Genomic DNA, 63,477 nt, shown 5'->3' with positions numbered 1-63,477 from the left:
ACCTGTGCAAGTGCTTATTGGACATGTGATTGTTGGATAAAGCATGCTACACACACAGCATCCTATCAGAGCTGAGAGCAGTGATAACGGTCCCCTGGGCCCAACTCTTCCCCTGTCTGTTACCGAGAGCTACGCACACAGCGCGCGCACTCCCTCGAGACTCCCCTCGGACCGGAAGATTAAAAACCTCACCCGGCTCCTTCGCTGGCAAGTTGGCTGATTTGGCGCAGAGTCGAGTCTGATTATTTTCTCCGACGATATCGTCCGCTTTATATGAACTTTGGCTGCCAACTCCGGGTTCGTTTGGTCATTTTTCCACCTCATATATTAGGCACGCGATTTTTGGTGGGTCGCTCCTCAGCTCTGTTATTCCTCCCCGCCCTCTTTCGGTAGATTGTCAGACGCTGTGAAACGAGACTTGAGACACAGACTCCGTAATGATTACAAGTGGAGCACTTCTGACCTGTAAGACGCCCCCTTGGATAGGGGTTTCTATCTATCAGAGATAAGAATACTGGATTTTACAGCCATGAATGGTGTGCCACGTCTTTGATGACTGTTTCAATTATTTGACGAGAGAGAGAGAGAGAGAGAGAGAGAGAGAGAGAGAGAGAGAGAGAGAGAGAGAGAGAGAGAGAGAGAGAGAGAGAGAGAGAGAGAAGAAAGAGAGAAAGAGAGAGAGAGAGAGAGAGAGAGAGAGAGAGAGAGAGAGAGAGAGAGAGAGAGAGAGAGAGAGAGAGAGAGAGAGAGAGAGAGAGAGAGAGAGAGAGAGAGATGCACCTTATAGGGCCGCTGGTGCCCTAACAATTTCCATACTGCGCTGCGTTCAATGATCATAAATGGCTGAGCCCGTGGAATACCGCAGATGTCATTACATTAGAGCTTATCTCGGATAACGCAAGGAAATGATTTGAGCAGTGAGCACCAATCCTAAATGTCAGTTGAGGTGCGATAATGCGACATTTTTCCATTTACAACCTCTAACAAATGATATTAGCCTAACAGTGAAACGATGAATAAAACCAAACGATGAATTAATCAAAATTCCCGCATGGGGACGGTAGGTCATTTGGACCAATAAATGATGTGTGAGATAATTTTCCGGCTTCACCGTACAGCTTTCACGGATAACAATTAATCATGGCTGTTCAAAGCGGTCGTGATTTCGCATTTGGCGAGAAACACAGCTGAATATGCGAGAAAATGCCGGTGGAATGTTCCCTTTTCGTCACCGTTGGGGTGGGCTGTGGCCGGTGCGTGTTGGGAGGCGATTATCCGGTCTGAACATGGCTTTAGCGCTGCTCAGGGGCGCAGTGTTATTGTCGTTAATCAGCGCTGTAAGGCAGGGACTATCGGTGATCAGCCGGGTTGGGTGTAGTTTGTAAGCGATGCAGAGATTATGTGAAATATACCATATACGTGATTTTTAGTTGAGCGACATGCAGCTCTTCTAACTATGGCGATGCATATTTTTAAGATATATATGATTATAAACTGCTGATTACACCCTGAATAAATATTGAAATGCCATGAAACCTGAATAATCTGTTCACGTGAAAGTTGCAGTTTTATCCAAATGCATGCATTTATTCATTAACCTCGGCTGATGTTCGAGCATAACATATTTCTCGATCAATAGCTCACACGAAATTATCAGTTTATGTCAGGAATATCCTGATAGCATGTGTTTTACCGCAATCGTATTAGTATAAAGTGCCCTTTGATAAGATCCATTTTTGCTCATTTCGTCTCTACATAGCTGCTTTGTTCGATATAGCCTTGTACTCCCACTTAGTCGATATATGATAAAGCCGAGGCACGAAGTCTAGTTGTAAAAGCTGGAATGTGTATCAGCATGCTGAATGCTGATGTAACCCAGCCATGCTAACAAATGTAGGAGAATCTCAAATCTTAGGTTTTCTTAAGGGAAGTTAGATGCTTTTGAAACCTTGTGAGAAGCAATATTAGAAACGTAGACTTTTGTTCTTAAAACGGCTTTGTATGCTCAATGTCAGCCAAATATATTAGTTTCCTATTGTATTACCTTGACATTCAAACTAGGGCAATTAAACTTCTATTGCAGTTGCAAATGTTTTACATTGACCAATGAGTTACTTATGACTGAATCCATGGTTATCTTTGGTTGAGTAAAGTCAAATGTGAGCATTATTGACGCACCTGGACCAGGACGAGGAATTGGTTTGGTACTTATTGGCTCGGTCAGTGACTGGAAAGTGACTTTAGGACGACGCGATGCCCGATAAGACCATCAGCCGTAATCCAGTCCTATCTCCGAAGTCCTGTTATCGCGTTTCTGAAAACAGGAAACGCGAGTAAAATGATATAAGGTACGCACGATGAATCGATTCCACAGCAGACAGTAGGCATATAACTCGCCATGGCAACATTTGTTGAGTGGCCACAGGCCACCATCAAGTGAACGGGCCACCCAGCCCCCAAACACTGACTGCATTCGGCTTCAGGCTCGCTGCTATGGGAGCTTCCCGCATATAGGATAACCGATAATGTTGCCCGTCCAGCCCGGAACAGGGGTTGACAGGGGCGCGGGAACTACTTTCCGACTGGGGGGGCACACCATAATAGATATTAACCTAGGGTACCCCCAAATCTAGTTTTCTCACCGGTTTTAGGCCACTTATTTTTCACCCCTCGGCTTTTTCAACAAAAAAAAGAAAACTTTGCAAAAAAAGTGTGGTATTCCGTCTCAAAGCTGTGGGGGCACCGCCCCCACGGCCCCAGAGTTGGGGGGGCAAGCTGCCCCCACTGCCCCCCCCCGGCTCCCGCGCCTATGGGGGTTGAGGCGTGGAGGAGAAGGATTTGACTATCCTGGGGATGGGAAACGGCACGGTGATGCCCCGCCCCTGACCCTCGCCTCCCCTCCGTTCGCAGGCTGTGTGGGCGCATTCTCCATGGCCCTGTCGCTGGCCGTATCACCGCTCACCATTGCCATCTGTCGGCGGAAGTCGACACGACTAACTGCCGTGCTGGGCGGCCTGGTGGCAGCACTGGGCTGTCTCTTCACCTCGTTCGCGTCTCAGTTTCATCAGTTGTTCTTTTCCTACTGCACTGTGATAGGTGAGTCAGAGAGAGAGAGGGGTGGCCACGTCTGGACTCGGGGTCCATTATGACAGCTGTGTGATATTCGACAGTCGTAAATCATTAGAGGTGTTAGCACTCACCGCCGCAGAGGGGTGAGGGCCCGAGCGGGACATTTCTTCCCACGCCTCCCTCAGGTTTTTTGATGTTCAAGACAGCCCATATCCAGCCCAGATTCAGCCCAGATTCGGGACACCTCAGATCGAGCTGAAACTTGCACACAATGTAAGCCGTGACATGCCCAATGCACAGTCCAAGTCATTCGGTGGCACTTCCAGCCGTTAGACCTACATATATCAGAGGTCAGCAAAGGTCACGTGGCCCAAATTCACACAGCAGATTATGACCCTTCCAAGTGGAGCTAGAGCGCTATAAACGGCATAAAATGACTCGCAGGCATCTGATCTTACTTTCCCACTAGCAACTTGACCTCCCGCGGTCATGCGTTGACCTAAGGTCATTTGCGGGCTATGTCGAAAATACACGTGCACAGCGGTTCTCGAGGATACGGACCGACCGAATTCCAAATCAAAGCACACCATCGGGTAGCCCATGAGACGTAGTAGCTTTTCCTTGAAACCGCTTCTCGCCACGTGACCCCGTTTGACTTGGGCAGGTCAAAAGGTACGATTCTCCGACAGCCCCTAGGTCACAGCCCGGATTCAAACGCCCGGAGGCCCGGATGGTTTGCTTTGATTTGGAATTCGGTCGATACTTATACTCGAGAACCGCTGTGCACGTGTATTTGTAAGGTTGCGATGTGTTTCCGCCTAAGTGGTAATTTGGAAGCGAACAGACTTTTGTATCGGCAGCGGTTTAGGGCTTTTGGTACAATAGATGTCCTTGGGTACAATCGTACGGCGTACCAAGTGTTGGGACGAGTGCATATTTACGTCTGGACAACGAGTTGCGGGGAAAAGTGCTGATTTTGTTGCAGTTTTAGGAGCCGGTGATTTGGCTGGATTTTTGGGTTACTTTTTCGTTCCGATTCATGTATTTCATAGTGTTTGACTTTTGAATATTTTAGTTCTTTCAGATAAATATTACTTGCCTTACAGCTTTTGTAAAAACGTTTCATTTTTTATAAGCCGACGTTCAGAGTCCTAAAAATACATCAGCACTACAATCATTGTAAACAAACAAATGGAGCACCACTTGGCTCTGTTCCAAGGCCATTTTTTAGTTTATCTGGTGGTTTTCTTACTCTTGTACGTCGTTTTGTAGGATGTTTTGAATATTGACTTATATCATATTTAAGAAGCATGTTGACTGAAAACAATCCGAAGTATCCAGGAGGCTGACAGAGGTCCTGACTCCTGAGCAATATCAATATCAAGTTGAACAAGTTATGAAATTTTGGTTGATAAACGCAAGGTGATCGGGCTCATATATCAGCAAGAAAAAGTAAAATTAAAAGAGCTTATTGGCCAAAAACAAGCTATAATATTGCAGACTTTGGAGCAATACCTACTGAAGAGCACGCTGAGCAGGATCATGCCAGAAAATGTCAATGTTGACTGGTGACTGGTGAGCGCATATTGATGTATTGGTATGGATATTGAATGATAACTTACAACAGCAAGATAAATTAGTGCTAACTTTCAAGTTAAAAATCTAGAATGAATGGACTTGGGCAGCTTAGATGCTTCATGCTATGCAGATTGTAATGTGCATCAGGTACTCCCCAGTAAACATGCCGACGTCGGTCCGACGTCGGCCGACGTCGGGGTGACGTCGACAACTCGGCATCGGCATGCCGACGTCGGCCCGACGTCGGTCCAACATCGGCACGACGTCGGCTGGATGTCGGATATGACCGCATGTTCCGACGTCCAGCCGAGGTCCAGCCGACGTCGGGCCGACGTCGGACCGAGATCAATTGCTGAGGTCCAGCCGACGTCGGGCCGACGTCGGGGCGACGTCGGACCGACATCGGCCGCTGTTTTGACCGTTAAAATAATATAAAATGCATGTTTCATGTTTCATAAAGAGCTTCTGTATTCAAAATATCCTCAGGAAACTCAAATCTTCCTCCACGCCGCAACCCCCTGATCCGGACTGGACGGGAAACTTAATCCCATTTGGGATTGCCCGTAAGCCGAGCTCGCCCGTAGCCGGGTGCGGTGAGTGCTTGGGGGCTGCTCGGCCTATCCTTTGGTCAGGCTCAGCCCCGGCAACTCACCAGGGCCGGGCCCAGATAGAAAGGCCAGTCGGCAAGTGTCACTTTGCCAAAGTGCCACTTATCAAAGGGACACTTTGGGAAACGTTGGTGCAGGTGTGTAAGAGTGGCTATATGAATCCATTGTGGGGTCGCCCTTTCCAATAAGTGTCACGTAACAGCAATGGGACCAGGGACTCTATATGATCTGGACCCAGGGTGCTGGCCAAGAAGACCAATGTCTCCATCCTATGATCCTTCCGGCTCTGAAATGGTCTTGTCAAACCGAAAGGGCATAACCCAACAAAACAAACCATATCCGTTAGCTGGCTGCGTGGTGTAGTGGTTAGCGCACTAACCTCGCATTCGAATGACACGGGGTTCGAATCCCATCGCCGACCGATGCTTTTGGCGTGTTGTCCCAGTAAACATGCCGACGTCGGCGACTGGGGGGCTCGAATCCCGCCGCCGGTTGATATTTTTGGCGCGTTGTCCCAATAAACATGCCGACGTCGGCCCCGTCGGTCCAACGACAAACGATCTCGTCAACCTCGGCAAACGATCTCGGCCCGACGTCGGCTCGACGTCGGCTGAACTTCGGCTGGACGTCGGAACATGCGGGCATATCCGACGTCCAGCCGATGTCGGGCCGAGGTTGAACCGACGTTGGGCCGACGTCGGGCCGAGCCTCGGCCCGACGTCGGGCCGACGTCGGCATGTTTATTGGGTCAGTGTCTGGCAAATTAAACATGCGATCATTCCATTGCTACTGGAGGAGAAAGCTTGGATCACTAAATCCACTTTATGTTGATTTTGATATTAATCATCATTGTATTTCTTGAAAAAAAGGATTGTAGTAGAATTGTCAATGTGACAATCCATGCAACAATGTGATCATATAATGTGTTCATAGTCATTCGTGATAGTGATTATTGGTCCAATATACAATGGCAAAGCTCTCAGTCTCAGCATTTCTTCCTGTGGAAGGCCAGCAGTGACTCAGAGCTTAGAAGTATTAGTTTTCTTCACAGGGCTGGGATAAAAAGTACTGAGGGTAATCTTCCACCAAGGAACTCTACTTTGACATGGTATGAGATGTAGGCACAAGTAGGTAGGTGCCAAGGCTATATAAACGGTAGGTGCTTAGTTCCTATAGTCAGTAGTTGTGTATGTTTAGTCGGGTTAGCTTAGATTAGATTGTTAGTTTTTTAATTTGCCAAGTGTCCATAAAAATGTGACCTGAGCAATGAGCATACTCCTGACTAACCTGACAGCTGACATAGCCTCAATCATCACACATATTTGCAGCCTACCCAAGACCTGCATAGCAGTAGCACCCAGTTATAGGTAGGTACTCACTCTAACTCAATCTTACCTGCTAACCTTCAACTTGCCAAAAGTTAGCTCACATTGCCAAGCTGCATCCAGGGAAACAGTCAACTGAGGAACTACTATGCATTTCAGACCCCATGAGACCCTGTTTTTCGGCGATAATTTCTTCAATTTTTGTCCAATTAGCTTGAAATTTTGGCAGACCATATTTCAGCTCAAGCGCCAATTTTTGTCAATATGGTCTCTTAACAAAATATCAAAATTTAGAGCACTTGTCGTTGGCTCGTAATGTTAATCAGTTTTTGCACCCGGATAGAGGCTCGCTCGTTGCCGCACCGGATTGGATAGGAGCGCTGGCCAATCACGTTACGCCGTGCTCAACTTGACTCCGCCCACCGGCCGTGACCGCGATGGGTCTATGCCGCTTCAGTCGGTGTCAGCACCGCGGAGAGGTCGCAGCGGGACCACATAATGGAGACAAGTTAAGCTGGCAACTTTGTTCCGGGACGAAAGCCAAAAAATCATCCGTTCGAGGGCATTTGGTGTCCTCTTCTCCTTATTTTGGTATTTAAACGTCGAACCAGCTCAGAATATTCAGAATGATCAGAATCAAAGCTAGGATCTATTGGAACGGAACCGGCCGTAGAAGGAAAGATAGATGGACTCTTGAACTCTGAATATTTATTTAAGCCGGAGTTGCACCTATCTCATCGTCAGGTTGGGTCAGGTCACTACCCGATTACCTATAAGATCATGCGTAAGCCTCTGCATGACCAAACTTATTGATATATTTGGCAGCGTTAGATGTTTCTGAGGAAGGCGCAGAAAGCAACAGGGTAGGATGAAGAGTCTCGGGCACGGCCGATTGCCTGGGGCATCGCTCCAGCGAGACGACCGTATTCGTGATTCGTGAAGCGGTGCGGGGCGCCGGGTGGGGCAGAAGCGTAATGTGTCGTATGGTAGAATGTCATGTGTGTGTGTTATATTGTTAAGGCGTGCACAGAAGGAAATAGGAATGTGGCAGGCGGACGTTGGGCACTACACGAGAACGATCATCAAGAAACACAAAACTTTTTTTTGTTTGCAAAACTTATGTAGGGGAAAGTGGGGTAAGACGGTCAGGGTAGGTAAGACGGGCACCCCTTCTGCAGACCAAACCAATAGCGCTACGAGCGAGAAAAATTAGGACCAGAATTGCCTTTCCCACTACACACCACTATTGAAGTCTGGTGAATTTATGTTCAGTCGATAATCTTTTATTTTGATTTCTTTAAAACACTCATTTCATTGAAAACTTCCATAATGTATTGTGCAAGCTTTTGTGTGCAGCACTATAGAGTTAAAAGCTCGCAATCACTTGTGGTACACTCATATGCCACCAGTCTTCAGTTACCGCGGATTTGCTTTGTCTGCATCAAATTGTCCACAGAGAAAAATCGTGCTGAACTTCTGACATTGAGTTTGGGGATAAGACGGGCAACTATAAAATCCAATGGGTCTGTAATGGTGAAAATATTTGTGTTGCTGTAGGAAAAAAAAGAAGCTTTTCTAATAAGAATATGTTCGATTCCGATACTCAGAGACATGTTAGCAATATTCCTTCGGCACAGTTTATTCTCTAATAATGAATGTGAAAAACGGTTCTACATGGCTTCTAAACTAGGGCCTATATACGAGCATATGCCTTCTGCACGAATCTCGTATACTGCCATTTCCGAAGCACTTGAGACCAACGAGCGACTGTATCAATGCGGCTAATCTCGGGCATTTGTTGCGAGCTGTGCTGGTCGGTGAAAGAAGCTTGTCTTGCCCTACCCATGTGACCGTCTTACCCCATGGGGTGGGGTAAGACGGGTTTTTGCAAGGTTTTGCAAAAATAGCTTCAATTCATTTGTTGAATCAGGCCTAAGTCTCATCTTCTGGCAAATGGAAGTAAAAGGTATAAAAAAGATTTTAACTCAGTTTCCCGTTTCTATGATGTTTCTAAACGGCCGAAAAATGGCTCCAAAGTTAAGGTGCCCGTCTTACCCCACTTTCCCCTAGCAGTAGGTATGTCCTCAATGGTGAGGTAAATCTCTATTCTCTAGGCTTTTACTTTTCATGTTTGCATTTCAACACATAAGATCTGGGGGTACAGTTAGTCCGGCGACCTCCTCAACCGAAGTCGATGACAAAATGGATTACTCCTGAAGGTGTTCAATGCTTATGTTGCACCGGGATGATATGAATCGATCACACCGGCATACATTCCTAATCAAATTTCATATATCAAACACATAAATTGCATCCTATTAATGGTGATTCTATTTTGCAATTTGAACGTAGTCTGACTCGATACATAATTTTACGCAATCATTTGAAATAAACAGCGTTTTTTATGTTCGCTTTTTTCACAAGCCCCGAATCTTGTGTGGAAATAGATATTTTGTTGTGACTGAACAAGGTGTACGTATACATTTGTGATAAATGGAAAGTCAAGGGCTTCAGCTAGTGCGTTACTTATGCGCGCTATTTAGCTCATTCGATGAAGTTACGGCTGCAACGACAACTGCACGGCAGCTTCGCTCCATGCGAGCCGCCCCGGTGCGACAGCTACTGCCCCGCCCGCTCCACGCAGCCGACTGACCGGCCAAGGTCACCGCCGGGAGGGCGGAGCTTAATGGTCACGTGTTTGTGACGTCACACCTACGCACGGATAGCCTCTACTCCACTGACGGATTTACGGGGCCGATTTTAACATTACGAGGCAACGACAAGTACCCTAAAATTTGATATTTTGTTAAGAGACCATATTGACAAAAATTGGCGCTTGAGCTGAAATGTGCATTGTGAAAATTTGAAGCAAATTGGACAAATATTAAATAAAATATCGCCGAAAAACAGGGTCTCATGCAGTCTGAAATGCATAGTAGCTCATTGGGTGGCTGGTGTGAGTCTGTGCATTTCAAGTGTTTCTTCTCTGAAGCTGCTCTGCACTGCTGTATGTCATGTTAGATGCTCAGAAATGTGGGAAATGATTACTTAGCTACTTTAGTGCTTTGTTAATGCTCGAGACATGAACAAGTACAGATCCTGCAGGGTACAGCTATGAGTTAGGTGCTAGGTGAGTATGTTATGTGCATGTGCTGTTCCCTGTTTGACCATAGTAAGTATACAAACAAGCACAGGGTCACATTTATATTCAATCTCCATATAAACATACAACAAAAACGGCCATATGGCCTAACTCCGAACACACCACAGATAACTTAAGCCTTTGCAGGCACAAAAATGTTTTGATTAACAGGACAGGTATACAATATATCCTCTGTCCTTGGGGGATCTTGCTGCCAAGTTGAGGTACGATGACTTAACTTCAGGATTGATCAACCTTTTCTTAGCCACTGCTTATATACGAGAAAGACCAAATGCTTGTTTCTTTGATTTACAGGACATGTATACAATATATCCTCTGTCCTTGGGGGATCTTGCTGCCAAGTTGAGGTACGATGACTGAACTTCAGGATTGATCAGTGGCGTATCCAGGATCTTGAAAACGGGGAGGCCAAACCTGCTCAAGGGGCCCCACCCTTACCTTAGGGGCCCCAGTAGTGGCGTACTTATGCCACGCCCAGGTGCGGTTCTTTGCCACTTTCATAATGAGAGGAAGTCTTTTAAGGCACACTCGGCAATATAAAAAAGAAAAGAAAAACGTGAAAAAGCCATCGACATCGATAGCTCTGTATGTAGTGTACAATCTATTTCAGCAGTAGGCATAGGGTAGGGTGGGGCAATTTGAACATAGTGTGAATAACACAAAATTACGGAAAATCCATAAGTGGCATGACAATAAGACCAATGAGAGAAATTATCGTAACTAAACGGGCTATCATATGAACGGGGTTTAAAGTTTCAGGGAATGAAGATGTTGACGCACAGTGTAAAAAATCAATTTCGCAAGGATAAACGCCTAACAACACGTCATTGCAACTTCATTGCAGCGCAAAATCTTGCATTGCTAGCGCCTAATACACAACGGCTTTTGTTGTACAATGACCTAATCAGTGCCTTCAATCCAATAAATTTGCTTTAGAACCCTGTTTTTAAAAATGGCAAAATAACTTTTAGCGTGGGGTAATTTGAACATAGTGTGAGAATTTCAATGAAGGGATAGTTCCGAAAAAACAACGCTCCCAGTTTCTTTTTTTGCCAATATTGTCGACCCAAAGCAGTAGTAGATAAGTGATGCCAGCTTTAGAAAATTCGTCTAATATCCGTCTAGTCCGGCATTTTCGTTGATATTCCGTCCAAAAATGTTAAGTCAACTATTTCTCCAAATGTGTCCGAAAATTATGCAGCTATCAACACTCAAAACCGTCATTTATATTGCTTATCATGTAATTTTACCAGCCGAAAAGTGCTAATTATATTGAGAGATTAACAAGTTTTCCATTCGCCAATCAATGCTACGCACGATTACTTGATAAAAATGCTTAAGTGTGGCAGGCCATTGTCCAATGTTGTCCAGACTACTATACCTTTGTGCAATCAATTCCGAATTGGACATTATAAAGAATCGGAACTCTGAATGTCCAGGTTCCGATTGGCACCACTATAACAGATGAAGTAAGGTTTGGTAGAGTTTTTATCGAACGGAGTTGATAGACGTTCTGTTAATTGAAGAGAGGCGAATTCTGTTAACTGACTGGTGTGCAGCGTGCAGATATTGATACTCTGCAACTATTATTTTTGTTGTTGTGTTGATTTTTCAAATCAAGGTATGTTTAGAATTGCTCTGCCTATTCGTTTATGGGTCAAACAACATCGGTGCTGGCGAGACTATCGTTTTTATGGCAGGTACTCGTAAAGGCAGTATGTTCAAATTACCCCACGGTGGGGCAATTTGAACACACCGTGACTTGGTGGAGAAGTGATGCTATGCTATTCAAGGTATGCTCGGCTCGTCCAAAAATGAGGCTTGCATGGTAAAAGCAAGTGACACATGCGCTACTGAAACAGTTTTTCTTCATCCAGGGTTGAGCTGGAATTTGGTACAACGGAGAAAACGTAAAAATATGTTCAAATTACCCCACACTACCCTACAGTTTTGTTTTGCTTTGGTCGTCGCCGGGGCCACTAAAGATGATCAAAAGCAAAATGTTTTGCCAATTTTTTACCGTTGTAACATTTTTCAAGGGGCAGATGTCAATCTCTTATCTTACTGTCTTGCGCTGGTTGAGGGTTGCGCTGATACCCTGAACTTTAGAATGGCCCGACTCGGGTTGAGCTCTGATCTAGACTCTGATGGCTCTATGTCGCCCACATTGGCCTCACTCCGACCTCTGAAGGCTCATTCTGGCCTCTGAAGGTCCCACACCGGCAACAGAGTGAACCACGCTGGCCTCCGAGCCCCATAATGGCCTCAGGAGACCCATGCTATGGCTGACCTCATAGCCCCCCCCCCCGCTGGCTCTGGGAAGTCTTTGGGTCAGTCTGACGACCCTATGCCGCTCTCGAACCCACGCCGGTCTCTAGAAGCCCATGATGCCCCCTGAGGGTCCCACGCCGGCCTTTAAGGGCCACTCCTACCTCAGGGGGCTCAAACATGCATAAGATCTGAAAAGTGGCTGCCGAGGCCCTCGAGGTGGCCTCTAATGGCCCGACGCCAGCCAGCCTATGAAGGCCCGCGCTGGTTTGTAAGGGCCCAGCACCAGCCTCTGAAGTCTGAAGTCAGATGACAGATGGCCCCACGCTGGCCTCAGAGGGTTCACGCTGGTCACATAGTGCCCCACACTGGCCTAAAAGGGCTCCACATTATCTTCGGAGGGCCCCAAGCTAGTTTCGGTGGCCATTGGGTCTCAATCTGACCTAAGAAGGCCCCATGTCGCTGGGCTTAAAAGACCCCACGCTGGACATAAACGGCCCCATGCTGAACATAGAGGGTCCCACACTGGCCTTACAAGGCCCCACACTGGCCTTACAAGGCCCCACACTGGCCTTACAAGGCCCCACACTGGCCTTAGAAGACCCCACAATGGCCTTAGAGGGCCCCACGCTGGCCTTAGAGGGCTTAGCGCTGGCTCCTTAGGGCTCTACACCAGCGTCAAAGGATCCCACGCTCGAGTCTAAGCTTCTTTATGGCCGCCAAAGCGACCTCTAAGGGCCCACGCTAGCCTCTGGGGGCTCGGCCTTGGCCTCTGAGGGCCTATGAGGGCCATCAAATGGCATTTTAAGTTAGTTTGACGCAGTTTGACTTTATTTATGCTTGGGCCAGTACATTGGATGAGGCCCTTAAGGTCGTTTCTCTTGGGACACTCAAGCAGGCACGTACCCAGGATTTCGCCCAGGAGGGGGCCGCCTGCTCTCAAAGGGGCCCACGGGTCACCCGGATGCCGCTGTCAACCCAGGCAGGGGCGTATCCAGAACCCTTCGATGAGGGGATTGGGCACATGGTGGGTCCGGTTCCCCCTTGCAGACGGGCCCCTCTGTCTGTCTGTCTGTCTGTCTGTCTGTCTGTCTAAGCCCCGAGAAAATGTGCAAAATTGGCAGGTAAAAATATCTTTTTTTTTTTTTTTGCTTGAGAAGTGTGCATAAAATGCACGGTATTTTATGAGGAAGCGAAGCGAGCGAGCGCCTCAGAGTCACCTGTATACATAAGTCCCTCAGAGGTGTCGGTGAAAGGCCGTCGGATGCGCTGGTGTGGGGTCCTCACAGGCGCCGTTGTGAGGGCCTTATAGGGCTTAGAGGGCTTAGAGACACTGGTGGGGGCCATCACTTAGGCGTGTGTGGGGCCCTGAAAGTTACTGGTGGTCCTTCATAGGCCGGCAAGGGACCCTCAGAGGTCGGTAAGAGGCCCCCAGAGTCGCTGGTAAGTGACCGTCAGATGCATAGGGCGCTGCATAGGGCCCTCAGAGGCGCCGGTGTGGGGCTCTTAGAGCCGCCGAAGTAGGCACTGGTGCTAAGAGGCACTGGTGTGGGGCCCTTAGAGGTGGCAGTGGAGGCCCTCGCAGGCGCCGTTGTGAGGGCCCTCAGAAACACCGGTGTGGGCCGTGGGGCCATAACATTTAGCAAACGGGTATGGGGCCCTTACAGCTGATCCCTTATTGGCTGGCAAGAGCCCTCAGGGCCGGCAAGGTCCCTCAGAACCTGGCGTGAGGCCCTTCTGGAGATAAGTGTGGCTACACAAGAGCCCATGGGGTGTTCTCACAAGCCCTGTGGTCTCCTTTCCAGTTGAAGCGTTGCCAGCGCGGGCCCTCTGCCGCCAATTGGCACCGCAGGGCCTTTCGGGCCCGAGGGGACCCTGAACCCTATAACGGAGACGTGCCCCTCGCCCCTGGCCATACCATTGAATCCGAGTGATCACGGGCCGTTCAGGTAATCAGGGGCCTCTCAGGTGACCAGGGGCCTTACAATTAACCAGGGCCTTTCAATTGACCAGGGGTCTTTCAATTAACCAGGGCCTTCCAGGTGACCAGGGGACCCTCTGATAACCAGGGGACGGTTATACCAGGGGCTCCACGGGTAACTAAGGGCCTTTATGTGACTGCAAGGGCCCTTCATATAACCAGGTACCTACTCCCGGGTAAACATGGGCCCTTCAGGTGACCAGGGTTTATTCAGATCACTGGCCAGGGGATCAGGGGCCCTTCAGGTAGCTAGGGGCCCCTTAGATAACTAGGGCCCCTCAGGTAACCAGGGGCCCTCATATACCAAGAGGCCCAAATGGTAACCAGGGGCCTCTCAGATAATCAGGGCCTCTCAGGCAATCACGGGCCCCTTAGGTAAGCAGGGGCCCCTCAGGTAAGCAGGGCCCTCAGGAAACCAGGGGCCCCTTAGGTAACCATGGCCCCTCAGATAACCAGGGCCCCGTAGCCAGGGGCCCCTCAGGAAACTAGGAGTCCTTCAGATAACCAGGGACCAATCAGGTAACCAGGCCCCCTCAGATAACCAGGGGCCCCTCAGATAACCATGGCCCCTCAGATAACCAGGGGCCACTCAGGTAACCAGGGCCCCTTAGATAACCAGGGGCCCCTCAGATAACCAGGGACCCTCAGACGACCAGGGGGACCCTCAGGTAAGCAGGGCGCCCCTCAGGGCCCCCATTGCCCCCCTTGGGTACGTCACTGCACTCAAGTAACCCAAAGGGCCCACTTGCATGTTTATTGCCAAAGGGGGAGGCCATGGCCTCTTGGCCTCCCCCCTGGATACGCCACTGGGATTGATCAACCTTTTCTTAGCCACTGCTTCATATACACGAGAAAGACCAAATGCTTGTTTGTAAACTGCGTTGAAAATTTAATGATCCACCATCAATTCTGACATGAAGCCGAAGGCACAAATGAAATAGTTCCCTCTCCTTTTGGAATACACAAAGCAAAATATTTAATAAATTTTAGTGGATGGACAAGAGCAATTAGCATAGCTTCCCCTCAAGTTAACTTCTGGCACTGATGAATTACAATGACCGTCAATGACGCTTATTCGCTTCATATTTTGTAACAAACGCGCTAAAACTGCAATATAACAGCACTATATGCTTCTTGACAAAATGCAATGCAAGTAAAAATTTAGCCCTGATGGCATTCATTCTTGGTGAAAACGTAATTACAAAATATTTTGTAGTAACTATTAAATTCCGGCTGAAAACAGTCCACGGTTTAAAAAAGAATCATTCCAATGACGGTCCATTCTTGCGGTCCTGAAATCGCCACTATTTCCGGCCTCTCCAACGCAACTCGTTGTCCAGACGTAAATATGCGGGACGAGTAGGTGGGCCGCCTGGGTACAACCGTACCAAGGTCGACGATGCACTTTCGTACCGTCTGAGTTTCTGGGTCAGTTCAAGGTCAGGGGTCAGCTGACCAGCTGATACGTGGCGGTCGAGGCTGAGCCCTGAGGGGTTCGTTGTGTTTTCGGGTGTTGATTCGATACTGTGATGAGTCGGGTGTGGCAAATATATGCCCGGAGAAGAACTGGTGTTGATGAGTAAAGGCCGTGAAGAGAAGACTCGGCTAACAACCAGAAGTGGGATTATCGAAACCAATGCCTGATGTCCAAGAGGATAAAGGTTGAGGTTGAAAATCAAGACCTGCAGAGTGCGACAATTATGGCGGAGGGACCCCTTCTTCGACCACGTGCGTTGAAGGCGGATGAAGATCCAGAGACATTCATTCGAAGTTTCAAGCGAATTGCAAAAGCAAATGGATGGACAGAGGAGAAACAAATGGCTATGTCAGTGGGGGAAACTGTGGTCAAATCTTCTATTTTTGGAAGCCTTCCATTTTTGGAAGGACCTTCCATAAATGGGTATGCATTTTCCAAAAATGGAAGGCTTCCAAAATTGGAAGGTCTAATCTCAGTGTTCCCAACTGTGATTCACATTCTTTGATTTAAGTTACGGCCTTTTTAAATGTGTAACATTAATAGTTGATTTTGCCATTTATGATCATTGATATAAGGAGAAGCAGCAGTGCTAGTGTTGGTAATACAGGCATGCTATGTCAATGTACATAGTGATATAATAGCATGGTGTCCTGGCGCACTGCTCTCTTTTTCTACTTCTAGAGGACACATAGAAATTCAGAAGAGAAAACAGCTGGTCAATAACCAACCAGGAGGAACACAGCTATAGCCCTGACAAAAAATGGTTTAAATTAAACTTACTATTCCTCATATAAATTGAAGATTCATGCTCCTTCGATAGAAAGTAACACTAAAAACGGCGCAGCAACGCCTATTTAATTCGTCCCGTATTCCGGAAAAAACATTGAAAAATGACGAGACCTCCACCCAAATGTTTGGCAAAAGTCTTAAAAAATTGAAATCAACCACACAATATGCTAATAAATGCAGAAAACGGCAACAAATACATGTTTTACTCGCCACTACACTCCCGAAACCGCCGCTATCTGTCCAGACAATTCCGCACTGTAAATAAAGTCGGCGGTATCGAACAAGCATGGCCCGTCACTAAAGTACTTTTAAGGATATTTACTTTTCGTTTTTGATGCTTTTTGCTTACAAAATGTTTGATAAAGTCTTATAAAACCATCGTTTGTCGGTAAATTTTTGTCAATTTTCCACGACTCATTACTTTGAAAAATTACCTAAAATACATCCACGCTAGGATTTAGGCATCCACGCTAGATTATGGACACTTCACTATGGCGAATAGAAAGCGACCAGGGGCGATAGTCGCATTTGCCTCATGTTCGGCGGAAATCGGTAAGTTCCAACATATGCGCAACATTTTCTATATTTGGGTACGATGACGTCGTCAGCGTACCCATTTTTGGAAGGTGCGTACCCATATATAGAAAATCCTTCCAAAAATGGAAGGCTTTCTAAAAATGGAAGATTTGACCACAGTTTCCCCGACTGATGTTGCCAGCACTGGTGGGGGAGGCCCATGAATGGCTCGCGTGTGAACTGGATGATGATTCCAGCTTAAATAGTGTAGATTTGATGTGTGCAAAAATTACTGAACGCTTGATTCCCTCTGAGAAACGTCGTGCTTACCTACACGAGTTTTATGAAGTGAAAATGACTGAAGATGATGACCCTAGAGATGTGGCCAACAAACTGAGAACACTTATAAGTGCAGCCATGCCTGATTTAAATCTGGAAACGAGAAATCAGATGGTGAGTGAACAGCTGCCCCGTGTCGTGCCGTCAAAGTGGAGACTGAGAGTTTTAGATTCTGAGGCAACCACTGTGGAAGCGTTGATCAGGTGCATCGAAAGAATCAAAACAACTGAGGAGCTCAAGAACAGCCTTGGAACAGGTGAGGGCTCTGCCAGGCCCATCAGGCTGCTTCAGTGTTTTGTGTGCCAGAAGAGGGGGCATAAGGCAGCTCAGTGTCCGAGTAAGATTCAGTTTGAGACTAGAAGGCAGTTTGCTGGAAATGGAAGACAAGATGTCGTGTGCTTTCAGTGTGGAGGCAGAGGTCACATGAAGCGCCAGTGTCCGAGCCCAAGTCAGAAGCCCAGCAGGGAGACCCAGTCAGCCAGTCAGATGAGTCAGATGGGTCATCCGAAGTACCACCCAAGTTCAAGTGAGAATCCAGGAAGGAGTGATGGAAACCAGCATGTCAGACGAGTCGAGTCATCAAAGAAGGCCCCTCCCATGGAGATCTGCACCGTCATCAAGCTCAACGGTAAGAATGTTGAAGCTGTGGTGGACACTGGTAGTGCGTGCAGCATCATGAGTGCGGAGTTGGCAGCGGAGCTACAATTGCAAGTGGAAGAGAGTAATGATCAGAGTTTTGTTGCTGCCAATGGCACAGTTGTTCCCAGTCTTGGCTGTGCAAGTGTTCACCTGGTGGTTGGAGATGAGACTGTGGAAGGGCAGGTGTTTGCAGTGTCAGACGACATCACTGACTCTGTGATTCTGGGGATGGATGCTCTACACGCGATCAAGGCAGTTGTGGACTGTGAAAAGGGTGAACTGCAGATAGGTGCCCAGAGGGTGCCTGTTGAAGTTGATGGTCAGGATAGGAAGGTGTCACGTCGTGTCACAGTGAAGATTCGTCTGATTAACGTCCTGGCTGAGGTGAGAACGAAGACCCTGACCAGTGTGTGACTGGTATGGCAGCAGATGGAGGTTTGACCAAGATGGAAGCCGAAGTCAAGAGACTGAAGCTGAAGCTCCCTGACGTGTCTCATTTAGAAGAGCCATACCGAGAAGAGGTGGAACAGCTTCTGCAAGAGCATCAAGCTGTCTTCGCTCAAGCTGAGGATGAGGTGGGAGACTACCGTGGGCCACATCAGCTCACCATAGACACAGGCAGTGCTGTACCTGTGAAGCAGAAAGCCTACCGCACCCCGGTGCATCTGAGAACTGAACTGAAGAGGCAGCTGGAAAGTCTTGAGAAGAAGGGACTCATCGAACCTTCAAAGTCTCCATGGGCTTCACCAGTAGTCATGGTGAAGAAGAAGCAACCTGGAAGCTGGCGTCTGTGTGTTGATTACCGAACAGTCAACCAGAAGATCAAGCACGACTCGTACCCTCTTCCACGGGTGGAAGACCTGCTGGAAGTTGCTGCAGAAGCGAAGGTCTTCACCATCCTGGACCATTGAGCGGCCTACTGGGCTATCCCGGTGGAGGATGGCTCAAAGGAAGTGACTGCCTTCGTGACGGAGTTCGGGCTCCATCAGTGGACCCGCCAGCCCTTCGGTCTGAAGACCAGTCCTGGAACCTTCCAACGCATCATGGAAGACCTGCTACAAGACTTCACATGGGAGAGTGTCATCATCTACCTCGACGACGTGCTCCTGTTCTCGCAGACGATGGAACAGCATGTCCAAGACCTGAAGAGACTCCTGGAGGTGATGGAGAAAAGCGGACTCAAGTTGAATCCTGGAAAGTGTCAAGTCGCAGTTGAAGAAGTGGACTGCCTGGGTCACCATCTCAGCAAGCACGGGCTGAGTCCTTCAAGTGAGAAAGTGGAAGCCGTGAGGACCTGGCCAACGCCAACCAGCACTCGAGACGTCAGAAGATTCCTGGGTTTCGTTGGATACTACCAACAGTTCATCCCAGAGTTCAGCCAGAAGACTGCAGCTATGTCTGATCTTCTGAAGAAGGACGTCCAGTTCAAGTGGACACCAGAGTGCGAAGAAAACTTCGAGAGGCTGAAAGCAGACCTACAAGAGTATCCGGTTCTGAGGTCACCGAATGTGGAGGAGACCTACACACTGACAACCGATGCAAGTAATGTTGGATGGGGTGCAGAACTTCGGCAAGAGCACGGAGTTGTCGCCTTCGGATCTGGCAAGTGGAAGTCGGCAGAGAAGAACTGGAGTGCGACCGAGAAGGAGCTGGGAGCTGTGGTCAAGGCGGTCAGCAAGTTCCGTCACTTCCTGATTGGAAAGCCGTTCGTGCTGAAGACGGACCATGAAGCGATCCGGTTCCTGATGCGTTCCAAGCCACCAGTGGGGAGGCTGTTCAGGTGGATGGAAATCCTGCAAGAGTATGATTTCCAGGTGGAACATGTCACTGGGAAGTCGATCCCACACGTGGATGCACTATCCAGACTCCACGAAGAAGACGCAGCAGACCAGAGGACACCAGAGAGCAAGAGCGAGCTGAGTCCAGAGGCACCAGTTTTCGTGCCAAGAGCTGAGCAGCAAGAGGGCCCAGTTCCGGTAAGAAGACTGGACGCAGAAGCCGAAGATGCTGAAGCGGAAGATGGAGCAGAGGTAGAAGCCGAAGTTCAAGATGGAGGAGATGCAGCTGAAGACGCGCCTGTTGCTACCCATCTGGAAGGAGGGGAGGAGGAGTTGCGTAAGGCAACGTCAGCTGATCCAGTTCTAAGGAGTTTGAAGTCCTTGTTGCAGGAGAAGAAGGTGGACACCAGCACACTGACTGAAGATCAGCAGAAGGAACTCGAATTCTACCGGAGACTACCTGATGTCACTGTGAAGGACGGTATCATCATCAGGAAGTCGAAAGGATTCGAGAAGTCACAGATCCTGCTACCACAAGATCTCCAACAACGAGTACTGCAGCTGGCACATGATGTCCCGTCAGCTGGACATCTAGGAGTAGAGCGAACAGCGAATCGAGTGGCTGAGAGCTATTTCTGGTTCAACATGCGGAAAACGGTGAAGAACTACTGCAAGTCCTGCACATCCTGTTTGGTGCACAAGAGCAAGACAACCCGCAGTCGAGAGAGAAGAGGAGCAGTGCCTGTCCAAGGCAAGCCGTTTGCTCAGTGGGCGGCAGACATCCTCGAGTTACCAAGGACTGAAGACGGTCATCGGTATGTCCTCGTGATGACGGACGTCTTCACCAAGATGGTCGAGTTGTTTCCTCTGAAGCAGCAAACCGCAGAGCAAGTAGCAGACTGTCTGCTGGCTGTCATCTGTCGCTACGGAGTAATGGAGAGTCTGCTTACAGACCAAGGACGCAATTTCGAGAGTTCGCTGATACGTCAGCTCTGCAAGACGCTCCAGGTGAAGAAGCTCGGGACTTCTGTTTACAGGCCGTGCTGTAACGGAGTCACCGAGAGGTTTAACAGAACCATCTGCGAGATGTTGTCCCATTTCGCAAAGGACGCAGACTGGCCGAAGCTGCTGTCACAGGTCGCGGCAGCCTACAACTCCAGCGTGCACTCGACTACAGGATTCACGCCATTCCAGATGGCGCATGGAGCTCAGATGAGGACGGTAGCAGTCGCCGAGTTCGATTCTGTGGACCTGCGGAATCGTTCCTACAATAAGTACTACGAGACGCTGAAGAAACGAGTCACAGAAGTACATCAACAAGCGGCTGAGAAGATTCAAACAGAGCAAGCTGCAAGAACCGACGAGCCAGAGAGCAGCTTCAAGGTCGGCGACACGGTCTGGTGTCGAAACTTTAGGAGACCAGTCGGCGTGGGAGGCAAACTGGAACAGAAGTTCGACGGCCCGTATGAAGTAATCCAGGTGAAGACGCCTGACTACATCATCCAGAAAGGGAAGAAGAAGCGCCTCATCCATGGCGCCCATCTGAAAAGACAGGAACACTGGAGAACCCGAGAAATTCAAGAGGAAGTCGAAGAGAGTACAGAGGATGGTACAGAAGATGCCACAGAAGACGACAGAGAGCCTGTTGGACCGCGAGGGCCAGCAGTGCAGCTGTGGAGCACGCGGCCGCCGGAGGACGGGTCGTCCGAGGCGAGGCCGCCAGCGGAACGGCGGTCTGAGCAGCCGATGGCGACTCAGCAGCCGTTGGCGGAGATCCGGTCGACGGAGACGACGCGACCGGCGGGGACGTGGTCACCGGCTGACGGGCAGCAGCAGTCTGCACCACCAGAGCAGCAGAGGCGGCAGTGGTCGCCGCCGACGGTGCCCGGGCGGGAGGCCGAGCATCAGCAGTCGGAGGTGCAGATGGCCGAGCGGCCACAGCCGACAGCGCTGGAGCGGGCGCCGGAAGGCGTTGCTGCAGCGGAGCAGCCGCCACGGGCGGCGCCGGAGCGAGCGGCGGAGCAGCCGCCACGGACGGCGCAGGGACGGACTGCACCGGAGGAGGAGCAGCCACCGCAGGCAGATGAGCGGTCGATCGGTGCTGGCGGACGTGAGTACCGCACCGCTAGTGGTCGAGCCGTACGGCGGCCGAGATATCTCAGAGACTACACTGAGTAGGACAGTGTCGATGGTGAGCTCAGTGCAGTTATCTGTGATACTGAGTGACGAGACCGAACGAGTTCGCGTTCCAGTGGGGTGGCAGTGGCGCCCAGAGGACTGTTTTTCAGTGATCGAACCGTGGGGTGTCCAGAGTACTTAAGAGCTATGAGTACGGAGCGTTGCGAAGTTGGGTTGTATTTTGATCTTGTGTTGATCATGCGTTGAGTTTGGGAGGTCCCAGTGTTGGGTTGAGTTTCTGAGCCCTGAGGTCGCAGAGTTGTGTGTGTACCTCAATGATGACCTTATGATGTTTCCGTTGGAAGTAGCGTTAAGAGAGGGGGAGTGTAAGGTTGCGATGTGTTTCCGCCTAAGTGGTAATTTGGAAGCGAACAGACTTTTGTATCGGCAGCGGTTTAGGGCTTTTGGTACAATAGATGTCCTTGGGTACAATCGTACGGCGTACCAAGTGTTGGGACGAGTAGGTGGGCCGCCTGGGTACAACCGTACCAAGGTCGACGATGCACTTTCGTACCGTCTGAGTTTCTGGGTCAGTTCAAGGTCAGGGGTCAGCTGACCAGCTGATACGTGGCGGTCGAGGCTGAGGGGTTCGTTGTGTTTTCGGATGTTGATTCGATACTGTGATGAGTCGGGTGTGGCAAATATATGCCCGGAGAAGAACTGGTGTTGATGAGTAAAGGCCGCGAAGAGAAGACTCGGCTAACATATTTTTTACATAGCCCGCAAATGACCTTACAGGGTGTCCCATAAGTTCGTTCTCACCTTATATTTGCATGTAAAACAGAGTACATTGCGTTTGATATGTTTATAACCCCTCAATGTGCTCCCCATTTCATAGGCAAACACATGAATACATGCTACGACATGCCAACCGGCATGTTTGGCAGCATAGCAGGCTTGAAGCTAGCCCAGACTGACTTGGCATGCGCCGTGAGCTCCTCAATGCTGGAACACCGCTTCGCTTCGACGAGCCTCGATTTCAATATTCCCAACACATTTTTATGAAATATGGAGCCGATGAGTTGGCTGGGATGTGATCTTACCACAAACGCCTATCACAGTCTCCTGGCACTGCTTCTAAGCTTTGCTTGACCTGTGCACTGATGCACTGTCTTGCTTGAAGATGGGCCTACGACCTCCCGGATGCCATTTTCTCCTAAAAAAAATGTGGTCATACTTGCGGTTCGAGTTAAGCTAGAAAGCTGAAACTCCTACTAGATCTTCTTGGAGAAGCATTCTGCGTCCCAAGACTGTTTCTGGAGTATCAATCGCAACGTGATCAGTGTCTGGACGCATATTACCCCACATTACCGTGACCCTGGCCTTTTGCATAGGAATAAAGCGGGATGATATAAAAGCCTTTTCCGTCGCCCATATGGGACCGTTTTGGGGTTTGGACCGGTGTTTTATCTCGAGCACGGACTAGGTAGTCCAGGTGACCACATTGATGTCATCGGCCCTCCAGTTTTTTTAGCCTCAGGCATTACGAAACACATGTTTGGCCATTTTAAGACGTTTTTGACTGTTTTGAGCCCTCCGGTAAGTAGAGCTTAAGTCACCTTGAGTTAGGTACCCCGAAATGATACTCTTAGACAGCTGGTAATGCATCCTGAAAAGCCTGTTTACCAACTTTCTAACGCTAAGACCTTTTTGACGGCCATTTTGGCGCCACACAGTTTTGGCCACATGGCTCACTCGTGAAAGCTGACAAAAAAGAGCATAAACTTGCAGCGATTGACTCCCGACAAATCATCGGCGTCACTTGTTGACTGTGCGTCGCAGTTAGCGACAGACATTGGCTACATACTGGATGGCCTCAATCACCCTCAACCGTCGTGAATGGCCCAGTGCGGACTAAATACCGAGACGTTCCCGTATCGGAGACCTCTATGTTGCGGCGTAAGCCGTCTCCACAGGAAGTGAACTCTCTGGCAAAAAAATATTTTGTCTAGACGAATTAGTTACCGTGGAGCACATTCACAGTTGCCATGGCAACCCCAAAAGCTCAGTTACAAAATAAATTAAGCATGGCTTTAAATAAGAGAGCCTCTAAAAGAAAAATTTAGGTGAGAAGGAACTTATGGGACACCCTGTAGGTCAACGCATGACCGTGGGAGGTCAAATTGCTAGAAGGAAAGTAAGATCAGATGCCTGCGAGTCGTTTGGTGTCATTTTAGCGCTCTAGCTTCACTCGGAAGGGCCATAAACTGCTGTGCAAATTTGGGCCACGTTACCTTTGCTGACCTCTGTAGGTCAAACGTCTGGGAGTGCCGCCGAATGACTCGGACTGTGGATTGGGCATGTCATGGTCTACATTGTGTGCGAGTTTTAGCTCGATCTGAGGTGTTCCGAATCTGGGCTGAATCCGGGCTGAATCTGGGCTGAATATGGGCTGACTTGACTGACATGGGTTTTCGCACTATTCCGTCATCTCCATCCTCAAGACAGTCGGATCCTTCTCTTACATACCTACCTCTAACTGTATGTTCAGGGGTGGGCGCCGGGCGGTCAACTTCATCCCGAGTGAGTAGCTCGTCAGGAGCAGGCTGACGCGCTGTAGGGTGACCGTTTGCGGGGCTGGGTCACGGGTGCAGTTTGTCCACTGTTAGATGCGGGCCCAACCTCGTCGGCGCGCCAGGATGGCTGCCCATGTACCAATGTCTCCCACTAATTCCTGTCATCCTTTCGGCTCTGAACTGGTCTCGTTAGACCGAAAAGACCTATAAAAACAGGTTTGCTCGAATTTAATGCCTTGTTTATATTTTACAGGCAGGGGCGTCGCCGACGGGGGGGTCGGGGGGGGGGGGGGGGGTCGTGACCCCCCCACTCTTGAAAACTGGGGGTGTCGACCCCCCCACTTTTTGCGATGCTGAGTATGCTTTTTTAGCTTTTATGTCAGTGAAGCAGGCGTCAGCAACACCAACAAATACATCAGATTCAGAATCGCTTCAAGAGCTCCCTAAAGCCAATTAGCCAATTACCTAAAGTTCAATTAGCTGTGGGCGGGGAACACCAGCACAACAATATTTTTAAGTAGCCACCATTCTAGTACCTTTTTATCCCTCAAAAGATTGGACGCGCCAAAACTGCCCCGAGCTTTCGTCTGATCGTTAAAAAAAAATGGTCGCAGTCGATTCGTCGGATCAGTACCTAACTACAAAACTACAAACTAGCCTCAGCCCCATGGTTACCGTCACAACTAGCTGTACAGTGCAAATGTAGATTGTAGGGGAAAGGGAGTCAGATGAAACCGTCTCGGGCTTTCGCAAAGAAGTCGCGCAAAAAGGAGCCGATTGCAACGAAACTTCCGGTGCGCTCGAGTTAATCACCTACTTAAAAATAAATCGATATCCCTGATTCAAATAAAGATGACCTTGGTTCACTTTTTCATAACATGCTTTTAATTTAGGCATATGTAGGATAGTTTTGGAGCTGATTTTGAACTTAGCGCCCATCTGAACATTTAAGAAGTAGTTGTGTTGCTTATACATATGTATAACATGTTAGGAAGCAATCAGTGGTGGTCATCCACTATGACTGGTCGATCTGACCTGACCTGATCTACCCGAAATGCATGGAGTCATCATCTTCGTTCAAAACTAAGATAACATTCGTAATCAGAACCTCGAAAAACCATCACAACTTACATTCGCAGAGTTCTAGCAGGTCCCGAGTTTCCTTACTTATTGGCGATGACCTGAGTCCTGAGATGATCCGAAACCTTGTAAATGGGTATCATCGGCTTTCTCTCGTCACGGGTAGCATGCTCTTTTTTTTTCCGCAAACCTCTAGATCGATCAGGGGTCGAAAGCATACCTCAGCGGTACTTTAGTATACGTTATACGTTAGCGACTGGGAACCCACCAATAGAAGGGCTACAGTGAAGCAGAAAACATATTCGATAGCTCTTTCAACGCTCTTTCGCTAGCTTCGCGTCAAATTTCATCTCAGGTCTATGTTTTGCCCGTAGAAGGCAAACAGCTAACTGGACAGATTCTGCCGAAACATTTGCTTTGCAATAACTTTAGATTTCGTGAATTTGTATGGTATTTACATATGTTGTCTTATCACCACCGTGTTTATCTCTTTGAGACGCGTCACATGAGTTAAAATTTGACCATTCAGAATTAACGTTAAAACGACCTCAGGTCACCGTTATGTCCTCGATCGATCGATCGAAAAAGGACCTCCTGCTGCATATGAATGGATCCGTGTTGTTGAGCTGAACAGTGAACACCTTCCAGGTGCTGTCATCGCTCTACCGCGTCTTCGTCAAAAGTTGTAGAAAAAAATGCTGGTGGCCATCGATGGACATTTCCACTAAGCACCTTTCGAGTCATCACTCGCCATAAGTTGCACCCTGTCCCTGGCAATGATGAGCTGATTTGTCATGGCTCCAAAGATATTTTGCTTTTCTGACGAACCTTTTCAAAGCAGGAGGCATTCGTGCTTTTGCTAATTTCTCATTATTTTCTAATGATGAGGTCACGTATTTGACCTGCCTCCAGATCATAGATGTAAATCCTCAGAATCATGAATTGCTGACACATATAACCCCATACATTAGGTATGCAGTGTACCAAATTTCGAAGTTATGGGAGAAAAGCTACAAGAATGGCGAGAGGGGAAAGTTTGAAAGAGGTATACCGTATAACTGAACTTGACATGGCGACCTGACCTTAAGTGACCAGTGATAATTTTTACGCAAGTGATGTAGGTAGGTATACCTACCTAATAGGTTATACCAAATTTCACGGCGCTGCGCGCCGATTTCTTACACGCGCACACACATACATACGCACGCACAAAACTGGGAAGTGTGGCAAAAAAACACCCCTACCCATCGGGTGAAGACTGGAAATCCGACCCCCCCACTCAAAAATCCGTGGCGACGCCCCTGTTTACAGGCGATCAGCTTCAGCATCAGTAATGACATGTGTCCTATCCGCATTTTTAGGCTGACTCGGTGTCGAACTTAAATTCGAATGATTTTGACTCAGGCCTTATTTCAGCATTTTCCTGCACAACTGAAAAGCGCTTCCTTTGCATACACTGCTCAATCAAACATTTGCATTTTATTTGTGACAAAAATATTTTCACACTTTAACTTAAAATTAGTGAATAGTGAGAGGCATTGTTTGGAAAAACGGCAACTTTTTATTTTAGTAAGGATATAGGTAATCGACTAATTTCAATTAAACTTTGTTGGCAATCAAAGAAACAACTCAGCTCAGTCTCGAATCCATACATCTCGTAACCTTTCGATGTCTGCAAACAAGTTGTCGATAGTGTTTGCGGTGTTTGCGAGCTGGAGATGTGGCTGTCAGTTTGGTTTGAGAATCGGCAACACCTAGCATAGCATCTTCTTCGTGTTGCATTGCGCAGTGTCTTGAGCCCCTAGGAGGCAGACTGTGCCGCAATGCCACCGCCAACGGCTATAAACCCAGCCAGTTCGGCACAACGACCTTATCAAGTCTGCCGTCCTAGCATAGCGATCCTGAGAGCGCCGTCAAAGCTGCTCCACTGGCACCGGCCAAATTATCCCGCATTGTCATTCTGAAAAAGTGTTGTCTATAAAATAGTTACGGTTATACGGAAATACATGAAATTACTCTTGAAAACGCTGAACACCCTAAGCAATGGACCACAATGTCAAAATTTGTCTACAGCCCGAATTCTACATGTTACGCAATTTTTCGAACCGAAGTAAAAGTTACCATTTTCTAATCAAATTCATGTTTTACTGATTTTGAAGAAAACTACGGGGAGGGGAGATTTTTGAAAAATTTCCACGAATTAGTTCCACGAATGACACATGAATAGAGACTAGAATTATTTCATTCTTTTTGGTCAGACATCGTAAAGGTGGGGGCGGCTAAATTATACTGCCGGCTAAATACCCAGTCCTCCCCTACTATTTGTTTCATTGCGATCGGCTTGCTTTTTGCGCGAGTTATTTGCGAAAAACCAAGGTGGTCCGTTCCACATACCTATTATGTACGTGCAATGGTTAAAAAATCTTTTAAAAGCCATGTCAGTAGGTATCAAATCGAAGTGATATTGCGCCTTTAACGGAAAAACTCAATTGTTTCTCTGCATCTCTGGAGTACCGAACTGGAAAAAGCAACCCTGGTCCCACACTTTACCTTTTACGGTTGATGTGTTAGTCGATGACATATTCATTATTCAATTCACTACAGACATCCCATCACAGGGAAAGACTGAAGAGCTTGTTATGATGCAGTGAGGAAAGTCACAGTAAGTATTTGCTAAGCGAATGACTATTCGTGTAATGAAGGAACATCAGTTATGCAAGACATGGCGTGACGTACTGCACATTATTTACACAAGGAAGCGTCTCACAGATCTTATAGCCATGCATGGCCATACACACTGCTTATGACCGAGGACCTATGTCGGCACAGCTTTTCACCCTTCCAGTCCGAGACGCTAGTCCGATCACCACCGCTCTGCCCTGTTGGCTTTCCTGGCCTCCTGACACCGCTTCAGCTTGTCTGGTGAGCTGAGCGTCCTCAGCACCTTGTCGTGGAGAGTGCTTAGGGGTGCTCGGGACGAGAAGAGTTTCCTCATGTTCTCCTCCGTCATCCACGTCTCTGAGTCTTGCTCCCCTCTCCGCGCTGTGGCATCGTGCCCGAACATGAACTTCCGCAGGTCATCATAGTTCCGGGAAGGCAGGCGCGGGTCCCGCACGCCACTGTCGTCGTAGCGTGTGAAGACAGCGACGATATTGCGCACCGCATCTTCCAGATGCTTTTTGAGGCGGTCGACAGACTGACGGATCTTCTCCTTGTCTTCGGGTTTACATCTGCCGAGAAGGTTGATCTCGGTCCAGAAGTAGCACGGCAGACTTTTCTCGGTACTGCGGTATACAAAGTCGAGCACCATCAGGAGACAGTCGTGGAAACTTTTCCTGTTAAGCTCGTCTTCGCTGTGGAGTTCTGCAAGCCAAAGGACACTTGTCTTCAGCTGGAAGCCCTTGATGGCCGCTTTTGGCCCGTTGACGACAGCGTTGGCGTACTTCAAGACGATCAGACAGTCCTTGAGGACACGCGGCAGAGCCTTGTACACCAGGTACTCGTGTCTGGAGAAGGACAGACGCCACTCGTGCAGCTTGGTGCTGCTGTCCGCCGAGCCGACGGGTACCAGCAGCGCGGGAGTTTTGCACAGTAGCCGCACCAGCTCTCCCCCCGGGTGCCTGTGATGGCGCTTTCTGGAGCAGAACTCCTGACTCGGCCAGTGCGGGAAGCTGATGCAGATGACCATGTCGGCGCTGGTGATCTGGTCTGTGCTCGCGACAGATGGTCCCTCGAAGGTGAAGTTCTGCAGCGATCTCACGTTGGTGGTGTGTCGAAAATCTTTGAACCCGTTCATTTTCATGGTGTTGATGAGCCTCTTTTTGAGCCTATACCCGGAGAAGGGGATGGGGTCGTGCCTGCTACACGACGGCAGCGGCACGTGATGAAGCAGGAAGAAGCCCTTCTGTGGAACGCTGGTCTTGGTGACATAAATGGTGTCTGGCGATCGGGTCGGATTTCGTTTCATGTCTTTGTCGATTTCAACAGGTCCCAGCTGAAGCATTACGTCGATGTCCGACCACTCGAATGGATTTCCATTGAAAGTCACATCGCTTCCCTCCAGCGCACTCCCGGACAGATGGGCTCCCTGGATCTGTAAACACGTCAGATCGGCGCAGCGACAGGGGTTTTTCATCGTTTCCACCGGTCCCCCGGTCATCCTGAACGCCTGCTCCGGAATCATGTCGTACCTGTCTGCTAGGGCGCGGAGTTTGGGATCCTCGGGGCGTGCGAACAGCTTCTCTCCATAGTAGAACTCCCCGATCTTGGACACAGCCACCTCCTCGGCAAGAAGTTCGTGAAATCCTCTCTGTTTGAGCTTCTGGTTTCTTCCACGAAGCTGTGCTCTTAGAATCTGGTAAAGGTCAGCGGTTGTCAGAGAACCAGAGCTTTTTTGTCCGTCTTTTGATGGCATCAGCGTCTTGTTTCGGTTTCTCCCCGTCGCCATATTGAGGTTTGTTCCGGATGGAGTCTCTTTTTGGTATATCAATCACTCCAATGCTTGGATGAGAAACTTCCTTCTATAGTCCCGAAGATGAGATCCACTGGGCTCGGTTGAAGTCGCTTCCAGGGCAGCTCGGGACTCAGCTCCTGACTTCATGGCCGTTGTAAGCAGCTGATCACGCGGCGTTCGCTGCCACAGCGCAGGCTGCACTGAGGTCCGCCCGGTGCCTCTCCAAATATAAAGGCAGACATGGACCGTCATCGTTAATTCATGGAATGTGTGTTCAGAGGCCAGCCAACAGAAGATGCAAGTCTTGTGCTATTTATTCACAAGGCATTCATGAGGCAACATGGTTCGGCGATCTCCGGTTTATGCGCTAGTTTAATTGCAGAGTATTTACCACGCTTTTCTACGTTACTACATACACGGTTAATTTGTCCCGTTGAATTTGCAAGTAAATAATACAGCAAAAAGTCACAACCTCACAACAACGGATCGTGGCATTCTATTTGAAGGGCAAACTGTGATAAATATGCTGCGCAATTGGAGGCTCCAGCATGACCTTGCCCGTTCACCCACACTGTTGCATGTGGGGCTCCTCTCCAGACTACAAATTTATGCTTCTCAGAATGTGAGCTCCTATGCTTCCTTCGGTATGCAATGATAGCACCCGGTCATCTCACTTTCAGGTAGTTATCTTAGCTGCACAAACGCCTTCGGTGAAGAAAGCTGAGTTTTCTTAGGGTATTGTAGCTTGTTTTTCATTTGTATTGTGTTTTGTAGGTCATAAGCGGCTGTGATTTCTACTTTTGATACCTATAGCACATCAATCTCAAGACAATATCAGAAACCGCATTAGCATTTTCGTTATAGTTTAATGAACTGCTCGGCCAATGAAGATTTATTGCTCTTACTTTACATGTATGCTCTCGTCGATCCTTCGCATTCGATGCCTTACACTGCGTCTCTGGAGAAAATGTAAAGAAGTCATGTTCGGGGTAAAATTCATTCGTCGCAATAGTGGAAGACACTCGAGCAAATGGCTCGTCGATGTCTCGTTTGATGTGTTAGGCACGGGCCTTGAAATGTAAACAAAAGGGGTAACCAATGAGCAGGCGTGAGACAGCCGAAACGGGTATTAGAGCAGTGATGATTGGTGCGGCAGTTAAACCAATGAGCGAGCGCGATGCATCTGAGGCGGCTGTGAGGAAGGCGGTCATTGGCGGTTGCGTACGGCTGGCCATAATGCGTGAACGCAGAAAATTGGCGCCAGATTGTTGAGAGCCGCGTGTTGAGGCGGGTTGCGCGAGGGTGGGCTCGCGGGGTATACCGACATGTGTTGAGAGAAATAGAGTTAAGAAGAGAAAAAGGTTTGTTTACGCTCGGCCAAGGATGAATGAAGGTTAGCACACACTAACATCAGCGGTAGGATATAACTTATTGCCTTTTTTATTGTGTAAAGTGTTGCAAGTCTGCGAATGAAGAAAAATCAAGATGGCGCTGGACCGGAACAAAGGTGAGACGGCGGTGAGTAAAGAAATTGGAAATGCTGTAACGGCGACTGCCGGAGGTCTCGGTGGTTGGAGTGGGTTCGCTGGAGTGCCACCACCCACATGCACTGACGCAGACGATGCCGAGGAATTTCTGCGGAAACTACGTAGGTCCGCGCGCGCTAATGGCTGGAGTGAGCAGAGACAGCTGGATCTTCTTCCGGCACTGCTACTGGACGGAACAAGCTGGGTGGCGGATGAGTTGGAAAATAACCCACCAAAAGACATGCAAGAGGCCACGGAAATGATCAGAAACCTGCTCTGCCCAAAAGAAAAGAGAAAAGTGCTACTACACAGGTTTTATGAAGAAAGAATGAAGGTAGATGACAATCCTCGTTTGTTTGTGCTGAAGCTGCAGCAGTTGTTGCGTGGGGGCATGCCAGAGTTGTCCAAGGAGGCACAAGACAGCTTGCTATTGGAGCAACTGCCTCGAGTGGTACCAAGTAAGTGGACCATGAAGCTGCTGGATGCTGATGCCAGCTCTGTGGAAGCTGTCATTCGGAAGCTGGAGCGACTGCAGACGATGGAGCAGCTGCAAAAGGAGATGACTGCTCAAGAACGTCAGGAACCACCACTGGTACGAACTGTTGTAACCGAAAGACGGTGCTACAACTGTGGCCAGTTAGGTCACATCAAGAGATTCTGCCCTCGCACAGTGCAACAAGGGTACGGCAGGGAGAACAGAGGCTTCACACAGGGAGCTGCACGCACAAGACCACCAGCGAAGTACCAACAACACCGACAAGAAGGACCACGACCGCCAGCCCGACAGACCGGTGAAGCTGGAGGAAGTGATCAGCCTCAGCCACCAACAGGTAGGGCCGAAATAAAATGTTTTCAGTGTGGAGGTGTGGGCCATGTCAGATCAGTATGTCCAAGTGTGCCCCAACATGATGTGCGCCGGCTTGGCACAGCTCCAACTGGTGAAATGAGGGTTAACATGCTGCTGAATGGGGTGAAAATGGAAGGTGTCCTTGACACGGGGAGTGCCATAAGCCTGCTCAACATGACTATGGTGGAGGAGCTTGGTTTGACTGTAACCGCGATGCCAGAAGTGAAATGTTTGGCTGCTAATGGATCTGAGGTAGCTCTGATGGGTCAAGTGGAGGTGGAGATAGAACTGGGCCCAGCCAGAGTGGTTCACCAGCTGTGTGTATCTGCGGGGCTCACGGACCCTCTGCTCATTGGACTGGATCTCCTGAACAAGTTGGACGTGGTCATCCACTGCGGCACAGGTCAACTGCGGGTCGGAGATGAACCCGTGGAGAGATGTGAGTCTCAAGAAGTTTCAACCAGATGTCCGGTGGTCTGTGCTGCACGGTCTCAGACGTTCATCCGTGTCAGTCGACTGGTACAACCACAGACACAGCTGTTCCAGCCATCAGATGTTTCGGGGGTGACGATCGCACCGGCAGTTCACCTCAAGCACCAAGGAACACCGGTTCGGATCCTGAACATGGGGGATGAAGATGTCACCATTCCAGCAGGCACAGTGCTCGGAGTCCATGAGTCTGTTCATGTTGCTGAGCTGCATCAGGGACAGAAGAGAAAGGAAGAACGTGCGATGCAGAGTCAACCAGAGGGACCACAGCTGCCATCGTTGGATCACCTGAACGTGCCAGAGAAGAAGCCGTTCAAGGATCTTCTGGAGGAGTATCAAGATGTATTCTCGCAGTCACCTGATGACATCGGGAGCTACCAAGGTCCTCATCAGCTCGTCATCACAACCGAGGCCGCGCCTGTCCAACAACGTGCGTACCGCACTCCACTTCACCTACGGGGACAACTGAAGGAGAAACTGGACAGACTTCAAGAACAGGGAGTGATCGAAGAATCCAATTCTCCCTGGTCATCACCCGTTGTACTCATATGGAAGAAAGATGGAGGAATACGGTTCTGCTGTGACTACCGTGCCGTGAATGCAGTCATAAGACACGATGCCTACCCCCTGCCAAGAATCGAAGACCTCATCCATGCTACACGGGAAGCCAGGATCTACTCAGTACTTGACCAGAGGTCAGCCTACTGGGCTGTCCCTATCGCTCCAGAATCACGAGAGGTGACGGCGTTCATCACCGAATATGGGTTGAAGCACTGGACACGTCAGCCCTTTGGACTTAAGACGAGTCCGGGGACATTTCAGCGAATCATGGAGGATGTGTTGGATGGTTTGAATTGGGAAACAGCAGTGGTCTACCTGGACGATGTCATCGTGTACAGCTCGACGATGTCTGAACATCGGGAGGTGCTGAAGCAGGTGTTGGATCGCTTCCGTCGAGCCGGCTTGAAGCTGCATCCTGAGAAATGTCAAGTGGCGGTCAAGAAAGTCAACTTCCTGGGACATCAGATCGACGAGACGGGGATCAGTCCGTCAGTGGACAAAGTGGAAGCCATAAAGGACTGGCCGAGACCAAGCAACGTCAAGGAAGTGCGCCAGTTTCTAGGTCTCGTGGGCTACTATCGTCAGAACATCCCGCACTTTGCTGACAAGTCGGTGCACCTCACAAACCTGCTGCAGAAGGACTCGAACTTCGAGTGGACTGATGACTGCGAAGAAAACTTTCAGACCCTGAAGAAAGACCTCCAGTGGTACCCGGTACTGCAGTCTCCTGACCCAACGGACAAGTTCGTGTTGACAACGGACGCAAGTGGATCGGGATGGGGAGCTGAACTGAGCCAATCGAAGGGCGTAGTTGCTTTCGCTTCAGGGAAATGGACGCCCGCAGAGAGCAACTGGAGCGTCACGGAGCGCGAACTGGGAGCGGTGGTGAAAGCGACGTCGAAATTTCACCACTACCTGGTGGGAAAATCCTTCCTACTGAGGACCGACCATGAGGCGATAAAGTTCCTGCATCGTTCGAAGTCACCGTCAGGAAGATTGTTTCGATGGCTTGAGCAACTGCAACAGTTTGACTACACCGTTGAGCACGTGGCGGGTCGCCTGATCCCTCAAGCAGACGCTCTGTCTCGCAAGTCTGAGATGAACAACATGAAGCACGAACTACGACCGACCGCACCAGAATTCGTACCAAGAGGAGTGGGAGTGGTGGACAATGTGACACTGCGGCGCTCTACAGTCGTGGACGCGCAAGAGCCATCCACGGAAGGTGAAAACGACGGGGAGACACCAGAAGCTGAAAACCGTGGCGAGAGAGTGGAAGTTGAAAATGATGGAGAGGTAAGGGAAGAAGGAAACGATGAAGAAGCCGGAGAAGGAGGAAACGGCGACAGTCCATGTGACGTCGTAGACATCGAGCACCTAGGCGACCTGGTTACAGAGACACGGACAGATCCTGTACTGTGCCAGCTCACGCGCCACCTGAAAAAGCAGTCAGTGAAGACGGACAAGTTGACGCACAGCCAGCAATCAGAACTGGACTTCTACACCGGACTTTCAGGTTTGCAGCTACACAACGGCATAGTTCAGAGGATTTCGGAGGGACACCAGAGAGCGCAAGTGATCCTGCCGACAAGCGTCAGACAGAGAGCACTGCGTCTGGCTCACGACGTTCCGATGTCAGGGCACGGTGGCGTGAGGCGAACACTCCATCGTCTGACAACAGGCTTTTTCTGGTATAACATACAGCGCGAAGTACGACGTTACTGCGGAAGCTGCACGTCGTGTTTGAAGACGAAGCCGAAGTACACAAGCTGCAAAGAGGGAAGAGGAACAATTTCTGTAGAAGGCGAGCCATTCCTGCACTGGTCAGCAGATATCCTCGAGCTTCCGGAAAGTGACGCTGGTCACAAGTACGTACTGGTCATGACGGACCTCTTCAGCAAGTGGGTGGAAGTGTTTCCGTTGAAACGGCAGACTGCGGAAGAAATCGTGCACTGTGTGATGCAAGTGATCGGCCGCTTCGGGGTAATGAAGACCCTGTTGACCGATCAGGGCCGCAATTTTGAAGGAGCCCTCATGAAAGGAGTCTGTCACCTGCTGGGTGTCAAGAAGCTGAGAACAACTATATACCACCCATGCTGTAACGGACAGGCGGAGCGACTAAATCGGACACTGATGGAACTACTCACCCATTACGTGGCAGAAAACAAGCGCGACTGGGACCTGTGGCTACCTGTGGTAGCATCGGCGTACAACTCGGGATGTCACAGCGCGACGGGATTCTCACCAGCGGAGTTGGTGTACGGGAGACCAATGCGAACTGTTCTGGAAGACGAATTCGACGTGGAGAACATCAAGAACCAATCTCATCGTCAGTTTCTGGGAGAGCTGAAGAAGCGCCTGGAACACACGCATCAGAAAGCACTGGAACTGATCAGACAGAAGCAGAGTCTTCGCACCGACACGAGACCAGCAACGTTTCAGCCAGGAGATGCCGTGTGGTGTCGCAATTTTACAGCCGGAAAAGGAGTGCATGGGAAACTGAGACCGAAGTTTGAAGGACCCTACACAGTGGTGGAGGCACGACCACCAGACTACGTGATAAGGAAAGGTCGGAAACGCAGACTGATACACGGTTGTCACCTGAAGAAGGGGGAGAGTACAGCAGGCGAGCGAGAAATGTCAGTGCTGGAGATCGAGGAGAGACACGGCACTGGAAGGGACGACTATGCTGAAGCAAACGGACCAGATGTCGTCAGCGGAGAGACTGAGCTGGCGGCAACGACAGTGACTGGTGGAAGAGAAGAAGGTGTGGCTGAAGATGTTCAGTTGGATGAACCGAATATCGATGATCAGATACCGAAGAACGCGGTACAGCCGTCACGAGGAACGGATGACGCAGGGCTCAATCCGACGGAGCTGTTGGAACCAGTGGCGAGAGCAGCGCAAGACACGACGGTCGACGGGAAGACGTCAGCGCCAGACGAAACGCCGGACGAGGGAGCCGCTGACAATGTGAAGACCGACGAGACCAGTTCGACACAGGACGATTCGCTGGAGCCAGATGATCTCGCGAGGACGAGAGATGACCTGAACGAGACGGACGTCCGCATGATGACCTCAGCTGATGAGACGGTGCCGGAGGCTGCCGGGACAACGCGAACGAGGTATGGTCGTGAGGTGAGGAAACCATCGCGCTACCTCTAGCAAGAACCGTTTATGGGCTTAGTGCTTGGTTTTGAGTTAGGTATGTTTTAGTGTAAGTTGTGACTGAGGATGCTCGTGTTCCTGTGACGCGGTATTGTGGAATCGCTAGTTGTGCGGTATTTGATGTTCGCCCTATGTTTCTAGTTTAAGGGGAGGGGGATGTTAGGCACGGGCCTTGAAATGTAAACAAAAGGGGTAACCAATGAGCAGGCGTGAGACAGCCGAAACGGGTATTAGCGCAGTGATGATTGGTGCGGTAGTTAAACCAATGAGCGAGCGCGATGCATCTGAGGCGGCTGTGAGGAAGGCGGTCATTGGCGGTTGCGTACGGCTGGCCATAATGCGTGAACGCAGAAAATTGGCGCCAGATTGTTGAGAGCCGCGTGTTGAGGCGGGTTGCGCGAGGGTGGGCTCGCGGGGTATACCGACATGTGTTGAGAGAAATAGAGTTAAGAAGAGAAAAAGGTTTGTTTACGCTCGGCCAAGGATGAATGAAGGTTAGCACACACTAACAGATGCGACCAATAAAAACATGTTTCCTACACGAATACGAAAATTCATGCATAAATTTCTGGTCAGTGCACACTAAGGATGATGTCAATTTCACCGTTACTACGTAGTGTAATAAACAGCATGTTAGCCCGCGACCGCCTGGGGGGGGTCGGATCCGACCCCCCTCCGTTTTTCTTGAATAACTCATGAACCGCTTGCGCTATCAACTTGAAACTTCGCATACCTTCTCCCCCATCAATTTGACGTCTCCTGTGCAATTTTTAAGAAAAAAAAATTCAAAAATTTTTGAGATATATCGATTTTAGTGATGTAACTACATGGCGTTTTCAGTCAAAAAATGGTAAATGTTTAAAAAATCGCCAAAAATCGAGATTTCAAGCAAATTGCAAATTAAGGACATGAAAAGACGCAGCTCAACGAGTTCTTTAAAATGGCTATCTCGGATTTTCCATAAAATGCGTTTTTCACCCCTAAAAAATTTAAAAAACTATATTTTTTGGAAAACAGCTAATAAAATCCAAAATTTTGAGAATTTCCAAAAAACCGGAATATATGTTATAGAGCTCTGTTAGAACATTAGATGTCCCAAATTTCAACTTTCTATCTTGATTTTTGACCCCCAAATTGTAAAAAATAGCTCCAACATGCATAGGGCATGGTGACGTCATAAGCATTTTCGCGAATTAGAGGCACTTCTGAACATCGCATGTGAAAACAAATGGCACCACTAGATTCCTGGGACAAAGCTCGTCTAGAAAAGTGCATTTTTATGTCAAAAATAAAAAGTTGAAAAATTGACCTTTTTTCTCAGCCCTCGTTTAGTATAAACGATTTTTTATGCTTTCAATGTACACTTATCACCAGCACAGTGACTTGGGGTCACATATAACCATTACCATCGGATTTGGCGTGAAAAATAAGCCATAAAACATGTGTCGCACGCCCATGTAGCAGAAAGTGAAAACCGTGACCTTTCGTGACCTGACCTGACCTTGACCCGTACTTAGTATGACCCCTATACGCACATGGTACCTTCACTAGGTCTTTGAGGTCATTTGTGGTGAGTTTCGAGCAGCAGCTATCGATTCCGCTGTCCGTAAGCCTAATCATGCAAAACCCCTGAATTTGACCTTTGACCTGACCTTGACCCGAAAGTTGACCTCAATCTTAAAATCTTAAGAGTGCTTTGGGAAGGTCTCGTAGAGACCTTTCGAACGCCGCCTCGCGGGGCTCGATACGACCATTGGTTCTCGAGATAACAGGGGGGGTCGGATCCGACCCCCCCCCCCCCAGGCTGATGTGGGTACGGAAATAGCCCAGGTGGTGCCGGGTTAGTAACATGTTATTGCAAATAACATGCTATTTATTGCACTATGGTTACTATGGTTATTACACTATGTAGTGGATGCTAAAACCAAAATAAATTCCAACCAAATCACGAGAAAATAACTAAAACCGAACCGCCTTAAAAAAGAATATGATGCTCTGTATGATATGTAACCCTGTCTCCTCCAGGGCTGGTTGTGGGTATGACGCCTTGTTTGACCTTTATCTCTATCTTCCCCAGGGCTGGATGTGGGTATAATACCCTGTTTGACCCCCACCTCTATTTCCCCCAGGTCTGGGTGTGGGTATGATACCCTGTTTGACCTCTATCTCTATTTTCCCCAGGGCTGGGTGTGGGTATGACGCCATGTTTGACCTCTATCTCTATCTTCCCCAGGGCTGGGTGTGGGTATGACGCCCTGTTTGACCTCTATCTCTATCTTCCCCAGGTCGGGGTGTGGGTATGATACCCTGTTTGACCTCTATCTCTATCTTCCCCAGGTCTGGGTGTGGGTATGATACCCTGTTTGACCTCTATCTCTATCTTCCCCAGGCTAGGTGTGGGTATGACGCCATGTTTAACCTCTATCTCTATCTTCCCCAGGGCTAGGTGTGGGTATCACGCCTTGTTTGACCCCCACCTCTATTTTCCCCAGGTCTGGGTGTGGGTATGATACCCTGTTTGACCTCTATCTCTATCTTCCCCAGGTCTGGGTGTGGGTATGATACCCTGTTTGACCTCTATCTCTATTTTCCCCAGGGCTAGGTGTGGGTATGACGCCCTGTTTGACCTCTATCTCTATCTTCCCCAGGTCTGGGTGTGGGTATGATACCCTGTTTGACCTCTATCTCTATCTTCCCCAGGTCTGGGTGTGGGTATGACTATGATGCCCTGTTTGACCTCTATCTCTATTTTCCCCAGGGCTGGGTGTGGGTATGATGCCCTGTTTGACCTCCATCTCTATTTCCCCCAGGGCTGGGTGTGGATATGGCGCCCTGTTTGACCTCTATCTCTATTTCCCCCAGGGCTGGGTGTGGGTATGATACCCTGTTTGACCCCCACCTCTATTTTCCCCAGGGCTGGGCGTGGGTATGACACGAGACAGCTCGGCTCTGATGGTCGGTCAATACTTCAAGCGGCGTCGCGAGCTGGTGGAGATCTTTGTCGTCTCTGGCAGCGGGCTCGGCGTCACCGTGATGTCAGTCTTCGTCAACGGAACGGTGGGGTATGTGTACTTTGTTAGATTCTGAAGAAAAATAAATGTTTAATTCATCACAAATTTGTGTTGTAATCAGTTCGGTAGACTACCATTTGAAGAGCTACCATTTGAAGATAATGCGCCGGTTACTGGAGTAGTATATTTGCCAAAGAGTGGAATAACTTCATCACTTGTCTGTACGATGCGGTGACAACTGAAAACGCTCAGAAACATGGCGCTATTCGAACAGACCGGTATGCCCCTATTAGCTCTAATGGACTCTTAGTAAGTGCCTTTGTTGAACCTTTCCGACTAATCACATAGGTATCTATTTGCGACTTTTACTATATCCTTACCTGAGTTACCAGTTTGCCACAGTACAATCACGCACGGCTCACGCCCCTTTCTTACAGTAGCGCCGTTTGCCGATTTTTGCCTCTGATGAGCCCCACGCCTGTTGTCCTCTGTGTTTTCAGGTGGGCTGGCTGGCGGCTCGGCCTCCAGGCCGTCACCGGAGCCGTCTTCGTCACCTTCCTCTTGGGCACGTGCTACCGGTCGGCTTCCCTCTATCACCCCCAGAGGAGGGCCATCCTGCACCTCAAAAACCAAAAACGCAAGGTCAAAGACAAGAAGACGGCAAATAAAGTGGTAAAACCGATCAATAAGGTAATTATTGAGTTGTGTCGGCCGAGTTGTTGCAGTTCGATCCTTCATTCTAGCGATAATTTATCATAGTGAACTGATGATAAGATCACCAGTTCATCAGATCATAAGATAAGACCATCAGATCAGTATGATGATAAGACTGGATGAACTGATGATAAGATACCTAATAGTAGGTATTATCCCATCCATGGTGACACTTTATCCCATTTCTCACTGAAACTTTTTACGTCACTCTTTTTTAAATCGATATAGCGGCACATGTTTTTTATATCGACAAGCAATTCGGAAACAAGATGAGATTAGCGTTTTGTATGAATATGAAATATAGGTATAGTCAATTCATTTCGACAGTTCCACTTTCGAAGCAGGCCGCTTATGACTTCGTTCAAAGCAGTGACGTTTCAGTGAGCATTAACCATACCAAGGTGACCGAGTGTCAACAAACAACAGTGACTTATCGGTCGTCATCGTCTGCCCGCAGTCGGAGGACAAGCCGCCGTTTTTCGATCTGACCACGCTCAAGTCGCGGACGGTGCAGATTCTCCTGCTCTCCACGTCTCTGTCTTCGTTTGGTCTGAACACCCCTCTTGTCTACATTGTAAGTGACCACCGCTGCATCAATATTTCAGCGATATGGCATGGCGTTATCATATCATTACAGCGTTACTGGTATGCGACATTATCATAATACAGGGTGTTTGAGGGCTGTTAGATTCATCAAACACATTTGCACAAGTAATACATGAATCATGAAGGAATTCATACATCATGAAGTCATTTTAGTGAAATTGTTTGTCACTTGGTCGTTCCCATCTTAGTCCCAGACCTACCAGATCTTAGTCCCATACCCCCTCTCCACCGACAGGCGCACGAGGCGGAGCGAGACGGTGTGGAGGCCGGCTCCCTGGTGCTGCTGCAGACCTACCTGGGACTGGCCTGGGTGCTCGGCTGCGTCACCTTTGGCGCCGTGGTGGTGCAGAACAGCACAGAGTGCCGCATCGGCCGCCAGTACCTGTGCCAGGCCTCGGCGCTCCTCTGCGGCGTGTCCATACTCGGCTGCACGGCCGTCCGCGGCTACGGCGGCTACGTCCTCTTCGTCTGGGTGTACGGCCTCTTCTGCGGCGCCTACAGCTACAGCCTGAAGATGTTTGCGTACGAGAAAGTGCGCGCCCGAAATTTCGCCAGCACGTGGGGCTTCATTCAGTGCTCGCAGGCGATACCGATCGCACTGGGAGTGCCAATTGCAGGTGAGAGGGAGAGAGAGAGAGAGAGAGAGAGAGAGAGAGAGAGAGAGAGAGAGAGAGAGAGAGAGAGAGAGAGAGAGAGAGAGAGAGAGAGAGAGAGAGAGAGAGAGAGAGAGAGAGAGAGAGAGAGAGAGAGAGAGAGAGAGAGAGAAATGAGAGCCGGGGAGATGAGGGAGAGAGTAAGAGAACGGGAGAGAAGAGAGCGGATATATGGGATGAAATCCGCTAGACTGGTTCGTGATAAGAAATGACAGCTTATGACCACGGGGGTCGTTAACACGCATTACAAATTGCGATTAGCTAAATGATATCCGTCATTATACGTCTGCATGTCTAGTAGTAAACATGAACTATGAAGAATGGGAGGACGTATTTATTTATCCAGCAACTATGCTATCTGTTTCATTGAATTCGCAAACATTTGTTGTTCTCTGGAAGTTTGGACGTTCGTCATCGAGGCATTTTTTAAGCAAATATTTACATGTGACTCGTAACGTATGCACCTTTTTCTTTCTGTTCGTACTATACCTACGCTTCAAGTTTCTAACGTCCCTCTCCACGTTCGCAGGGTACATCAACGTCACGGCCGGCGGCAAGGCGGGCTTCTACTTCTCCAGCACGTTCGTCGTCATGGGCAGCCTGACCATCTCGCTGATCGACGTGCACCGGCGCCGGCGGCGGCAGCGGCACGCGCGCAAACACCACAAGACAAAGCGCGAGTGCAGCGAGGACTGCAAGAAGACGGAGCGCCGCTCGAGCCTTCCGGAGGAGGACGTTCCGCTGCCGATCGGGATCACGCTGCAGCCGAGCTTTATCATGGAGCTGCTGGACGCCAATCAGAAGGAGCTGACGTGTATCAGTGAGGAGGGCATCGCCGACATGGACATCCCCGACCACATCCTGGAGGAGCTGGAGATCTTCGGCGACATCACCACCTGCAACCAGGTGGAGAACTACCTCATGCTGAGCGAGTATGAGAACAACCTGAACGGGCAGGGCCACGAGCACGCCGACAAGAGGCGGAGGCGCTCTCTTCTGCAGACGACGGAAGATGGCAGGCATACGCTGCGAGAGTCGTGGAGGTATTTCCTGAACCGACACCGAAGCATCACCACCATAGACGAAGCGTCCGTGTGACCTGACCTTCCGTGACCTTGACCTTGGGGGGACTGTGAACGACCTGGGTCAAGGACAATCACGGGGTCATTTTAGGTGATGTGTGGTGTTGGACTCGGTGAATTGAAATGCGAAGTGTCGGAAAGTGTGTAATGCTGACAGCCAATGTAAACTGTTGCAGCTGGTATAACACGATGCCGAGACACTGAATATGCGGTGTTCCTGACTCATTGAAGTGACGTTCCATCCGCAACTTGTGACGTCAGCGGCCCTTCGCTATGACGTCACGCTAAGTCAGGCTTTCCGAACGGACTTCAGGTGCTTGGCTGCCAGGGGACATGTAACGTCATACGTTGGCATCTCAGCGACGAAAGGGGTGCCAAAACCCTACGATCTTCCTAGTCATCAGAATACTCGACGTTTGCGTGCTATATAGTATTACGTCATTCTGCGTTCTTGTTTATAAGAAAGGAACGGTGAGCATGCTGCGCGTTGACAGAGTGATAATGAATGTTTTGATGTATTTTAGTTGCTATAAATGAGGTATATATGTCACAAGGGAAGGTATATAATATTCATCACTGGTCATACATAAATGCATTCAAACATACATCATCTTATTAGCGTAACTTAACCGCAGGTTGTTTGAAAAGACAAACACTATTCGTTAGAATTGTGTTTTTCTATTGAAAAACAACCGGAGCGGTCCTTCTCCGGGCTATGTTTGCAAAGTTGGCCTGAGATTGGGGCAACTTGGTCGCAGCCTAGAGTTTTGCGTTTAGGATCGTAAAAATTTCAGGGTATAGACTTTTGCAGGTGATCTACCTGATGGTACCGGTCGCTACTCGCAACAAAAATCATTGCGCGTGCCACGTGCAATTGCATTTTCCCCATGTTAAGTCAACGGGGTTTTGGACACTTTTTGCGCGATCGCCAATGGCGGGAAAACGAGCCAAGAAGGAGGTGGTTTTCTTCCCAGCATTTTATGGCAAACACGTTCTGGTACACGCCAGTGTGCGCCGTATACCCGTCAGAATTCGTTAACTTGAGTTGCACGAGTTTGAAGTCGAACTTTTTTCGCTCCCCATGTTAAGTCAATGGGCGTTTTTGCAGAGGCATTTTCATTCGCTCATTGTACAAAATTATATGATACGATTTTGTTTAAACTTTCAGGACTTGTTGAGAAAAGACCATAGAATATGTTGTTATGCTTCGTTAAGCTGTCAGAATTCGTTTGCTCTTTTGAAGCTCGTTTAAAAATGAAAAATTTTAACATGGAAAGTCAATGGGAGCGTCTTTGCTGCTTAATAACTTTTTACGTTTAAGATATGTTTAAGTCAAAAGTTGATATTTTATACAACTTTTGATGCTCTTTCCAATGATATATACAACGTTATTGCACGTGCTGCCGTTTTTGAGAAATTTCGTAAAAAAGCACGACATTACCGAGATTTGAGCTCAGACCTATATCGTTACGGTGCCGCCAGGCGGACACGAGGACAGGTGGCGCCGCCGCCGCCAGCATAGCGGCGGGAATGTGAACTAACCTGTTTACCATCTATGGTATGGGGGACCATCGGGGGACCGGCCGCCGTCGGCACCATTTCGGGCTTAGTTTTGACTTTGCATCGCAATAAAAGGCTTATTTACAATTGAAAATGGACTAGCGAGAGTCGTTTTGGAATCAGAATTTGATGCTCTACAAAACTAGGCTATTTTCATTGTGATGGCATCACAGACTACACCGCTAACCCCAATAAAGCAGATTTATGTCGCGTCATCGATGATTACATGTAATGTTTCTTTGGTATATATGTTTGTAGTCGGGTCTTTCAGCTGCCTCCCTCTCCTCCCTCGCCGCGCCGGCGGGTCGGCCATCCGCGGCTTGCCGCCCGCCGGCTGCTGGCCGGTCAGCTGGCCGGTCAGGTGCAGTGCGGGATGCCTACTTGCGGGGGGCCGTCGTGGCGGCGGCCCGGGTGGACTGGGCGAGCAGTGAGTTGGGGAGCGCTGCGCTGTCTGGTGCTCTAGTTTGTATTGCGCTCGCATGATACGGCTTGAGCCAATACAGAGTGAACTGATTGAGCTGAGCAAGTCTTTATATACATTGAAGAGTAAAGCACTTTTTACTGCATCTACGGTGAGATGCTAGAGAAAATTTATGGCCTACCTAATGGTACCCATTACTTAACAATTAAGTGAATCATTTCGTCGCTAAACTCTCGTAAATTCGTATGTCCGCCTCACTATGGAGTTTGGACCGTAACGTATGGCCTTTGCTCAGACAGTATACGAACAGGTGACGGGGATACCTCCCATAGAAGGATGCGACACGATTTTACTGCTAAATAGCGGCCGGCCGCCGTGGGGAGTCTGGGGACGTTTTTGTACGACTTATATCTCGGCAAGCACGGGCTGATACACTTACGGTTTTTGTGTGGGGTAGCTTTTTCCCTTCTGTCATATAGTGTGCTACTCTCGATGCATATGGGTGACCCCTAACGCACGTTCCACGTGCAAAGCCAAGAGGTGCCTGTTTTGTAATAAGCGCAATAGCTCGGTAATTACTGGGCCGATTGCGCTAAAACTTGGCATGGAGGTAGACACTTTCCAGGCGATGCATTTCCATGTGTCACGGTTGGGGTGCCGCTGCACGTGCGCACGGGCAGGGTGACGATTCCAGATCTCGAGAACGGCTGGGCCGATTGTGATCAAAGTTGGCACACCGTTAGGGCTCGGCGAGTAGGGTGCCGTGCACAAGTCAGATGGGACCCAGTTTGCACGTGCGCACGTGCAGGCTGACGCTTCCATATCTCAAGAACGGCTGGACCGACTGTGCTCAAATTTGGCATACCACTAGAGACTGGTTAGTAGGGTGCCGTGCACAAGTCAGTAAGTATGTATTTTCATGTGCCGCGGTTGGGGTGCAGCTGCACGTGCGCACCTGTAGGGGTCGCTTCCAGATCTTGGAAACTAGTGTCGTGCACGTCGGTTCGTAGCACACCCACTCGGGTCTGCACGTGCAAGGCTCGTCCTCCGTTTGGCGGCGGGCGTTTTTGCTGCGTGCACGGGTGAGTGGGTTACAGAGGTTAGAGTGCAGTGCACGTCAGTTCGTAGCACACCCACTCTGGTCTGCACGTGCAAGGCTCATCCTCTCGTTTGGCGGCGGGTGTTTTGGCGGCGTTACAGAGGTGCTTGCTCAAACAACCTGCGGTCCCGCGATGCGGAGCCCAGCATCGCAGATGCTGGGCTCCGCATCGGAAAACAACCGGAGCGGAAAACATAGCCCGGAAAACAACCGGAGCGGTCGTTCTCCGGGCTATGTTTTGCAAGTCTGGCCGCGAATCAGTACAACTTGGTCGCAGCCTAGACGAATCGCTCAATCTCCGTAAAAATTTCAGTGTATGGGCTCTCGGGGGCGATCTACCTGATGGCATTAGTCGCTACTCGCTTAAAATCTCGTGGCACGTGGCACGTGCGATTCCATTTTTTCCATAGTAAGTCAATGGGGTTTTGGGGCACTTTTTGTGCGATCGCGAATAGCGGGAAAACGAGCCAAGGGAGAGGTGGTTTTCTTCCCAGCATTTTATGGGAAACACGTTCCGGTACACGCCAGTGTGCGCCGTACACCCCTTAGAAGTTCGTAACGTGTCTTTGCTCGAGGTCAAAGTTGAACTTTTTTCGCTCCCCATGTTAAGTCAATGGGCGCTTTTGCAGAGACATTTTCATTTGTTCATTGTACAAAACTATATGATACGATTTTGTTTAAACTGTCAGGACCTGTTGAGAAACGACCATAGAACATGTTGTTATGCTTCGTTAAGCTCTCAGAATTCGTTTGGTCTTTTTAAGCTCGTTTAGAAATGAAAAATTTTAACATGGAAAGTCAATGGGGTAACCGCAGGTTGTTTGAAAAGACAAACACTATTCGTTAGAATTGTGTTTTTCTATTGAAAAACAACCGGAGCGGTCGTTCTCCGGGCTATGTTTTGCAAGTCTGGCAGCGAATCGAGACATCTTGATTGGGGCCTAGACGAAATGTACAATCTTCGTAAAAAGTTCAGTGTATAGGCTCCCGGAGGCGATCTACCTTATGGCATCGGTCGCTACTCGCTTAAAACCTCGTGGCACGTGGCACGTGCGATTCCATTTTCCCCGTGTTAAGTGAACGGGGTTTTGGACACTTTTTGCGCGATCGCCAATAGCGGGAAAACGAGCCAAGGAAGAGGTGGTTTTCTTCCCAGCATTTTATGGCAAACACGTTTGGGTACACGCTAGTGTGCGCTGTATACCCCTCAGAATCTCGGAACGTGTCTTTGCACGAGGTCAAAGTTGGAATTTTGCTGTGTCCCATGTTAAGTCAATGGACGGCGATGTCGAGACTTTGCAGAGACATTTTCATTCGATCTTTGTACAAAATTTTAGAGATAGATTTCGCCCAAACTCTTATATCTTGTAAAGGAAAGAGCATAGTACATGCCGTTATGCTTCGTTAAGCTGGCAGAAATCGTTTTTTTCTAATAAAGTTCGTTTGAAAATGAAAATTTTTAACATGGAAAGTCAATGGGAGCGTCTTTGTTGCTTAATAACTTTTTACGTTACAGATATATCAAAGTGAAAAGTTAATAAAACATACAACTTTCGATGCTCTTTCCAATAATGTATAGAACGTCACTGCACGATGTGCCGTTTTTAAGAAAAGTTGTAAAAAAGCAGGGCTCGACTGTGACTTGAACCCAACCACATTAGAGTATACGAATAGGTGACGGCGATACCTCCCGTGTGCGGATGCGACACTGATTATTGCTAAATATTAGCAGTAGGCCGCCTGTGGGGTGCCTGTACAAACCTTATATCTCTGCAACCACTGGACCGATTCACTCGCGGTCTTTTGTGTGGGATAGCTCCTTCCTTTCTTACACGTAGTGTGCTACTCTCGATGCGTATGGGTGACCCCTAATGCACGTGCCACGTGCAAAACGAAAAGAAGTCAGTTCAGTAACAAGTCTAATAACTCTGTAGTTAGTTTGCCGATTGCGCTGATACTTGGCATGGTTGTAGGCACCCGCCGCGCAATGCATTTCCATGTGTCACGGTTGGGGTGCCGCTGCACGTGCGCACGGGCAGGGTGACGCTTCCAGATCTCGAGAACGACTGGGCCGATTGTGATCAAAGTTGGCACACCGTTAGGGCTCGGCGAGTAGGGTGCCGTGCACAAGTCAGATGGGACCCAGTTTGCACGTGCGCACGTGCAGGCTGACGCTTCCATATCTCAAGAACGGTTGGACCGACTGTGCTCAAATTTGGCATACCACTAGAGACTAGTTAGTAGGGTGCCGTGCACAAGTCAGTAAGTATGTATTTTCATGTGCCGCGGTTGGGGTGCAGCTGCACGTGCGCACGTGTAGGGGTCGTTTCCCGATCTTGGAAACGGCTGGGCCGATTCAGATTAAATTTGGTACATCGCTAGAAACCGGCGAATAGAGTGCCGTGCACAAGTCAATTAGGGCCCAGGCTGCACGTGCGCACGTGCAGGGTCACGCTTCCAGATCTCGAAAACGGCCGGGTCGATTGCACTCAAATTTGGCACACCGCTATAGACCGGCGAATAGGGTGCCGTGCACGTCAGTCCGTAGCACACCGACTCCGGTCTGCACGTGCAAGGCTCATCCTCTCGTTTGGCGGCGGGCGTTTTTGCTGCGTTTCCAAAGGTGCTTGCTCAAACAACCTGCGGTCCAGCGATGCGGAGCCCAGCATCGCAGATGCTGGTAACCGCAGGTTGTTTGAAAAGACAAACACTATTCGTTAGAATTGTGTTTTTCTATTGAAAAACAACCGGAGCGGTCCGTCTCCGGGCTATGTTTTGCAAGTCTGGCAGCGAATTGGGGCAACTTGAGCGGGGCCTAGACGAAACGCTCAATTTCCGTAAAAAGTTCAGGGTATGGGCTCCCGCAGGCGATCTACCTGATGGCATCGGTCGCTACTCGCTTAAAACCTCGTGGCACGTGGCACGTGCGATTCCATTTTCCCCATGTTAAGTCAACGGGGTTTTGGACACTTTTTGCGCGATCGCCAATGGCGGGAAAACGAGCCAAGGAAGAGGTGGTTTTCTTCCCAGCATTTTATGGCAAACACGATTGGGTACACGCTAGTGTGCGCCGTATACCCCTCAGAACTTCGTAACGTGTCTTTGCACGAGGTCAAAGTTGAACTTTTTTCGCTCCCCATGTTAAGTCAATGGGCGTTTTTGCAGAGACTTTTTCATTCGCTCATTGTACAAAATTATATGATACGATTTTGTTTAAACTTTCAGGACTTATTGAGAAAAGACCATAGAACATGTTGTTATGCTTCTTTAAGCTGTGCAAATTCGTTTGTTCTTTTTAGGCTCGTTTAAAAATGAAAAATTTTAACATGGAAAGTGAATGGGAGCGCCTTTGCTGCTTAATAACTTTTTACAGTTGAGATATATTTAAGTGAAAAGTTGATAGGTTATACAACTTTTGATGCTCTTTCCAATGATATATACAACTTTATTGCACGTGGTGCCGTTTTTGAGAAATATAGTAAAAAAGCACGACATTACCGAGATTTGAGCTCAGACCTATATCGTTACGGTGTCAGGCGGACACGAGGACAGGTGGCGCCGCCGCCGCCCGCATAGCGGCGGGAATGTGAACTAACCTGTATACCATCTAGGGGTGTTCACGGGCACCGCACACTGCTGCGTGCGCTGTGTGCGGTGCGTCCAGCAGGCGTGGGGGTAGGCAGGGCATATTTTAACACACTGACTGCGTCCCATTTTGGGACGCAGCCCCCTGCCTTTGGGACGTAGTCCTCGCGAAATTTGGACCACTGCGTCCCATAATTGCGAATTTCGATACTGGCCAAAAGCAGTTACAACAGCCCGCTCCCAATATCCCGCTTGTTGCCCCTCCACCAGCACAGTACACAATGACACATGTATCTGTCAGTACATTATCGCACTTGCATTATATACCTACTACTTCGCTTGCAATGTGCCCTTTCCGATCAAAGCATGTGCCCTATGACACCTTTGGGACGCAGTAAAAAATCCTTAAAATATGCCCTGGGGGTAGGGGATGGGTAGGCGGTTCTGACGTCACGGCTGCGTGCGGTGGACGGTCCGCTGTGGCCAGTCCCGACCGGCCACAGCGATCGCTGTGTGCGGTGACGGAAGGCTGACGTAGGGACGCAGTGGGCGGAGCTTGGAGGCTGTGTGCGGTCCGACCGCACACAGGGCCCGTGAACAGCCCATCTATGGTATGGTACCATCGGGGGACCGGCCGCCGTCGGCACCATTTCGGGACTTTGCATCGCAATAAAAGGCTTATTTACAATTGAAAATGGACTAGCGAGAGTCGTTATGGAATCAGAATTTGATGCTCTACAAAACTAGGCTATTTTCATTGTGATGGCATCACAGACTACACCGCTAAACCCAATAAAGCAGATTTATGTCGCGTCATCGATGATTACATATAATGTTTCTTTGATATATATGTAGTCGGGTCTTTCAGCTGCGTCCCTCCCCTCCCTCGCCGCGCCGGCGGGTCGGCCATCCGCGGCTTGCCGCCCGCCGGCTGCTGGCCGGTCAGCTGGCCGGTCAGCTGGTCGCCCGCGGCTGTCGGTGCAGTGCGGGATGCCTACTTGCGGGGGGCCGTCGTGGCGGCGGCCCGGGTGGACTGGGCGAGCAGTGAGTTGGGGAGCGCTGCGCTGTCGGTGCTCTAGTTTGTATTGCGTTCGCATGATACGGCTTGAGCCAATACAGAGTGAACTGATTGAGCTGAGCAAGTCTTTATATACATTGAAAAGTAAAGCACTTTTTACTGCATCTACGGTGAGATGCTAGATAAAATTTATGGTCTACCTAATGGTACCCATTACTTAACAATTAAGTGAATCATTTCGTCGCTAAACTCTCGTAAATTCGTATGTCCGCCTCACTATGGAGTTTGGACCGTAACGTAAGGCCTTTGCTCAGACAGTATACGAACAGGTGACGGGGATACCTCCCATAGAAGGATGCGACACGATTTTACTGCTAAATAGCGGCCGGCCGCCGTGGGGACGTTTTTGTACGACTTATATCTCGGCAACCACTGGGCTGATACACGTGCGGTTTTTTGTGTGGGGTAGCTTTTTCCCTTCTTTCACATAGTGTGCTACTCTCGATGCATATGGGTGACCCCTAACGCACGTTCCACGTGCAAAGCCAAGGGGTGCCTGTTTTGTAATAAGCGCAATAGCTCGCGGTAATTACTGGGCCGATTGCGCTAAAACTTGGCATGGAGGTAGACACTTTCCAGGCGATGCATTTCCATGTGTCTTGGTAGGGGTGCAACTGCACGTGCGCACGTGCAGGGTGACGCTTCCAGATCTCGAGAACGGCCGGGCCGATTGAGTTCAAATTTGGTACACCGCTAGAGACCGATTAGTAGGGTGCCGACTGCCGTGCGCAAGTCAGTTTGGACCCATCTTGCACGTGCGCACGTGCAGGGTGACGCTTCCAGATCTCAAGAACGGCTGGACGGATTGCACTCAAATTCGGCAAACATCTAGAGATCGATCAGTAGGGTGCCGTGCACAAGTCAGTTAGTATGTATTTCCATGTGTCACGGTTGAGATGCAACTGCACGTGCGCACGAGGAGGGGTCGTTTCAAGATCTTGAAAACGGCTGGGCCGATTGAGCTCGAATTTGGTACACCGCTAGAGACCGGCGAATAGGGTCCCATGCACAATGCAATTGGACACAGCTTGCACGTGCGCACGTGCAGGGTGACGCTTCCAGATCTCGAAAATGGCCGAGCCGATTACATACACTCAAATTTGGCACACCGCTATAGATCAGCGAGTAGGGTGCCGTGCACGTCAGTTTGTAGCACACCGACTCCGGTCTGCACGTGCAAGGCTCATCCTCTTGTTTGGCGGCGGGCGTTTTGGCTGCGTTTACAAAGGTGCTTGCTCAAACTAACCGCAGGTTGTTTGAAAAGACAAACACTATTCGTTAGAATTGTGTTTTTCTATTGAAAAACAACCGGAGCAGTCGTTCTCCGGGCTATGTTTTCCATACTTGGCAGCGAATCAGTACAACTTGATTCCAGCCAAAACTTCTGCAACGATTTTCGTAAAAATCTCAGGGTATAGACTTTCGCAGGCGATCTAGCTGATGGCACCGGTCGCTACTCGCTCAGAATTCTTTTGCGCGTGGCGCGTGCGTTTGAATTTTCGCCCATGTTAAGTCAATGGCGGTTTGGGGCACTTTTTGCGCCATCGGGAATGGCGGACAAACGAGCCAAGAAAGGGGTGGTTTTCATCCCAGCATTTTATGGCAAACACGTTCCGGTACACGCCAGTGTGCGCCGTATACCCGTCAGAATCTCGGAACGTTTCTTTGCACGAGGTCAAAGTTGGAATTTTGCTGTGTCCCATGTTAAGTGAATGGACAATTTTGCAGAGATATTTTCATTCGCACATTGTAAAAAATTATGTGTCACGATTTCGTCCAAACATTCAAGAGTTGTTGAAGAAGGAGCATAGTATATGCTGTTGTGTTTCGTTAAGCTGTGCAAAATCGTTTTTTCTTTAAAAGCCTGTTTAAAAATGACAATTTTTAACATGGAAGGTCAATGGGAGCGTCTTTGTTGCTTAATAAGTTTTTACGTTGCACGTATATAAAAGTGAAAAGTTAATAGAATATACAACTTTCGATGCTCTTTCCCACGATGTATAGAAAGTCACTGCACGGTGTGCCGTTTTCAAGAAAAGTTGTAAAAAAGCAGGGCTCGACTGTGACTTGAACCCAACCACATTAGAGTATACGAACAGGTGACGGGGATACCTCCCGTGTGCGGACGCGACACTGATTATTGCTGAATATTAGTAGTCGGCCGCCGTGGGGGCGCCTTTGCAAAGCTTATATCTCCACAACTGCTTGACCGATTCACTCGCTGTCTTTTGTGTGGGATAGATTCTTCCTTTCTCGCACGTAGTGTGCTACTCTCGATGCGTATGGGTGACCCCTAATGCACGTGCCATGTGCAAAACGAAGAGGTGTCAGTTCGGTAACAAGTCTAATAACTCTGCAGTTAGTTTGATGATTGCGCTGATACTTGGCATGGATGTAGGCAACCGCCGGGCAATACATTTCCATGTGTCACGGTTGGGGTGCAGCTGCACGTGCGCACGGGCAGGGTGACGATTCCAGATCTCGAGAACGGCTGGGCCGATTGTGATCAAAGTTGGCACACCGTTAGGGATCGGCGAGTAGGGTGCCGTGCACAAGTCAGATGGGACCCATTTTGCACGCGCGCACGTGCAGGCTGACGCTTCCAGATCTCAAGAACGGCTGGGCCGGCTGTGCCTCAAATTTGGCATACCGCTTGATACCGATCAGTAGGGCGCCGTGCACCAGTCATTTAGTATGTATTTCCATGCGCCACGATTGGGGTGCAACTGCACGTGCGCACGTGCAGGGTGACGCTTCCAGATCTCGAGAACGGGTGGGCCTATTGTGCTCAGATTTGGCACACCGCTAGAGACCGGCGAATAGAGTGCCGTGCACAAGTCAATTGGGACCCAGGTTGCACGTGCGCACGTGCAGGGTGTCGCTTCCAGATCTCGAAAACGGCTGAGTCGATTGCACTCAAATTTGGCACACCGCTAGAGACCGGTTAGTAGAGTGCAGTGCACGTCAGTTTGTAGCACACCCACTCCGGTTTGCACGTGCAAGGCTCATCCTCTCGTTTGGCGGCGGGCGTTTTTGCGGCGTACATAACCGCAGGTTGTTTGAAAAGACAAACACTATTCGTTAGAATTGTGTTTTTCTATTGAAAAACAACCGGAGCGGTCGTTCTCCGGGCTATGTTTTGCAAGTCTGGCAGCGAATCGAGACATTTTGGGTGGGGCCTAAACGTGCATTGCGATTTTCGTAAAAAGTTCAGCGTATGGGCTCTCGGGGGCGATCTACCTGATGGCACCGGTCGCTACTCGCTTAAAACCTCGTGGCACGTGGCACGTGCGATTCCATTTTCCCCATGTTAAGTCAACGGGGTTTTGGACACTTTTTGCGCGATCGCGAATAGCGGGAAAAATCGCAGGTCAAGGTATGGTTTGCTGCACACCATTTTATGGCCGACACGTTCAGGTACACGCCCCTGTGCGTCGTATACCCGTAAGAAGTCGATACTTTTTGTAGTACGACTTTGAAGTTGAACTTTTTTCGCTCCCCATGTTAAGTCAATGGGCGTTTTTGCAGAGGCATTTTCATTCGCTCATTGTACAAAATTATATGATACGATTTTGTTTAAACTTTCAGGACTTGTTGAGAAAAGACCATAGAATATGTTGTTATGCTTCGTTAAGCTGTCAGAATTCGTTTGTTCTTTTTGAGCTCGTTTAAAGAAGAAATTTTTTAACATGCAAAGTCAATGGGAGCGTCTTTGCTGCTTTATAACTTTTTACGTTAAAGATATGTTTAAGTCAAAAGTTGATATTTTATACAACTTTTGATGCTCTTTCCAATGATATATACAACTTTATTGCACGTGGTGCCGTTTTTGAGAAATATAGCAAAAAAGCACGACATTACCGAGATTTGAGCTCAGACCTATATCGTTACGGTGTCAGGCGGACACGAGGACAGGTGGCGCCGCCGCCGCCCGCATAGCGGCGGGAATGTGAACTAACCTGTTTACCATCTATGGTATGGTACCATCGGGGGACCGGCCGCCGTCGGCACCATTTCGGGACTTTGCATCGCAATAAAAGGCTTATTTACAATTGAAAATGGACTAGCGAGAGTCGTTATGGAATCAGAATTTGATGCTCTACAAAACTAGGCTATTTTCATTGTGATGGCATCACAGACTACACCGCTAACCCCAATAAAGCAGATTTATGTCGCGTCATCGATGATTACATATAATGTTTCTTTGATATATATGTAGTCGGGTCTTTCAGCTGCGTCCCTCCCCTCCCTCGCCGCGCCGGCGGGTCGGCCATCCGCGGCTTGCCGCCCGCCGGCTGCTGGCCGGTCAGCTGGCCGGTCAGCTGGTCGCCCGCGGCTGTCGGTGCAGTGCGGGATGCCTACTTGCGGGGGGCCGTCGTGGCGGCGGCCCGGGTGGACTGGGCGAGCAGTGAGTTGGGGAGCGCTGCGCTGTCGGTGCTCTAGTTTGTATTGCGTTCGCATGATACGGCTTGAGCCAATACAGAGTGAACTGATTGAGCTGAGCAAGTCTTTATATACATTGAAAAGTAAAGCACTTTTTACTGCATCTACGGTGAGATGCTAGATAAAATTTATGGTCTACCTAATGGTACCCATTACTTAACAATTAAGTGAATCATTTCGTCGCTAAACTCTCGTAAATTCGTATGTCCGCCTCACCTATGGAGTTTGGACCGTAACGTATGGCCTTTGCTCAGACAGTATACGAACAGGTGACGGGGATACCTCCCATAGAAGGATGCGACACGATTTTACTGCTAAATAGCGGCCGGCCGCCGTGGGGACGTTTTTGTACGACTTATATCTCGGCAACCACTGGGCTGATACACGTGCGGTTTATGGTGTGGGGTAGCTTTTTCCCTTCTTTCACATAGTGTGCTACTCTCGATGCATATGGGTGACCCCTAACGCACGTTCCACGTGCAAAGCCAAGAGGTGCCTGTTTTGTAATAAGCGCAATAGCTCGCGGTAATTACTGGGCCGATTGCGCTAAAACTTGGCATGGAGGTAGACACTTTCCAGGCGATGCATTTCCATGTGTCTTGGTAGGGGTGCAACTGCACGTGCGCACGTGCAGGGTGACGCTTCCAGATCTCGAGAACGGCTGGACCGATTGTGTTCAAATTTGGCATAACGCTTGATACCGATCAGTAGGTTGCAGTCATTTAGTATGTATTTCCATGTGCCACGATTGGGGTGCAACTGCACGTGCGCACGTGCAGGGTGACGCTTCCAGATCTCGAGAACGGCCGGGCCAATTGTGCTCAGATTTGGCACACCGCTAGAGATCGCGTAGTAGGGTGTCTTGCACAGGTCTGCTGGGCCCCAGGTTGCACGTGCGCACGTGCAGGGTGACGCTTCCAGATCTCAGGAACGGCTGGGCCGATTGCATTCAAATTCGGCACACCTTTAGAGACCGGTTAGTAGGGTGCTGTGCACAAGTCAGTTAGTATGTATACTCATGTGTCTCGGTTGGGGTGCAACTGCACGTGCGCACGTGTATGGGTCGCTTCCAGATCTTGAAAACGGCTGGGCCGATTGAGCTTAAATTCGGTACACCGCTAGAGACCGGCAACTAGGGTGCCGTCCACAAGTCATTTGGGACCCAGCTTGCACGTGCGCACGTGCAGGGTGAGGCTTTCAGATCTCAGAAACGGCTGGGCTGATTGCATTCAAATTCGGCACACCTTTAGCGGCGTTACAGAGGTGCTTGCTCAAACAACCTGCGGTCCCGCGATGCGGAGCCCAGCATCGCAGATGCTGGTAACCGCAGGTTGTTTGAAAAGACAAACACTATTCGTTAGAATTGTGTTTTTCTATTGAAAAACAACCGGAGCGGTCCTTCTCCGGGCTATGTTTTGCAAGTCTGGCAGCGAATTGGGGCAACTTGGGTCAGGCCTAAACGCGTCGTTGAATCTTCGTAAAAATTTCAGGGTACGGGCTCCCGGCGGTGATCTACCTGATGGCACCGGTCGCTACTCGCTCAGGAATCTTTTGCGCGTGGCACGTGCAATTCCATTTTTCCCATAGTAAGTCAATGGGGCTTTGAGACACTTTTTGCGCGATCGCGAATGGCGGAAAAAATAGCCGTAGAAGGGGTGGTTTGGTTCCCACCGTCTCGTGGCCCACACGTTCAGGTGCACGCCCGTGTGCGCGGTGTACCCGTCAGAACTCAATAACTTGAGTTGCACGACTTTGAAGTTCGAGTTTTTTTGCTCCCCATGTTAAGTCTATGGACGTTTTTGCAGAGACATTTTCAGTCGTTCATTGTACAAAATTATATGATACGATTTTGTTTAAACTTCCAGGACTTGTTGAGAAAAGACCATAGAACATGTTGTTATGCTTCTTTAAGCTGTGCAAATTCGTTTGTTCTTTTTAAGCTCGTTTAAAAATGAAAAATTTTAACATGGAAAGTCAATGGGAGCGTCTTTGTTGCTTAATAACTTTTTACAGTTGAGATATATTTAAGTGAAAAGTTGATAGGTTATACAACTTTTGATGCTCTTTCCAATGATATATAGAACGTTATTGCACGTTGTGCCGTTTTTGAGGAATTTGGTAAAAAAGCACGACTTTACCGAGATTTGAGCTCAGACCTATATATATGGTCTTGGCTCAGACAGTATACGAACAGGTGACAGGGATACCTCCCATAGAAGGATGCGACACGAATTTAATGCTAAATATAAGCGGTCGGCCGCCGGGGGCACGTTTTTGTACGACTTATATCTCCGCAGCCACTGGACCGATACACTTGCGGTTTTCTGTGTGGGGTAGCGTATACCCTCCTTACAAGAATTTTACTATGGACGATGCATGCGGGTGACCCCTACTGCACGTGACACGTGTAAAACGGAGAGGTGTCACTTCTGTTGTAATGACAATAACACGGTAATTGCTGGGTTGATTGCGCTGAAACTACACACGGATGTAGGCACCCGCCGGGCCATGCGTTTCCATGTGCTACGGTTGGGGTGCAACTGCACGTGCGCGCGTGCAGGGTGACGCTTCCAGATCTCGAGAACGGCTGAGCCGATTGAGCTCAAATTCGGTACACCACTAGAGACCGGTTAGTAGGGTGCCGTGCGCAAGTCAGTTAGGACCCATCGTGCACGTGCGCACGTGCAGGGTGACGCTTTCAGATCTCAAGAACGGCTGGACCGATTGCACTCAAATTCGGCACACCTCTAGAGACCGGTCAGTCGGGTGCCGTGCACAAGTCAGTTAGTCCGTGTGTCACGGTTGGGGAACAATTCATGCACGTGCGCACGTGTAGGGGTCGCTTCCAGATCTTGAAAACGGCTTGGCCGATTGAGCTCAAATTTGGTACACCGCTAGAGACCGGCGGATAGGGTGCCGTGCACAACTCAATAGGGACCCAGCTTGCACGTGCGCACGTGCAGAGTGGAGCTTCCAGATCTCGAAAACGGCTGCCGATTGCACTCAAATTTGGCACACCGCTATAGACCGGCAAATAGGGTGCCGTGCACGTCAGTTTGTAGCACACCCACTCCGGTCTGCACGTGCAATGCTCGTCCTCTCGTTTGGCGGCGGGCGTTTTTGCTGCGCTTACAAAGGTGCTTGCTCAAACAACCTGCGGTCCCGCGATGCGGAGCCCAGCATCGCAGATGCTGGTATAAATGTAGGTGAACAACTTGCTATACATCGACAATTGTGATGGAACCATTTTTGAGTCGTATACTGCTGACGCTGAGTGATGAGTCAGAAATAAAATGTGCATGGTATTTGCTTTTTAGAGACCGAGAGACCAGAGTAGGTATAGTCAGCATTGAACCTAAGTGCAATACATTATCATACAAATAGTTTTTGCATAATATTCTTGAGCTTTTTTAGAATGCTAGATATAGGTCAACTTACTCAGATTTTTTATAGACACCTGAACAAAACTCGCTGCAAAAAAAAATGATAACCGTATTCCGTGAAACACACGTCATTGCAGTGCAGGGGCGGGGGAACTACGTTCAGACTGGGGGGGGGCACACAATAGAGATCACCCTAGGGTACCCCGAACTCTAGTTTTCTCACCGGTTTTAGGCCACTTATTTTTCATCCCTTGGGTTTTTCAACAAAAAAGAAAATCTATGACGCTGACGCCGCCCGTCTGGGGGAACGGGAACTAGGTACACCGGACAGTGAAACAGAGCCGAAACTTCACGGGTAGGCAGGTGCTAGCTAATAAAAAATGAGTCTCGAGGTGATACCTATCGATTCACTGTGGCGAATAATGAATGTTCTTCGAATATTGTTACCCGCTACTATCGCTAGTTACTCTATCATTCCACTGAGCGGTGCAGATCTACCGAACGCCGCTTGTGGTGCCCTTACAGTGTTTTTCTCATCAGCTGGCGTCCCGGACAACCCACGACCAACGACAGGGGCCGGGAGTCCTCGAACGTGCAGTTCCTACATATGTGGCGCCCTCTACGGCTTTACCTCACAGACATCAGGTAACGCTCTCTGCCCCCATGCACCACTTTGCGGTGCCCCAACGAACCTATGGCGTCTCTGGGTGTGGTCACAAGCTACTGCTAATTGATTTCCCCCAACTCTATCAGGCATAGCCGACTGGTTCTGTATGGTCCTAAAGGCTGTACGTACGGCTGCCACTTCGCTGCTTCTTGGAACTGTTTCTTCGCTACACAGTACACACGACAACATCCTCTAGGAAGTAGGTATTCTATAAATCTATACCGTGGGCTGGGGAAAATAGCTCCCAGCAGACATCGCTGGGTCTGCAAACCTCTTCAGCGCAAAATAGCGTTTGAGTGAGTATATGACAGAGATGCCGGCTTTCTCCCAGGAAACTGACGAAACACATCGCTGCAGTGCAGGTGGTCGGGTAGTAGGAACTAGGAACTGCCAACTCTGTCAGCCGGAAGGGCGCCAGGCCAGCTCGACCCGTGCACTGCCACTGTGACGCAATTACTCTGCCTGGAGACCCGTTCAGATATCGAGTAGCAGACTCGTTCTATATAACTAGTTGCCGGCAGCGCTCTTGCGTTGCCTTGGGCCAGAATTGGAGGAACGGTACTGAGGGCACCTATGACAGGTAACCCGCGACCGCCTGGGGGGGGGGGTCGGATCTGACCCCCACCCCCCTCCGTTTTTCTTGAATAACTCATGAACCGCTTACGCTATCTACTTGAAACTTGGCATACTTTCTCCCCCATCAATTTGACGTCTCCTGTGCAATTTTTAAGAAACAATTTTCAAAAAATTTGAGATATATCGATTTTAGTGATGTAACTACATGGCGTTTTCAGTCACAAAAATGGTAAATGTTTAAAAAATCCCCAAAAATCGCGGTTTTAAGCAAATTGCAAATTAAGGAAAGGAATAGACGCAGCTCAACGAGTTCTTTAAAATGGCTATCTCGGATTTTCCATAAAAATGCGTTTTTTAGGTACCTCTAAAAATTAAAAAAACTATAATTTTTGGAAAACATCCAATAAAATCCAAAATTTGGGAATATCCAAAAAAACGAATATATGCTATAGAGCTCTATTAGAACATTAGATGTCCCAAATTTCAACTTTCTATCTTGATTTTTGACCCCCAAATTGTAAAAAATAGCTCCAACATGCATAGGGCATGGTGACGTCATAAGCATTTTCGTGAATTAGAGGCACTTCTGAACATCGCATGTGAAAACAAATGGCACCACTAGATTCCTGGGACAAAGCTCGTCTAGAAAAGTGCATTTTTAAGTCAAAAATAAAAATTGAAAAATTGACTTTTTTCTTGGCCCTCGTTTAGTTATGTATGGTATAAACGATTTTTTATGCTTTCAATGCACACTTATCCCCAGCACAGTGACTTGGGGTCACATATAACCATCACCATCGGATTCGGCGTGAAAAATAAGCCATAAAACTGTGTCGCACGCCCATGTAGCAGAAAGTGAAAACCGTGACCTTTCGTGACCTGACCTGACCTTGACCCGTACTTAGTATGACCCCTATACGCACATGGTACCTTCACTAGGCCTTTGAGGTCATTTTTGGTGAGTTTCGAGCAGCAGCTATCGATTCCGCTGTCCGTAAGACTAATCATGCAAAACCCCTGAATTTGACCTTTGACCTGACCTTGACCCGAAAGTTGACCTCAATCTTAAAATCTTAAGAGTGCTTTGGGAAGGTCTCGTAGAGACCTTTTGAACGCCGCCTCGCGGGGCTCGATACGACCATTGGTTCTCGAGATAACAGGGGGGGTCGGATCCGACCCCCCCCCCCCCCAGGCTGTCGTGGGTACGGAAATAGCCCAGGCGGTGCCGGGGTAATAGGTACCTATGACAGAGTTATCGACGCCCCTCCGGCCCGCCGCCCAGGTCTAAAACGGTCCAGTGCTGACTGCTGGTTGTTATTTTGATCGGCCAATCTAAGGTTGTTTGATAAGCATATGGACCAAAAAGGTCATAAAAAATGTTGCAGTTCAGTACCAGCAGGATCCAGGGGCTATAAACTCGTAGCTATAAACGCCGCTTCGAAACAGAAAAGCTACTGAAGCGGCGTTTATAGCTACGAGTGATACCATTAGGGGAACTTGGGGCAATGCCGGAGTTGGGGCAAAGCCGAAATTCGAGATATTTCTAAAACCGTACGACATGGATGCCACGTCTCAGTGATGCTCGGAAGCTTAAGTGACTACAATTATCGCATGTTTGTTACGAGTCGTCATTTGGAATACTTCGGCTGTGAGGGCGCCAAAAGCGTTTTCAAGGTACGTTTCCCTTGTACTACATGCGCCTTTGAAGCTGCATCTCTTACTCATTATGCTACCGTTTGTCTGGCCAATTCGGTCAAGTAATCTTCAGCATGTCTTTGCATAAGTGTGCTGCCTATTTGAAATTTATACAGCACTTTTAAAAGTTATGGGCCTGCAAATGAAAGTATGGCTGGCTGGGGTAATGCCGAAAACGTGCAATTACGCACGTTATTAAAGCACGCTACGTGGACTTTACTGCTGTAGAATAGCAACGCGTATTTTTAGTGAAACAAATTACACTTTCAGCCGGCACAACGGCCTGTTACCTATAAGGAATAATTTACCTGGCATTTTCTTATTATATCACACAATTATAACTTCCAGTGTGCACCAAGCGTCCTCAAGCTCTTAAAACGCGTGTCAGCTTTAATGAATTTTGGATAAAGTTTGAGATAAACTGGCAAAACATCAATGTCGGCATTCCTCGTAGATCATTTATCCCATTTTCGGCTTTCCCCGCAGTCCGGGGCAACGCCGAAAAAGTCAGTTCTTTGACATTTTTAGTTTTTGCGCTTAACGGTATGCGAATTCATCAAATGCACCTAGTATGTTTGAAAGACAAAAGACTGGTCTCTCGAATGACGCCAACAAGAATAGCTTATGTTGTCTACCTTGCGTGCTACGGGCGTCAGAAAAAAAGTATTCGGCGTTCCCCCAACTTCCCCTAATGTCAGGGTTGGTTTCATGAAGTGGGCAAAAGCAGCGGCGTTGTTTGGCATTTTAAACATCCACATATGAATTGTGCAACACCTGTGTAAACTAGGTATACAATGTGGCTATTCTCTTATGATTCTTTTAGGATATTTTCTCTTTATCAAAGGAAATGTAACCTCATTGTCACTGGTCACATGCTTGTTTAAAAGTGTATGTAAAAATCAAAACGATTGAACTGTGATATTTGCTCGATGTGTGCCTCTTGCTCTCCTTTTTAGACGCTGATGACGGTGATTTAGCCGAAACGCGTTCGTCTATCATTTTTGTTCCGTGTTATTATAAAAAAGAAAACATTTGCAAAAAATGTGCGGTATTCTGTCTCAAAGTTGTTGGGGCACCGCCCCCACGGCCCCAGAGTTGGGTGGGGGGCAAGCTGCCCCCACTGCCCCCCCCCCCCCCCGGTTCCCGCGCTTATGGTAGGATCGACCACCAATAGCTTGAAAGCAAATAAAAAATATGTATATTTCACATCGAAGGCAATACCTAGACATACACATTACACCGTGAACACGTGCCTCAAACAAATTATATCCATTTTGCCGCCGTTTTTATGGACCGGTTTGTTCCTCACTTGTAATTTGTAAGTCGCGATTTCGGCCGAGGCGGACGTGCCAGTCGAGCTCCCTAACCCCACTACCTTATCCGTCCACAGCAGGGTCGGGGTCACCTGAGCGCGCGCGTACCACTAATTTCCCAGACACTCACACCACGTCAACGAGAAAGCAAGATGCGACTACCAAGGTCGCCTCCTCCCAGAAAACCTCAGCGAGTCACACAAGCATCTCAATCTGAAGCTTCGCCCAACCTGACGGACGTCGGCACGGAAACTGCGGCATCAGTCGTTGCGTCGCAAACGCCGCCATCGCATGTAAATCGCGTTGAGTCCGATGATGGCGATGTGGAGACGCGTGTAGAGGGTGCCGCCAGCGAGATCGTGGAAATCTTGTCAGATAAAGAAGGGCAAGGTAAGAAAAATGATGCTATGGAAATACCCTCGGATTCTAACGGAGTAACGGATGGGATCTTTCCCAGCCAGGTAACCGATAACGGAACCAATGACACAAACATGATTCGCAAAATTATCACTGATGTCGTCCCAGAAGTACGACTTGACAGTGAGGCATACAAACCATGGGGCTCCCGGTCTAATAATGCAAGTCCCGTCCCTGGGGTAGGGCCAGCATGCTCTCGGCCAGATCCGAATCCCTCTTCAAAGGGCTCGGACAACCCTGATCTGTCGGTGTGCATGGGCGGACCAGGAAAGGCGGTATGTAACAGCAAAGTCAAAGATGGGGAGGGAGTCGGAGTGGAATGTGAGAGATGTGAAAGATGGTTTCACAGCAAATGCCAAGGACTGTCCAAAGGGGGCATCACAGCTCTAAACAAATGGCACGGCACACTGATATGGGTCTGTAATCGGTGCAAGAGTTCACTGAAACTGAAAGACAAAACGCAACGAGAGCCCGACAACGATCAGGTGTCAGATCTCATCCGACTTGAAGCAAAGATAAACCAGCTGGAGGCCATCGCCCGGCACACCACAAACACCCTCCGTGACTCAATCAATAATCAAGAGAAAATGTTCACCATGCAATGCAAGGTCCTTGACAAGTTGGAAGCCACATCAGTTGAGACCACGAAGCAACAAGTAACATACGCAGAAGCTCTGAAAGGCATCAGCACAGAAGTAGTGAAGCAAGTTTCCCAGAAAATGGAAAAGATGCCACAAGTAACCGTCCCAGTACAACGAAACCGCGAAGAGATCGCAGGCGTACTGGATGAAATCCAAGACAAAGAAAAACGCAAACTCAACGTCAT

At 49.0% G+C, this 63,477-nt stretch overlaps 1 protein-coding gene across 1 annotated transcript; it reads left to right on the top strand.

Annotated features, from left to right (window-relative positions):
* The first annotated feature begins 2,911 nt into the window (after positions 1-2,911).
* Positions 2,912-43,209, top strand: LOC122363994 (monocarboxylate transporter 12-like). Its single transcript, XM_043333922.1, has 6 exons — positions 2,912-3,096; positions 39,263-39,410; positions 39,860-40,049; positions 40,531-40,647; positions 40,915-41,296; positions 41,862-43,209. The coding sequence occupies exons 1-6, from the start codon at positions 2,931-2,933 to the stop codon at positions 42,428-42,430; spliced, it is 1,572 nt and encodes a 523-aa protein (XP_043189857.1). The 5' UTR covers positions 2,912-2,930; the 3' UTR covers positions 42,431-43,209.
* The last annotated feature ends 20,268 nt before the right edge of the window (positions 43,210-63,477 follow it).

This window comes from Amphibalanus amphitrite, unplaced genomic scaffold, assembly GCF_019059575.1.
Source record: "Amphibalanus amphitrite isolate SeventyFive unplaced genomic scaffold, NRLGWU_Aamphi_draft 000651F_arrow, whole genome shotgun sequence".
Classification (NCBI taxonomy): Eukaryota; Metazoa; Arthropoda; class Thecostraca; order Balanomorpha; family Balanidae; genus Amphibalanus; species Amphibalanus amphitrite.
The sequence above is the reverse complement of the archived record's forward strand: the minus strand, read 5'-3'. Positions and strand labels throughout refer to the sequence as shown.

Coding starts and splice junctions, on each gene's coding strand:
- LOC122363994 (XM_043333922.1), top strand. CDS start 2,931: ATGGCCCTGTCGCTGGCCGTATCACCGCTCACCATTGCCATCTGTCGG. Junction 3,097..39,262: donor TTCCTACTGCACTGTGATAG/GTGAGTCAGAGA, acceptor TATTTTCCCCAG/GGCTGGGCGTGGGTATGACA. Junction 40,050..40,530: donor TGGTAAAACCGATCAATAAG/GTAATTATTGAG, acceptor GTCTGCCCGCAG/TCGGAGGACAAGCCGCCGTT.